Source organism: Chanodichthys erythropterus, chromosome 22 (genome assembly GCF_024489055.1).
Source record: "Chanodichthys erythropterus isolate Z2021 chromosome 22, ASM2448905v1, whole genome shotgun sequence".
Classification (NCBI taxonomy): Eukaryota; Metazoa; Chordata; class Actinopteri; order Cypriniformes; family Xenocyprididae; genus Chanodichthys; species Chanodichthys erythropterus.
This window is the reverse complement of record NC_090242.1, coordinates 2170361-2242449: the sequence shown is the minus strand read 5'-3', so window position 1 is coordinate 2242449 and position 72089 is coordinate 2170361. Positions and strand designations below refer to the sequence as shown.

General features: G+C 39.2%; 1 long non-coding RNA gene across 1 annotated transcript; it reads left to right on the top strand.

The window, feature by feature from the left end:
• Positions 1 to 49670: 49670 nt before the first annotated feature.
• On the top strand, positions 49671 to 54706 carry LOC137013238 (uncharacterized). The gene is made up of 7 exons (XR_010893686.1): positions 49671 to 49735; positions 50038 to 50131; positions 50422 to 50517; positions 50809 to 50904; positions 51199 to 51291; positions 51829 to 51916; positions 54586 to 54706. It is a non-coding gene; the product is annotated as an uncharacterized lncRNA (long non-coding RNA).
• The last annotated feature ends 17383 nt before the right edge of the window (positions 54707 to 72089 follow it).

Here is a 72089-nt window from a genome sequence, read left to right as displayed (position 1 = left end):
GCGGATTTGCAGGGTAGGGAGGAACTCCTGACGCCAGCGACGCCAGAATCTGTCAGCGAAAGCTTGAACTTGTTTCCATTGTCTGCTGAGAAGATCCTTGTCTGTGAAGTCTCCGTGCGGTGGGGCAACCCCAACCTTCTGGGTAAGTATCATTGCAGGAGACAATATGAACGGTGACTCTGGGTCAGTGGAGACTGGAACAAGAGGCCTGCCATTGATTATCGCAGTCACTTCCATCATGAATGTGCACAGGACATCGTGGGTAAGTTGGATGTTCTCTTGAAGCAGGATTGCATCGAGGATCCGTCTTGATAGGCCTATCATACGTTCCCATGATCCGCCCATATGGGACGCATGAGGAGGATTGAACACCCATGAGCACCCTTGTTGACTCAAGAAGTTCTGCACTTTGAAGTCAGGTTGTTGTTGGCTTAATCCCAGTTCCTTTGCAGCGGCCACAAAGTTTGTTCCGCAGTCCGATCTTATCTGCTTTGCAGGTCCTCGTACAGCGAAGAACCGTCTCAATGCATTGATGCAACTTGACGTGTCTAAGGATTCGATGATCTCGATGTGCACGGCTCGGGAGCTCATACAGCAGAAGAGCATCGCCCATCTTTTACTTTGGGCCTGTCCACCTCTTGTACGCCTGGAGACGATCTGCCATGGTCCGAACACATCCACTCCTACATAGGTGAAGGGTGGACATGTGTACAAGCGTTCTGGAGGCAGGTCTGCCATAAGTTGTTCCTCTGTTCTTCGACGTAACTTCCGACACACTACACATTTGTGCAAAACAGAGGCAATAAGTCGTTTTCCACCTACGATCCAGAAGCCCGCTGCTCTCAGGGCCCCTTCTGTGAAGTGGCGGCCTTGATGCTTCACCTCTTCATGATACTGTCGCACCAACAGGAGTGAAAGGTGGCTGGTCTTGGGCAAAATGATGGGGTTTTTTACCTGAGTGCTCAAGTCAGCGTGTTTTAATCTGCCACCAACACGCATCAGATCACCATCAAGAACAGGTCTGAGCTTGTGAAGATAACTGTCCTTGGTTACAGCTTGTCCAAGCTCAAGAACTGCGAGCTCTTTTGCATAAACCTCTTCCTGAGCTGCTCTGATGATGATGTGTCTCGCCTGAGACAACTCACCCACAGTACGTGGAATGTTGCAGTGATGCCACCCTTTACACTCACTGGACTGGTCATGTCTGAAAGTGCTAGCTATGTGGATGAGTAGGACAATAGCCCTGATGAGGGAGCGCATACATGAAAAACGCTGAAACCGCGTGGCAGTAAGGCCTCGGTTTTGAGTCTGAGTAAGAAAACTACTCACTTCAGGTCGTATCTCCATGTCTGTTTCTGGGTTAACAAGTTCAAACGTCCTGCTTGTATCTGTGTCAGATGGATTTGGTTTGTGTAAAAAGGCTGGTCCAGTGAACCACATAGTCTTTGTCAGTTGGGACGCAGGAACTGACCTGGATGCGTGGTCAGCAGGGTTGTCCTCTGTGTTGACATAGAACCATTGGTTAGGTCTTGTTGATTGACAAATTCGTCGGACTCGATTATGAACGTAGACGTAGAAGCGTTTTGTTTGATTGTAAATGTATCCAAGCACGACCTTGCTGTCACAATAGAACTTGATCTCATCAAGTTTCAGGTCCAGTTCATCTTGGATGAGTTCGGCGACTTCCACGGCTAATACTGCGGCACACAATTCCAACCGAGGAATGGTAGGTTCGGACTGTGGTGCCAGCTTAGCCTTCCCTAAAATGAAACCTACTTCGACTTGTCCCTCAGCTTGAATAGTCCTAAGATATGCCACAACTCCAATGGCTTTTGTGGACGCGTCGGAGAACACACATAACTCTGTGTGTACAGCATTGGAAAGGGACGTTGCTGTGTACGAACGTGGGATATGCAGCTTACTTAAGTCATGAAGTGACTCTCGCCATGCCTCCCATTGCTTCAACTTTTGTTCTGGAAGAGGAGCATCCCAGTCACTTGTGTTGACACTGAATTCCCTCAAGAGACTTTTGCCTTCAATAGTCACCGGTGCGACCATGCCTAACGGATCGAAGACACTATTCACAGTTGACAGAACTCCCCTGCGAGTAAAGGGTTTCTTGTCTTTTGAGACTTTGAATGTGAAAGTATCTGTCATTGTCTCCCATAGCAGTCCCAAACTGCGTTGCGCTGGTGTAACTTCACCGCTTAGGTCAAGGTCTTTCAGAACAGCTCTGTCCTCTGGTGCAAAGGCCTGAAGAACAGCTTCACTGTTTGAGGCAAACTTGTGAAGCCTCAGATTCGATTCACTGAGAGAGGTCTGCGTTCTCTGTAGCAGACTGATGGCTTCAGCTTCAGTAGGCACACTGATGAGCCCGTCATCTACATAAAAATGACGTTCAACAAACTGGACCGTGTCTTTTCCATATTTATGTGCACCTTCATGGATGGCTCTCCTTAGTCCGTAGATGGCTACGGATGGTGACGGACTGTTGCCGAAAACATGAACCCTCATCCTGTAGTCGATAATGTCCTTAGACATGTCATTGTCTCTGTACCACAAAAACCTCAGGTAGTCCCTGTGGTCTCTGCGGACAAGAAAACAGTGGAACATCTGCTGTATGTCAGCGATCACTGCTACCTGTTCCTTACGGAAGCGGATCAGCACCCCAATAAGTGAGTTATTGAGGTCTGGGCCTGACAGAAGAACGCCATTTAGAGATGTGCCGAAATACTTTGCGCTGGAGTCAAACACCACGCGGATATTTCCAGGCTTTTGAGGGTGGTAGACTCCGAAAATAGGCAGGTACCAACACTCTTCATTCTCCTCCAGTGGAGGAGCCACTTCTGCATGTCTGTTGTCAATTATTTTCTTCATGAATTCTCGGAACTGGTCTCTCATCTCAGTTTTCCTCCGCAGCGTTTTCTCCAAGGAGGCGAAGCGAGTAAACACCTGTTCACGGTTGTTGGACAAGCGTTGACGGGGAACTCTAAAGGGGAGAGGAGCGACCCAGTTGTTTGACGCATCTCTATACATTTCTTGGTCCATGATTTCCAAAAAGACTGTGTCCTCCATGGACTGGGCGGGTTTGTTGTCGGACTCAGTCTCGCTGAAAACATGTAGTCCAAGGGCTTCCAATGATGCCTTGTGTGGTTTGTTCTTCTGCCTTTTGCCATGGAACACATCTTCAGTCGTCTTCATGAAGCCTTTACATGGTCTGAGAATAGAGGGTCGGCCATTCTCTAGCACACTTGTCTTGAATGCACTCACATCTGGTTTGTGTGCATTTCCTAGGCACACGTCTCCTACCAAGACCCATCCCAAATCCAATCTTTGTGCAAAGGGGGCGTTGTGAGGTCCGCTCACCTGCTGTCGGACTTTATGGACTCTCACAATGTCTCTGCCTAGCAAGAGAAGGATTTCCGCCTTGGGGTCGAGTTCTGGTATGTGTGCCGCTACACCTCGTAGGTGTGGATGATGATGGGCTGCATCAGGCGTCGGTATTTCAGAGCGATCAATGAGAATGTCATTACACTCAATTAGCGGCGGTAGCAATAGACTAGTCTGCCCATCAAGCGATTCTACCTGGAAACCCTCTGCCTTCCTACCGGATGTCTCAACCAATCCGGCACAGGTCTTCAGTGCATAGGGGAATGGTTGGCCCTTGATGTTGAAAAGCTCAAAAAACTCTGAACGCACCAGCGAACGGTTACTTTGATCATCCAAAATAACGTACATGTTGGTTGCCTTTTCACGTTGACCTTGAGGGTATATTCGTACCAGACAGATCTTCGAGCAGGATCTTGCAGTATGACCTTGGCCACATACTTGGGTGCAGTGCGAGGAGATGGCTGTGCTGTCGCTAGCATGTTCCTCTTCCTCCCCGCCATTGTCTGGTGGGGGTGTAGGCCTCCTGTAGACTTGAAGTGATGGACCTGGATGCATAGCAGCATGATGTCGCTCGCTGTTGCATTCCAGACACTTTACTTCTGCTTTACAGTCTCTTGCTAGATGACTAGCTGAAATACAGCACTTAAAACAAATTCCATTCTCCTTCAGAATGCTCTTCCTTTCTTCAAGAGACTTCCCTCTAAATACTCTGCATTTCCTTAGCGAATGTGGTTTGTTGTGAATGGGACAGTTTTTCTCTGGCCCACCGAGCCTTCTCTCAGGTGAGTTCGCAGGTGGGTCTTTACTTGAAGAGATGTTTGTCTTGTGAACGGATATTCTTCCTCTATAATTATTTGAGACTACCCTGTCAGATTTCGGTCCGTTATTGCTGGCATATAAAAGGATGAAACTGGGATCATTCCGCCGCCGTGCTTCGTCGCAGATGAAATTGGCAAAGTAATCGAATGGAGGGAAGTAGCCATTATTGTCTTCCTTAAATTTTGAGCCAACTGAGAGCCATTTCTCCTGTAGCCCATGAGGGAGTTTCTCCACAATGGGCCCAATGCCTCTGGCGGTATCCAAGTAGGCCAATCCTGTGAGGTAACCTTCTTCTCTGGCTCCCTGGATTTCCATAAGAAGATCGCCTAAGTCTCTCAGCTTCCCGTAATCTTTAGCTGATATTCTTGGGAATTCATCCAATCTCTTAAAAAGAGACTTCTCCATTATTTCAGGTGCAGCGTAGCACTCCTGGAGGCGATCCCAGGCCTTTTTAAGTGCTACATCTGGGTTCCCGACATGCACAGAGCGAATCCTTTTGATATGTTTCACAGACTCTGGTCCGAGCCATTTAATCAGCAAATCTAACATTTCAGTGGAGGTGAGTCCTAAGCCTTCAGTAGCATTGCTAAAGGATGACTGCCATGCTAAATAATTTTCAGGTTTATCATCGAATCGGTAGAGACTTGTACTCACTAAATCACGACGAGCCAGGTATCGTGCCAGGTGTTCTGTTTCAGGTATTACACTTGAGATGGGTGCTGCATACACAGGCACGTATGATGATGCTGTTGCTTTAAGTGGTGATTTGTGAGGATGTTGTGGTGTCTTGGGTTTTGCGGGGTGTCCGCTGTCTCTAGCAGGTGTTGTGTGAAGTCCGCCGCCTCTAAAGGGTGATGCATGACATCCATCATATCTTACCAGACCCGCATGACCTCCAATAAGTGGTGTACTGCTTTGGGTTTCATCCTTGAATTTAGCACGGTTGCTGAAAAATGGCTTTGCAGGCGCTGTATTATACGCAGATGGTCTGTTAAGGGTTTCTACCTTTTCTTGCCCATCCACTAACTGCAATTTGCTTTCTACTGGAGGATTCCATGTGACATAGCTCCCTTCTGACAATGTTACCTCAGGTAATGTCGCATGTGCAGATGGTTGAGTTTGTGGTACGTTATGTTCAGCTTGTGCTTCAACATATTCATTAGTGCGCGTTACAATTTCATTTTGTAAATTTGCTTGAGAAGATATATCGGTCTTGCTTGAACCTTCTATATCTAGCTCGACTGCTTCTAATGCTTCAGCTTGGGCAATAGCCGCAGCTGCCTCTCTTTGAAGTTCAAGTGCGCCTAATTCGGCTTCCAGCTTTGCTTTTCCTAATTGTAGCTCTGCTTCCCTCTCTGCCCTTTGTACCTTCAGCTCCGCTTCTTTCTCGGCAAACGCTGCTCGTGCTTTTGCCGCCTCTGCTTTAGCGCGCGCCCTTACTGCCGCGCTCGACGCTGACGAATGAGAGCTCTTTGATCTCCTTGTGCGCGCGGATGCATCGTCATTCCTTTCTGATTCCATTTTAATCTTTCTTGCTTCTCACGATGTTGAAACTTCAGCTGGATTACGCTTTTCTCACTGTACTGTTCTCGCTGAGGTGTAACAACTCCAACTAAACAGTGAGCTAAACTCTCTCTATTCATAAACATGAAGAAATCCTGAATTCTTGTATGCAGATTTATTTTCTTCACATCGTACTGAATCCATACATATGAGATGAATGACCAAACGAGAGAGTGAGAACTAGAAAATAAACAGCAAAATACTGTAATTAGCTAAGCCATTTAGCTTTCATAAACATTACTTTTACAGCACAAAATCAAATGCTTAAAAGTTAACTTAGTCAGAACAAAGATTATATACATACAAGCGATGCTTCTGCTGGGGAATCAACGTGCAGGAAGAATTTTCTCTGAAGAAATGACTGTCTGCCTTTTTCTAGCGCGTTTTTTTTTTTTTTTTCTTTCTTCCGCTATTAGCTCAGTAAACAACCGTCAAAATAAAAGTCTCCATGAAACTGAAAGTATACCAAATTAAAAGCATAAAATTAAACTTAAATGCCTGAAAGGCAGAACAGGGTGGTTAATCGCAATTTCCCTTTTTTTTTTCTTCTTTTTTTTCCCACTTTTTTAATGTTGGTGTGTAATGTTGCTGCTTGTGCATAAACAGTATCTGCGAAGTTACAGCCCTGAAAGTTCAATGCAAACAGAGAAATTGTCTTTTACAGTTATGGCAGTTTAATGCCTATAAAAACGACCAGTTTGGACTACAACGAACTTCTTCCCGGGTTGGTGACATCATAAACCCAGCAAAACACACCCCTGGGAACAGGCAACAAAGTGGGCGAGGCCATGCCGCGCGGCATAATGGAAGCGTAAGAGTTGTGTACACCAGATGCGAGCGATGCGTCAAAAGATAATAGAACCCATTATAATCTGTGATATTTTCTACAGTGGATGCAGCTTGGAAGACAGCTTCCAGAATCTACACAAGTTCAATGCTGGATTTGCACCAAGGCTTTTACTGAAAAATGAAGCAGTTCCCACTTTAAAAGCAGAAACTGTTTATGGGCCCTTAACTGTAAGTACATTTTATTGTTTGTACATGTTTTTTAAATGTATAGTTTTGTTGCAATTTTTTGGTTGCATCAAGGATGTAAACAAAGACCAAACAATTTTTGCTTCGCTAGCCAGTTAGCTGAATTCTATTGCATGCTTCTCCAACACACACCAGCAAACTTCTATGTTCATAGACAAACAGTTGTTCATGCTATAAATTAAACGATACCTTTACAAAAAATGCTACTACTCAGTCATGTATTCAGCTACAGTAATCAGGATAAAACCATATATTGAAAGCTAACAAACAGCAGTGACAGCATATCTAAACACACAGGTTCGACCTCTTCATCTGGGTCTGATTCGGGCTCAATTTGATACAGCAAAATAGCCGCCATTATTTACATGTTCACCGAAGCACATGTAACAACAAAGGGGTGTGGCGTTTCCGGACACTTCAGCGAATCACAATACACTGAGCCAGATCTGAGCACATAGCGTATTCGACGAGCACTATAACAACTTTCAATACACAAAAGTATCTAATATGATAAAACAGCACTTCTTTACCCCACATATGCTTGACCGGAAGAAGTGGTGACTGCGGCATAATAAAAGTTCCACTGCTCTCAAGACGTGTGTCGTGCTCGTCTGTCATTAGCAATTGCTCTAGCGGCCTCATTTCTGCTCGCACAGCACTCGGCCCTGCTCTGCTTCGTACAGTAACATTAATAATCTCATCCATGAACATGATTTTTGCACAAGTCCTGTCCCGATTCTTTTCCACCAGCTGTAGTCATGAAGTATATATATATATATATATATATATATATATATATATATATATGTTTCATTTATTAAAATCTATTATATCCACGCTTGATTGTCTCTGTTGTGTGTGACGCTCATATTTTCCATTGAGACACAAGACACTACCGTTTGGAAAGTAATTCCTGACAATAGAGTGACAGGGTTTAAGCACACACAGAGCGGTCTCTGAAGACAAAACCTGAAAGGCACACCTGTTGCACATCTATTTGTAGCTTCTGATGAGCACACATTCCAATGAAATCTCTGTCAGAGGTTCAAGTTCAAGGCCAATTTGACATCCTTCATAGCTGTCGTGTTAGTGGATTCATCACCGCAGGTAACACATAATCTGCAGTTGTTACTCCTGTCTCCTGACAAAAACATTGCATGCGGTGCCTGTAGAGTGTGGAAAGTTATTGGAACGTGCAGCCGCGCACGTCTCGCTCAAGGAACGTCATGGCAGTGATTGACAAGCCAGAGGGCCAATCATCGCGTAAACGATTGGCTGATGTTTTTAAGGCCCTACCTCGTGCACAGATGATGTATATTAATATTATTCCTTTCAGTGCACCTAATAAATAGTCTTTTATCAGTTAGTAAAGACAGTTTCAAGTAATAATGCAAAAATGTATAAAACAAAACATCCTCTTTAACACCTTTAAGCGGCGCTGTGGAGACCAATCAGTGTATGACATCAAAGTATCATGAGAGCAATTAGAGAGCAGACGTAGGGCTGGGCGATATGGCAATTACATTTTAAAGTATAGTTTATTAACAAAAACAGATTACACATTTGGCCATAAAAAATTAAGACAACTTACAAACTTAGCGTGTGACTTTTAAGTATAAACAAGCCCGAAATACACCGGGAATACACATTTGCAGGCTGATCCTTCAGATTCTTACAACCGTCTAAAACATTTTATATAAAGGCCATAAATTAGACATTGTCATAATTCATCAACTCGAGTTCATTTAAATCTGCGGTTTTCATTAATTGAGAATAACTTTGAAGCAGTCTGAAGCGCTGTTGCGCGAGCATGTGGAAGTGTAGAACGCGCAACAGTGCCGCCTTGTGACATTGCAACATGCACGTGGGAATATCAGCGGGAGTAAACAGTTCTGACACACACAAAACAAGCGGGTATGAAATACATAGTTTGTGAAGAGATTTTCCACTAGTTAATCGTTCGCGGATGGTTTCATTATCTTGGGCGGATACAAAAGTATGAGAGGATAAAAATAATAAAATTATAAACATGTCTCCAAATATACTTGGGCGGCCGCCCAAGTAAAGTCTATGTGTGGGAAGCACTGAATAGGTTGGTTGTGCTGCCAGTCTTGTTTTCACCGTCCGACAACATATTTTACAGAACATTTTAATCTGCGCCTGGTCGCTTTTCAAATAACCAAACCACTTCCATAACTGAATATAATTATATATATATATATATATATATATATATATATATATATATATATATAATAACTGAATTCGTGCTACCTTTTTTGTCGACAATTTCATAATTTTTGGATAACAACTCGAGGTTAGTTTAACTTTCGTCGCTGCTTCCACTCATTTTTGTCGTCCTTGTGTCGAGTTCTTTGCAAAGTGCCGTAGGAAATTGACTTCGTTCTTTGACGTGAATGTTTAAAGCTGCACGCTGATTGGCTGTTGTCGCATATTTATGCTGTATGGTTGGCTCTTAAATGAATCCATATCGAGTAAAAATGCCTAGAGCTTATCATCGTTATCGACAGATATTTTATCGCGATTCGATATGATATCGTTTACCGGCGCAGCCCTAAGCAGACGGCTAAGCTTTCACTGGCTCTGCAAACTTTCATCTGTGCAGCGCTGCTTCAAGTCGAACACACCTATTATTTTGGCAGTTCTGGTGGTGCACAGATTACACACTTCCTTCTTAAAACTGCTTTCAAACTAGACTGATTTCCTAGCATTTTGGGAATCTGTTTAAAGCCAATATCAAGAAAATACACGACCACCTATACATGTAAGATAATAATGAAGAAATATGCATGAAATTTCTCTCTTGAAAGAAGAAGCTGATCATTTATGGTTGGAAATGATCTTGGCGTTATGAACCACTTATATGATCATTAATTATTGTATTACAAGAAGAATGTGAGGTTGAACATACTGTACAATGACAGCTTGATATTCGTAGCACCATCTGTTTAAGACACTGTCGTCAGTGCTAAGGTCTCATTAGCTGAGGAAAGCATTCAGCAGTTTTTATGACATCATTAATAGTGCAGTAAGCACAGAACTCATGATTGGATCTTACATAAACATATCTTACATATCTAGACAGGCGCTGTCAGCCTCATAGACTGATTTAACCAGTAAATGCAGGTCAGCTATCTGAACACTCTGTACATCTCACAATTTGTGTAAAAAGTGTGATAAAACAACACTAAACAGAAGAATTCACTAAATGGTTGCGTCTCTTTAGCATTCTGTTTCACCACAATCTGGGTTTTATTTGCTAGCGATTTAGCCTAACTATTGTGATTTATTTATTGTTGTTGAAATAATACAGTACTGCTCTTTGAATATTTAGACTTCTTATAGATGTGTGTTATTAAAAGACTTTTAGTGCAATGAACATTGTGAAATTACTGACAAGGTGGTAAGTAGAATTCTATGTAAAGAGATGTTTCACATGTTGGTCATAGCAGCAAAAAATGAATTAAATGATGAACAAACAATTGGTATAACAGGACATATACAGGTGCTGGTCATATAATTAGAATATCATCAAAAAGTTGATTTATTTCACTAATTCCATTCAAAAAGCCAAACTTGTATATTATATTCATTCATTACACACAGACTGATATATTTCAAATGCTTTCTTTTAATTTTGATGATTATAACTGACAATTAAGGAAAATCCCAAATTCAGTATCTCAGAAAATTAGAATATTGTGAAAAGGTCCAATATTGAAGACACCTGGTGCCACACTCTAATCAGCTAATTAACTCAAAACACCTGCAAAGGCCTTTAAATGGTCTCTCAGTCTAGTTCTGTAGGCTACACAATCATGGGGAAGACTGCTGACTTGACAGTTGTCCAAAAGACGACCATTGACTCTTTGCACAAGGAGGGCAAGACACAAAAGGTCATTGCAAAAGAGTCTGGCTGTTCACAGAGCTCTGTGTCCAAGCACATTAATAGAGAGCCGAAGGGAAGGAAAAGATGTGTTAGAAGAAAGTGTACAAGCAATACCGCACCCTGGAGAGGATTATGAAAACCCATTCAAAAATGTGGGGGAGATTCACAAAGAGTGGACTGCAGCTAGAGTCAGTGCTTCAAAAACCACTACACACAGACGTATGCAAGACATGAGTTTCAGCTGTCATTCCTCCACTCTTGAACAACAGACAGCGTCAGAAGCGTCTCGCCTGGGCTAAAGACAAAAAGGACTGGACTGCTGCTGAGTGGTCCAAAGTTATGTTTTCTGATGAAAGTAAATTTTGCATTTGCTTTAGAAATCAGGGTCCCAGAGTCTGGAGGAAGAGAGGAGAGGCACACAATTCATGTTGCTTGAGGTCCAGTGTAAAGTTTCCACAGTCAGTGTTGGTTTGGGGTGCCATGTCATCTGTTGGTGTTGGTCCACTGTGTTTTCTGAGGTCCAAGGTCAACGCAGCCATATACCAGGAAGTTTTAGAGCACTTCATGCTTCCTGCTGCTGACCAACTTTATGGAGATGCAGATTTCATTTTCCAACAGGACTTGGCACCTGCACACAGTGCAAAAGCTACCAGTACCTGGTTTAAGGACCATGGTATCCCTGTTCTTAATTGGCCAGCAAACTCGCCTGACCTTAACCCCATAGAAAATCTATGGGGTATTGTGAAGAGGAAGATGCGATATGCCAGACCCAACTGAACTAGACTGAGAGACCATTTAAAGGCCTTTGCAGGTGTTTTGAGTTAATTAGCTGATTAGAGTGTGGCACCAGGTGTCTTCATTATTGAACCTTTTCACAATATTCTAATTTTCTGAGATACCGAATTTGCAATTTTCCTTACTTGTCAGTTATAATCATTAAAATTAAAAGAAATAAACATTTGAAATATATCAGTCTGTGTGTAATGAATGAATATAATATACAAGTTTCACTTTTTGAATGGAATTAGTGAAATAAATCAACTTTTTGATGGTATTCTAATTATATGACCAGCACCTGTACAGACATGAAGAGTAGTCAAGCACACATGAAATCTATAATTAAAATACAGCTGAAAAAAAAAAAAAAAAAAAAAAAAAAAATGAAAACAATAAATATTAGATGGAATAACTTAATCGAAACTAGAAATGGTGCAGTGGCAACTATATTGAATAAGGCTCAAGTTGAAGTATTAAATTTACAAAAACTAAAACTGAAAGAAAAAAATAGAAATATTACAAATAAACACAAACTAATAAAAAATACAAAAATGCATAAAAAAAAAAACAGTAAAACTTTAAAATCAAAATGAAAGCTGGAAATTTACCCTCTGGAGTCTGAGGCTGATTTGGGGCCCTGGAGAAGTTTTGACATGCCCTGACATTTGTGCTTTTTTCAGTTGTTCATAAATATATTAATGGAAAAGGTGTCATTACACTGTATTCAGCATGAACTAGGCTACCATAATATGTGAGGAACATGCATGTACATGTTTGTATTTTTGAAGGAATAAAGTTATGCGTGGTTATTGAAAAAACAAAAACTTAAGTCACTGAAATAAAAAACAAATATTAAATATGTGTTCACAAGACTTCTGGGTATTGGAGGTTGTATACTAGAATTTTTGCTTCAAAATGATGTAAAAAATATCCTGCCTACTCGTTCATATAAAACACTATATTGATTTAAATTTTGTAAGACACTTGTAGACACACAGAATGCATAGAGGTGTGATTCACACCTGAGAAGAAAAAGACCGACATAATGACCTGCATAATGACCCACATACTAGGCCCTTTCAGTCAGGTAGGCTATGTGAAAAAAACCCTCTGTGAGCATGCTGATAACAGGATCATATCAGCTGTATTACCGTTAATATAATGTCCACTCTTGAAAGAAAACATGATTTTTGTGATGTCATGCATACACGTATTATTGCACATCATGTGAAGAAAATTTTGTATAGGCCTATTATAGTTTAAATTACAGTACCTGTCAAAAGATTGGACGCATTACTATTATAATGTTTTTAAAAGAAGTCTCATGCTCATAATGCTGTATATCAAAAAATACAGAAAAAACAGCAATACTGTGAAATATTATTGCAACTTAAAATACTGGTTTTCTATTTTAATATACTTTAAAATATAATGTGTTTCTGTGATGCAAAGCATCTGAACATTAATGTTACCTCTATGGCATTTCATATAGGCTTTTAGCTTAAAGGCATGCACATTTATAGAAATATTGATGGATTCTCATATGTTTGTCAATTTTCTATACAGAGGAGTAATATTTATTCTATATTTATTGTCATCACTATGAGCGCTGGATACTCTGATGTTCTGTTTTTTCAATTCATACTTGCAGCCGGAGGGCGCTCTGTGCACATTTAGTCTACAAATGACTCATGATGAAGAACAGGCATACCATGTGACAATCCAGGAACTAACAGAGGCTTCCAGAGATCGCTATAACCATGGATTTAACATGCAGATAGACACTTTCAAAGATAATAAATGTCACAGATCCCTTGTCTCCCGGACTCCATTTCCCAAGATCCTCCTGTTCTCCACACCTGCACCCACTTCCCTTGTCAGCTCCTCATCATCATGGATCACCTGCACCTGGACTCTATCATCTGCACTCCCTTTATAATGCACTCACTCCCTGCACTACTTGTCCGTTCTCTATTTATGTTACATGTATGTTTGGTGCCTCCTGCCTTGTTTCAGTAAAGAAGTATATGTATTGTGGAAATCCGTATCTGCCTCGTCTCTCTACACCAGCATCCGTAACAGAAGAACGGACCAAAGACGTTGGATTTTCACAAACTGGAATATGGAGACTCCCACCAGCTCCCTGGCTCCTGCTCCTCCAAGGCCTCTCTCCCATCTGGCAACCGGCGAGCGCCTAATCGGGCTCCTGCAGGTCGGTCGTTCGCTGGAGAGGTATGTGGAGGAGTTTGTTGAGCTTGCTTTCTTGTCTGACTGGCCTGAAGCATGTTTAATCTCCCTGTTTCTGGATGGACTGGATGACAACACTATCCGTTTTGATGAACCTGATTATCGTTTCTCCTTAAGTGAAACAATCAATTTTATTTTGTGGTTAAATGGCTCCAAATTCTTCGTGGATGAGGTTCAGGATCAGTGTATGTCTCCAGTCCATCCAGAAATACGGCTGGCCGGGCCAGTCAGTCAACCTCCGGCTTCCTCCGCATACCTTTCCAGCAAACTCCCTGCCTGCCCCATGCTGGACCCACATTCCTCTACTGGGCCCAGAAAACGGAGGAGGAGGAGGAAAGCCGCTCCAGAGTCTCCAGAGCCCGCTCCAGTGTCTCCAGAGCCCGCTCCAGTATCTCCAGAGCCCTCTCCAGAGCCCGCTCCAGTATCTCCAGAGCCCGCTCCAGTATCTCCAGAGCCCGCTCCAGTATCTCCAGAGCCTGCTCCAGTATCTCCAGAGCCCGCTCCAGTCCTCACAGAGCCAGCTCCAGTGCCTGTGAGGATCTTAATTGTATTTGAGGGAATGAACGATCCCTCAGCTCCAGCCGCCGCCGCCGAGCCTGCCGCTCCAGCTGTCTCCGCCGAGCCAAGTTCTCCAGTCTCCGCCGAGCATGTTTCTCCAGTCTCCGCCGAGCAAGGTTCTCCAGTCTCCGCCGAGCAAAGTTCTCCAGTCTCAGCCGCCGAGCAAAGTTCTCCAGTCTCAGCCGCCGAGCAAGCAGCGCCAGTCTCCGCCGCCGAGCAAGCAGCGCCAGTCTCCGCCGCCGAGCAAGCAGCGCCAGTCTCAGCCGCCGAGCCAGTATCCCCAGTCTCAGCCGCCGAGCCAGTATCCCCAGTCTCAGCCGCCGAGCCAGTACCCCCAGTCTCAGCCGCCGAGCCAGTACCCCCAGTCTCAGCCGCCGAGCCCCCCGCTCCGGTCTCCGCCGCCGAGCCCTCCGCTCTAGTCTCAGCCGCCGAGCCCGCCGCTCCAGTATCCACCGCCAAACCAGCTCCATGCTCCTCCACCCACATATTGACTTTATTCCTTGGACTACTCAATATTATCCTGAACCTCTCCAAGTATTTTTTGGGGGGGGGCCAAGTACCCGTGGGCGGGGGACATGTGGGCGCCACACATGTGGGTGGGCCTCTGACATGGCAGCCCTCTGCACCTGACCCGCCGTGGCCCGCCAAGGCTCCAGACCCGCCGTGACCCGCCATGGCTCATGGATCCGCCCCGTCCAGGGCGCCCACCCCCCCTCCCGGTTATTCTATTTACGGCGCGAGGACGCGCCTACCGGGAGGGGGAGGAACTGTCACAGATTCCTTGTCTCCCGGACTCCATTTCCCAAGATCCTCCTGTTCTCCACACCTGCACCCACTTCCCTTGTCAGCTCCTCATCCTCACGGATCACCTGCACCTGGACTCTATCATCTGCACTCCCTTTATAATGCACTCACTCCCTGCACTCCTTGTCCGTTCTCTGTTTATGTTACATGTATGTTTGGTGCCTCCTGCCTTGTTTCAGTAAAGAAGTATATGTATTGTGGAAATCCGTATCTGCCTCGTCTCTCTACACCAGCATCCGTAACAATAAATACACGACTGTGACGATGTATACATGTATTGCCTCAGAATTTGCATCTGAATAGCGCTGGCTCAGTGGGCATGGCCGAATTAGTGGATAATGAGCTGACTCACGGACGTCTGACATGTACAGTACAGTCCAAAAGTTTGGAACCACTAAGATTTTTAATGTTTTTAAAAGAAGTTTCGTCTGCTCACCAAGGCTACATTTATGTAATTAAAAATACAGTAAAAACAGTAATATTGTGAAATATTATTACAATTTAAAATAACTGTTTTCTATTTGAATATATTTCACAAAGTAATTTATTCCTGTGATGGCAAAGCTGCATTTTCAGCATCATTACTCCAGTCTTCAGTGTCACATGATCCTTCAGAAATCAATTCAATTCAATTAAATTTTTCAATTCAATATTTTTTTTACTGAAAATATTTTTTTTTTCAGGATTATTTGATGAATAGAAAGTTCAAAAGAACAGTGTTTATCTGTAATCTAATCTTTTGTAACATTATAAATGTCTTTACTGCCACTTTTGATTGATTTAATGCATCCTTGCTGAATAAAAGTATTAATTTATTTAATTTCTTTTAAAAAAAATAAAAATAAAAATTCTTACTGACCCCAAACTTTTGAACGGTAGTGTATAATGCTACAGAAGCTTTGTATTTCAGATAAATTATGTTCTTTTGAACTTTCTATTCATCAAACTGTTTTCAACATTGAAAATAATCATAAATGTTTATTGAGCAGCAAATCAGTATATTAGAATGATTTCTGAAGGATCATGTGACACTGAAGACTGGAGTAACGATGCTGAAAATTCAGCTTTGCATCACAGGAATAAATTACTTTGTCAAATATATTTGAATAGTACACAGTTATTTTAAATTGTAATAATATTTCACGATATTACTGTTTTTTACTGTATTTTTAATTAAATAAATGTAGCCCTGGTGAGCAGATGAAACTTCTTTTAAAAACATTAAAAATCTTAGTGGTTCCTAACTTTTGGACTGTACTGTATCTCTTTTCATACAGATTACATAGAGAATTTTTTGTTTTCGATTCGACTTACAAGATTTAAAACCTGACATTTCAACGTTTCTTTAGACATATGTCTCATTTTTGTGTGATTAGTATTCACAAAGTTACAGTTCATTTTCTGAGAACTATCAGATTGGACTTCGTTCAGAGGGACTTCGTTTATTTTGTAAAAAGCATACCATTTTGTTTTGTGTACACAAATAAAAGAAGACATTCTATAGTTTCAATTGATATATTACTTCTGTCTCTATGACAAAAAAATGTATATTAAGTCCTGAAAAAAATCCTGCTAAACGCGACGGCACTTTTCCCGACTCTAGAGGGCTAAATCAAAATATAAATAAATACTCTTTTTAAACATTTCTATTGAATTATTTATTTCAGTTCATAATTTGTCGGAGTCAAAAACAGTGTGTTAATACATTCAGGTTAACTGGGATATTAATAAGGATAAGAAGTTTGAGAACCCTTTGAAAATATCTGGTTTTGGGCAAATGTGAGACATGTCTATATATAAATTGTCTTTGGCAGCAGAGGTTTCCTATGTGTTGTCCTTTCATGAATACCATTTTTGTTTAGTGGTTCTCTGGTAGTGAACACATGGACAAAGCTTTTTGGAGGTCTTTTGCTGTTAACTTTGGGTTTTTTCTCTCCTCTTTCAGGATTTCCTGTTGTGTTCTTAGAGTGATATTTGCAGGATGTCCACTCCTGGAGTGAGTAGCAAGAATCTTAGTTTATTGATTAAACACCCAGGTCATTAGCAGTACTTTTGTAGTCTTTTCCAACTTTTCCAAGCTTTTGGGATCCAGTCTTTCTAGAGAAGAACAGATTTGTCAGCTTTGTGTGCCTCTATTTAAAGGGCACAATCTTAAATATAAAGGTTTCAAAAGGCGAGCTTGGGCGGCTCTCAAGGGGGCAATCCTGTGCAAAGTGTGAGCTGCTGCCATTCAAAATGCTCTGCTCCCACCTGGCCCTGTTCTATTAGATGGGCCAGGCTCACGCTCCCCATGGTCCAGGACCCGTGTCCACTGAGCAACGTGGAGTTTATAATCAAGGGGGTCACAAATAGTAGCCCTGGTTGAGAACCTGATGCTGGAACTATCTAGCTCAGAGGAGTTAGAGGTTCCAAGCATCAAGACAGGAGAATTCAGAGTTTCACAACCTCATTCTCCTGCTTTTTGAGGAGCTGCTGGAGGTTGTGACTAGAGCAGTAGCCAAACTGAACATGGAATTTCCATCATAAAAGCAGGAAGCACAGAAGAAAAGCAAACTCGATGAGCGCTTCCTGCAGTCTCGGTCACAGCCTTCGCGTCGGAATCTGAGGTGTGGAGATCATGGAAAAGGCCGTTCTCAACAAGATTATTGAGCTCAACTGTCCATAATTATTCCTCCTTGAAAGAGAATGGCTATGGGGTGATCCTGCAGGTTGAGGAAACATTAGCAGTTTATCTCTCACCCGATGCTGCATCATCCCTCAAGGCGGGTCGGGCTGGTGCATGCCTGCACAGTATGGGCATCATGCATGCATACCAGGCCGACCTTCTAAAAGATCTAGATGACAACCAGGAGGTCTGGCTCAATGATAATAAAGAGCTGAAGACTTGTCTTTCCGGGCCACTAAGAAGATGGTCCGTGCTGCACCATGACAGCATTAGTGGCTACGGAGAGGCGTTTGTGGCTGAACTTTTCGGGCATTGGTGATGCTTCCGCTTTTGCCTTCTGGCCTCTTTGGTGACACTGTAAATACTGACATCAAGAGGTTTCAGGAGATAAAGCAACAGTCGGCATTCAAACAATTCATCCCCCACCATTGTTCTAGATCTTGTAAGGCTGCTGCCAGGGAAAAGCCTGGGGGTCGAAGCAACACTCTCAACTGAACTCTTCTAAGCTGAAGGCAGATCTGAGAACTGTTATTCAGGCAAGGAAGGCTTTGGGAAAGAGGTCCTGACACTATGTGCAGGCCTCTGAGAAGAGCTTGAAGGTCTCCTACTCTCTTCAGGGATGATATGGTGAGAAGGAAGACAGTCTTAAGTGTCAGGAACCGCCATCTCCTCTGACTGTGCCAAAATCAACCAGTCGTCGATATAATTTAGGATGCGTATGCCCTGCAGCTTGAGTGGGGCCAGCGCTGCATCTACGCATTTTGTGAATGTGCGGAGTGAGAGAGCTAGGCCAAACGGAAGTACCTGAAATTGGTACGCTTCGCCCCCAAAAGTAAACCTCAGGAACTTCCTGTGCTGTGGAAGGATGGAGATATGGAAGTATGCGTCCTTGAGATCTATTGTGACAAACTAATCCTCAGATTTGATTTGAGTCACGATTTGACTTAACGTCAGCATCTTGAGCTTTTGTACTGCTCAATTCAGATGACGTAGATCTAAAATAGGGCGCAATCCCCCATCCTTTTTTGGAACCAAGAAATACCGTCTGTAAAACCCTGACTCCCTGTCGGCAACCGGAACCCTCTCTATAGCCTTCTTTGCTAATAAGGTTTTCTAAGGGAACCAGCCTCTCGAGGCTGGCCTCTGGTGTTTTGTTCACAGCACATTTTTGATGTAAATTCATCCTCCTCAGAGGATGTGACGCAGTGTTGTGTTTTTCTGAACACTGTGTCACTAATTCGGTGGGAACCACTGCGGCCGAAGCACCAGAGGTGGCGGGGTTGGCAGAACGGCCCCCTGAGGGCCACGAGGTGGAACGGGCACCGTATACTGAGGTGTGTACCGCACCACCACGTGTGGGGCTGCTCTCAGAAGTCTGACGCCACTGGCGTCAGGACTTCTTCTGCCCAGCCCTCTTCGCCTGAAGCAAAACCCTCAGGTCTGTCTTCGGCTTGGAAGGCTTGGGCTAAGAGTGCCATCCCGGCCCACCGTGTCTTTGGGGTGGAGCACGAGAGGCGACACTCTCTTTCTGCTGCGCTCGGTACGAGGAGCTGTATGGCTGGGGCTGCTCATGCCCAGCAGCCCCAGAAGGTGGATGGCGGCGTGGTAGATACTTTTAAACGCCTACACCTGCTTTTTAGCTTCCTGGAACCTGTCGACGACAGATGTGACTGCGTCGCCGAACAGGCCAGATGGCGCAAGCGGGGCGTCGAGGAGAAAGGCCCTGTCTTTATCCTTTAGTTCAGACAGATTGAGCCTCAGGTGCCTCTCTGTAACCAACAGCTCTGGCGGTCTCCTTGGTGGCTCTTGGAGACAGATCTGTGGCTCGACGCAGTTCTCGAACTGAGTTCTGGTCAATCCCCTCCCCGCCATCCAAATCCTTCAACAGGTTTGCTTGGTACGCTTGCACAACAGCCATAGTATGCAAGCACGCACCAGCCTGACCAGCTGCCGTGTACACTTTTCCCACTAACCCTGATGTAGCTTTTAGTGGTTTTGTGGGAAGCGTGGGGGCCTTCAGGGACGATGCTGAACCCGGGGACAGATAACTCGCAAGCATCTGTTCAACCTGGGGCATTGCCCCATAACCATGCTCTTTCAGCCCTCTTATATTGGAGTAATGTTTCACACGAAGGCTGAAAAGACGTGATGAATATGGCTTTTTCCAAGTTCTAGATATCTCATCATTTAAATCAGGGAAAAAGGGAAGGCCCCGTGGTGGAGGTGCTTTATTTGATGACAGAAAACACTCGTCCAGTTTGCTTTTTGGACGAGCGCCAAGATTCTCGGCTGGCCAATCAATGTTTAATTTAGATACAGCACGAGAAAGCACATCCACCTGCTCCTCGTACTCAAGGGAAAGTGATGGCGAGTCATCTTCCCCCATATCGATGCTCAGCACGTCTAATTCCTCAGAACTAGAGTGCTGATGCGACAAGCCCTCTCCCTGGGCGGAAGAAGCCGCTGGGCGGGCTTCCGACACCAGAGAGGGGGCGTGGGATCTGCCAGGTGAAGGCTGAGAAAAAGCACTCGTGCTCGTCTCAAGCCCCGCTGACAGATCTATCTGCAAGCCCCATGTCATCTTTCTCTGCGCTGCCTCGGCAGCCGTGGGTCCAGAGCCGTGGGGAACGCTTGCCTGTGCACTTTCCTCGAAAAGTGCGAGGCGGGAGCGGAGCGTCCTCAGGGGAAGTTTTTCACAATGCTCACATTCAGCCCCCTCGAAGGCTGAAAGAGCATGCTCCGCTCCCAAACATATAACGCACAAATCGTGTGTATCCCCACCCCTGAGAAAACGAGGGCAGGAAGGAGCACACGGTTTAAATGCTTGTGCGTTCACCATAACTGTGATATTGAGCTGTATGGTAACGTGACCGACAACAATAAATAGACAAAGACAGTTTCACATAGAGCACTTTGCTGAGGCAGAAAAGCTGAAGCCAGTCTCGCCGGATGTGTATTTATCCTTCCCTGGTCGCGACGTCACCCGCCCGTGATGTTCACTCTCGCCATTGGACTAGTTGACAGTTGTGCATCAGATGCTATCATGCTGGGGGGCGTTCGCAAAGCATTCCTATCGGACGCAGCACGAGTTCCCTCAAAAGGGAACCAGGGGCATCTGCCAGGACGGGGTCAGTTTAATCCTAGCCCTGCTTCCCCAAAATCTCAGGTTACAACTGTAATCCTTCTTCCCTGAGAAGGGAATGAGATGCTGCGTCCCTTTGCCAAACCTCCTGAGTGCCTAAGAACAACTTGCTTCGACCTATCAGAAGATACTGTTCTGTGCCGGCTCCCCTTTGTAGATTCTGTGTACGCTGTCACATGTGACATAATGACCAACACGAATCAAGATTGGACTGGTTCCACACATGCTTCATATGCTATCACACTGGAGACGTTCCCCAAAGTGTCGTCTTTTCCCTTCTCAGGGAACATGGGTTACAGTCGTAACCGAGACGTTTTTTTCTCAGTGATGCCATAGAAGAACCATTTTGGATTCCCCAAAAGAACTTTTCAGTAAACAGTTCTTAGTGTGAAGAACATATTTTCAAAGGATTCACAAACTTATACTTGCCACTGTATATTATAATTGTACAAATTAGGGCTGGGCAATATGGCTGAAAACTGTATCATGATATCAGTGTTTCATATCGGTCGATATCGATAATTATTGATATTTTTTTATGACCCATTTAAAATAAGGACCAGGAGAAATATATTTTATTTAAACATTTTTATTTTAAACTTAACCTCTGATCATAATCCCCTCAGTTATTAAGACAGAAATGTCAACAACCATGGAAAACTTAAATAATTAAAGTCTAAAGTAGGGTGACCACCCGTCCCTCATTTTGTGGGACAGTCCCGAAATTAGGAGCTTTGTCCCGCAAGACTTAAGTAGTGTCCCGCATTTCATTTATGTCTGCAATTTTTTTTTCATCCCTGAAATTACAATACCATAGTAAGAAATATAATAAAAACTGTGAGCATTTAAAAATCTATTTGTGCAGCCGTCATATTCTAGCTGTGAAAATAACCAACCAGCGCAATCATAGAGAGAGGTTTTCCTCTGATGACAACTGAGTGGACAGCGCAAAGAGCTGGCCTCATCAAAGTTGGTAAACACAGCTATACCAGCGAGGATTTGATTTTCCATTGTGGATAAGAACCTCAAGAGTTGCTCAAAGCTGCCCAAATCGATGATTTAAAGCATGTAATCATCCATCCTGATGTTAAATATTTCCAACGAACGGCGGTGATCAAGTGCCACACGCGGAAACGGTCGAGCACCTACGGAAAAACAAGATATTCTCCATTTGTTTTCTCCATCACGTCTCCACTTTGTTCTCACGTTAACATTTCATTTAATGCGGGTTCTATGGCGTTATTATATTGAAAAATGTCGAGCGCACATCAAATGCGCGATCAATCTCTCCACTCACAGGTGGATTCCCTTGCACAAAACTGGACGCACACGCGCTCTCGCTCAGATATCACATCTGCGCGTTCAAACTTTTGTCCTCCTGCATGTGCAGCCGTGAATCTAAAATTGTCTTCTCTCCAGGATTTAATGTTGCCATAAGCACAACATTATAGTGTGGGCACCCACCGGCAGAAACATTAATCAGCGCATATGCCAAGTTTGCCAACAAATGTAAATCAATATTTACATAGAGTAATAGTTGTAAATGTATCTGTCTCATGTGTCCTGCATTGTCCCACAAAATCACATCTACTGTCCTGCAACAGATCAATAGTCAGGTGGTCACCCTAGTCTAAATTCATAATGAACACTTTTCCTCTTTTATTTAAAATTTCCTCGCTCGCTGCGGCACTCATTTTCTGCTTATCAGTCACCGGTTACTGAGAGCACGAGACAACAAAATTGATACTGTTACATGACTGGCTGTTAGCGTGTCACTCCCTACGTTGCTAAGTTACCAGAGAGCGTGTGCCTTTGTTAATGCAACCAAACTTGCTTCACAACCGACGAAGAATTAAAAAAACGAACGCTTTATCGAACACATTTTTTAATATCGATCACGTGTCTATCGCAATACATATCATTATCGTTTTATCGCCCAGCCCTAGTACAAATATTTTTATACAAAGTTTTTTTTTGGTTCTCGAATCTGACTGGCTGAAAGGTTTTTTGAGCCATGCAATAATCTACCAGTATCACAGTTTGAATCACTCGACTTTTAGCATTCTCATGGCGGCCAAACAAACCCACCATATTTTTTTTACAGATACTACTATGGTGTCACAGAATGTTGTTTTGTTTTTGTTTTTTTGTTTTTTTCAATTTATGTCAACATAACGCCATTTGAAAATTTGTTTAGACTTTTGGAGCTCCAGGTCATTCAGCGGCCATTCAGCACTCATGTACCCGGCCGAGAACTGCTTCATCTCAACCAGTTCTTTGGGAATTTGCCGCTGGCTCTCATGTAGGTAGTGTTTGAACATGAGGTTTTAGTTTTTGGTATATTCAAATGGGCAATCTTTGGTCTTATTAATCTATTACTTGTTCCAGAGCTAATTGATTTGGCTTAAGGGCTATATTAAGTTTCATAACTTAATATTTACATTGAACTTAAATCCTGTACTAACTAAAGCGCTTCTTTTGTACGGTTGACTGAACTGTTTACATGTGTTTATTTCCTATTGTACAAACTTCTTATACTGTTATGATGGCTATTGTTGTTCATTTAAATATTATTGTTCAATAAATAATATTTTATTCAAATAACATGCTGTATTTGGTATTTACAAAGGGTCCGTTGGTGATTTTGGGTTTGACTTAAGTGAAAGTTACATTAATATGCCATTTAAGATGGCAGTAAAGACTATCTTTATGAGTGAGTCAGTTGCAAAGATTTATATTAAAAGGGACTGAAGGTTGTAAACAAGGACATTATTTTCACTATAAACAACATATTACAAGATGCAACTGACATGCATTGACTAGCGCTGTCATGGGAATTCCCCTTAAATGTTAAAAGGACAAAGATATCGCTTTCCTCAGTGGACATTCAAACTGATTTTGTGATCATGAATATAAGATTGACCTGAAGAATATGAGCTAGGTAATGCACTTGCTTAGTCGATCTCTCTCTCTCTCATAATAATCTACTCTACATGATACAATAAGCTTCAATGAAGTAATGAAGGAATACTGAGTTGCTTCATTGAAGCTTATTGTACTATTGTAGTTCTAAAGTGATGTATTAGAATTAGTAATGGAGGCTTGGTCACAACTGTTAAACTGTCAATTTGAGATTTGAATCTGTGGCGGAAGGAAGTAGTTCCTTACAAAAGAGGGTTTTTTTAAAACAGTCTGTTGTTGCTTCTTATTTATTTACACACTTGTGTCATTGAACTGTTGTATGAATGCAATATCACACTCATAGCCATGTGATATGGCTCTGTATCAGCATGGTTGTGATTACCTACGGCCGAATCACAGCTGTGCTGTTATAGAGCGATATCACACTGCTACTCTGTGATATTGCTTATGTATGTACAATCCATCAATCAGTCAAGTAATTCAGAAAAGCTTGCCTTTATCAAAAGTCTTTGTTTTTATGGATGGTGGACCATGGATAATCCACTAGCGGATCGATTGTATGCAAAAAGTTTAGTGTTTAGCAGTTTTTGGTGGGCATAGTGCCTGCTTTGTGTGATTACTTTAGTGAATCTGGTTTGAAAACAACACAGACAGCATGTGTGCAAATAAACAATGTTATCAGCGCACACAATTCTTCCCACCTCAGGAATCATTTTAATAGTCCAAATGCCCCCCTTTCTCTTTTACACATAAACTCATGCTGGATGAATTAAAACGTTAAGATTTCATAACACTTACTATTACACCAGGATATTAAACTTTGTATTAACGATTGCTAAAGTGACCATTATATAGGCACACTCTTTAAAGTGCTTTAAAGGCTGCAGAATTGAAGTAAGCATTATTCACGTCTCTATAGAAAATCTGCATAGATTATGCACATGCAAGTTTTCTTCTTATATGCATATGGTTTGAACTCAAGAAGCAATTTTCTTGAATGCAAACCATCAAATCATTGTACAAAAGATATGGCAAATTTCCATGAATATATTAATTCACCTTGGCATATGTTGCCCTAGGCTACATTATATAATGTGTCAACACAAGGGCTGATAATGGTTATTACATGAATTAGGATAAACAAACAGCTGAAATTGTCAAAAAAAAAAAAAAAAAAAAAAAAAAAAAGAAAACTAAAAAGTGTTTGCAAAACATTTCTCCCCCAAAGCTCATTTTGCTTCAGTTTCATATGAAACACAAATAATGAGCATGATAATTTAAAATGCTTCTGACTTCACTTAGTGAAGGATGGATAGACTATGCAGAATGCTGCAAAAACAAAGAACAGAAATTTTCAATTAGTCTGTAGTGCTGTGCCTTTGAAAGAATTTGAATGGGATGCAAATGAAAAAAGAAATGCAAACCATATCATGCAAGAAGTAATGAATAATCTATTATTGCTTGTGTTTAAGGTCTGATCTCCAGGTAAGTATTTCAGAAACAAAGAAAACAAATCTAAAAATTCAAAACATGTCAGGTCTATCACAACCTGAAATTTACATAGAGCTTGATTCAAAAGCAGCGTTGAGTGTCAAAGTCACACATTCACAACGTAATTTCCATGTAGTCAAATCCACTTTAATTCTCAGTATAATCCACAAGAGGACCTCAGCCTCAAGTGATCAGATTATGCTGATTATAAATTAGTTGATGCTTTGAATGGGCTTTTTCCGACATTAAAATAATTCCTGTCACAGTTTAAAATGTAGAGACAACTAAAGTAAACCACATGTTGGATTGGATAGGTTGGGTGGAAATGTATATAAGAGATTTTAATAGATTGAGAGAAACAGTTGTTAGTACATAGCAGATCCAAACACATTTCAAATATATCGGTAACACTTTAGAATAACTCACGCTATGAAGCATTAGTTAAGCATTAGTTAAGCATTAGTAAATAGTTAATTCATCATTTATAAAACATTAATAGACATTAGTAAGCCATTTATGAATACAGCTATAAATGCTTTGTTCTTGATTTATAAGCATATCTATAATGAGTTTAATAATTGTATTTTCATAATTTGTTAATGATCAATTTATCATTTTTAAATTATGTATTACATTATTCACAAACCAGTAATTTAGGAGTTGTCAGTGGTTCATAAGATCATTTAGGAAGTGTAAGTAAATGATTAATAACATTTAAATGTACATTTATACATCTTATTATTTAGACATATAGTATTAGTTACTCAGTGTGTTAATAAATGCTTTATTAACATATTCCTAGTGTCAAAACTACCTCAGTACTAACTTTAAAAATTAGAGAACAGCAGTGCAGAAGATCACTGAACCTTTAAATCTCATTTATAAAAGCTTTACAGAGCATAAATAGTCCTCACTTTAGATGAGCTCACAAAAATAGTTAACTGACTACTTCTAAATGTTTTATAATTACCTGAATTAATCATGAATTGCAGTAGGAATATGTGTTAATAAAACATTTACTAACACACTAAGTAACTATTACTATGTGTCTAAATAATAAGATGTATAAATGAATGTTTAAATAGTTTATTAATCATTTACTTACACTTACTAAATGAACTACTGACAACTCCTAAATAACTGGTTTGTAAATAATGTAATACTTAATTTAGAAATAATAAATTGATTATTAGTAAAGTATGAAAATACAATTATTAAACACATTATAGATATGCTTATAAATCAAGAATAAAGCAATTATAGCTGTATTTATAAACTACTTACTAATGTATATTAATGCTTTATAAGTGATTAATTAACTATTAACTAATGCTTAATTAATGCTTCATAGTGTGCAGTTATTATAAAGTGTTACCAATATATCTAAAACCTTTCATAAAGCATGATTTCAATCTTGTATGAAATTGAAGGTTCAATACAGAGTGATTTTCCCAAGCAAATTACTGTTATTTGTGATATTTCCATTTCACCTATGACAAATAAAAAAAAATATCCAAAGTGAAAGTTTATGATTTTTATGCCTTAGGTCAAATATCTGCATTACTCCCAATAAGCATTGACCTCATAGCTTTACTTTTGATAGTAATGCCTAGTACATCAGCGAAATGATGGATGTACCATTCACTCAGAATAGACTCTCATCTGAAGGGACCCTCAGTAATGGCCAAGGACCAGGAAACTAACATAGGGACCTCTGAGTGGAACCATAATTTAGCATGAAAGCAAGTTTCATTTAGCACTGTTGCACATAACATCTAAATAAAGAATATGGTGGGCAACAGTGACGTGACATATTTGTTTACTGTTTGAGCAGCTGGTTATAAGAGAATTTAAAATGGAACTCCTGAAAGGCATGATGGGTGAGTGCTGTTTGAATTCATTTCAAGGAAACGAGGCTTAAATAACCACTGTCCAACCTAAATATGTTAACCCTATGGGGCTGGAGTATACTTATTCCTAATACAACTCTGTAGAACCTAATGAAACTTTGTTCGGTGTTGTAATCAGCAAGAAAAATATAGTTAAAGGTTTTTACATATATATATATATATATATATATATATATATATATATATATATATATATATATATATATATATATATATATATATATATATATATATATATATATATATATATACACATAAAGGTTTTAACATATAAATATGTTTCAGAACTCACTGGGGTTTTGCTCTCTGAGTACCCCTGAAATATTGCTGATTAATATGCTTCTTCAAATGAGCATATATTAATATTGTATTTCAAAAAAGTATCATTCTCTCTCTCAAGATTCTCTCTCATTTTCAATACTGTGCCCTAAGAAAAAAAAATCTATCTTCAGAAGAGTCAACCATCACCATCTCACAAAGGCGCCCAACTTAAATATGCCAATAAAGAGAATTTTTTCCCCATTAATTTATATAATTTAAATTTCAGATGGTTCAAGGACTATCAAGTCAACTGTGTCATTTAATTATGGCCATTTGAAATGAGTTTCCTCTTTTCTTTAAAGTTTTTGAGCTGTGATAAGAGCTAGCTCATCACATTACATTCTGCTGTTGCGATACCCATTTCAGCAGCTCACTCAGTCTAATTGTTCAGATGATATTTCAGCCTGACATCCCAGGCCGTACAGAGCAAAGAGCAGTGGAGGAAGACCAGGCGCATTTTTGACAGTTTATTCCTTTAAACTTGCTTGTGTGCATCAGTGGTGCACACAGACAATATTGGACAAATATTGGACTTGTTTTGGGGGCTGTATTGTCCCATTGTTTTCATATTGTCTCTGTGTGAGGATTATCTGTGTATATTAATGCAGCAGCATGTTTTGCGTACTCTCAACACCAGGCATGTGTGTGGGCTTGTATTGTCATTTTTCTTATTCCTGCTTTGTTGGGGGATTTATGTATGTCTATTTATGCGGCATCAGTATATCTTGCCTGCTCACAGCAGCGTGTCTGTGTATCTAAAGTCCCTTTTTCAGGATACTGTATTTTAAAGATATTTTTTTTAAATCCAAATAATCTTTACAGATCTTTATTGGAAAGGGTTTTAACAATATTTTTCATGTTATAGTCCATGTTATAGAGGACTGCAGATGTGGCCAGAGCAATAAACGGCAATGTCCGTAATGTAAGACAGTGCTAAGGACAGCTGATTATCCTTGCAGTGCCAAACCACGTGTAAACACATGTCCCCCCAGATATGTTTGAGAACTTGCAAGTGCTTGGTGGAAGAGTCGAGCAACATCTCACAGCAAGAACTATCAAATCTGCTCAGTTGTTAACTTAAAGGTGCTGTAAACTTAAAGGTGCTTAAAGGACTGTACTAAAGCATAAAAATACCATCATATGTTTGCAGATATTTATTAAACATGCTGAGTTCACATATTCGTTTCTCTGAAAACAATTGCTACAGCCACTTATTTTACTTTGAAATTTGTGTTCCGTGTCGGAATTTCTGTTTTTGTTTTGGTCTGTGGAAGAACTGGGTCAAAGATCGCAAATTCTACTCTAAACTAAAAAGCCTCAGCATCTACCAAATAATCTCTATGAAAGGGAGCATATTAAAAAGCGATATCAACTCATCATAAATCAATAAATCAACTAATTATCTTACAGTGTGTAAGTCTCCTCACTCCGGTTGTGTGTCATCAAACTGGCAACCCGCGAGAGCGTCAAGTCTGAGGAGGGGGCGGAGCAAACAATATTTTGAATTTGGATTGCAGTACCCATTTCAACCACTAGCTGTCATTCTTAAATAGAGCACCCTTTAAGTTTCTGTTTTCAATAACATACTAAAACTATTCCTAGAGTTTTCATGATTGAAATATCTAGTTCGGTCATGAAACACTAGAGAGTGCAGGCTGATAGGTCCTAACATGCATTCTGCAAGCAGTCACGTCATTACTGCATGGCACAAGCTGATTGGCCTCTGCTGATCCTGCAGCCAATGAGATTACCTGCTTAACCTTTAAACAGCCTAGATCATTAGGCTTGTTCGACTTCATGGCGTCGCAAAGATAGGCTGATCGCTTATTCAAAACAAAGTCTTAACTTGATGACTCCGTGAATGAGTATGGATTGATGGGAGTTGTCGTTTTCACCTCCACAGCTGATGGAAAGGAATCCGATGGACTTGGGCACAAATCGTTCATGGATGATGTATTAAAGTTTTATTAACATTACTGTGGTATGAAGTAGGGCAGGTGCCAAGAGCAGTGCGAGCGGAACGAGGCCGCTGGAGTGAATGCTAATGAAAGACACCATCGCGAACCGTAGCTGGCCTCAAGTCCACCTGAGCTTTTATTATGCTTATGCTGCAGTCAGCCGTTTCCGCTCTTTTCATTGCGTACAGTATGTGGGGTTACACAGCACTGTTTTACATGGTTAAAACAGTTATAAACTAAATAAATTTGAGTGTTTTGAAAGTTATGTTAACGTTACTGGCTGGTAGCACTTTGTAGTAATCTAGGTCCATATTAGAATATATTAATAAAAGCTGGATTACTTGTGTTGCTAAATGACAAGCAATTAATTTAAATATATATTGTATGATGGAGAAATCTCTCTCTGATTATGCTATGTTAGCCACTTCACAAAATAGTTTTGTCTCTAAGACATGGTAAAAATATGGTACTCGTGGTAAACCAAGAAAACCAGCGATTCAAACAATAAGACTAACCTTGTTGAGCTATATAACAGTGATTCGTTTTCTGTTGATAAAAAGTATCCAAACAGTTGCTCACCTGTCTAATAAAACTATTAAGGCATCTTTGGTGTTTCCAAGTTTCTAAGAAAGTAAAACTGGAAATCGAGGTTATGACATCATTGAAAGGTGCAGGCGATGAAATGACTGTGTCCTGGTTAAAATGGCTGATTTCTCTGGATTTAAACATTGTTGCAAATGTTTTTGATAATGTAAGTACACAAGTCAACAAAATATATAGCATTGTTCTAATGGTTTTTGAATATTTTATTCTAAAAATCTTACTATATTGTGCCTTTAAAGCATGAATTTGATGTAAACAGTTGATCTACATAATATTCACATATACAGTTCATAAGGAGCATAATGTATTAGCCCTAAACTTACAGCATGAAATAATATTCACATAGTTAACATTTAAACCTATAATATTTTCATTTGTGATTCTGATTCAGCTGACTGTTTGGAGAATGTTTAATGAATCTCATTAAAAGAATTGGTTCATAACAGTCATTTGTTCATGAATCATATAACAGCACGCACTGTGTTTGCTGTAGCATGGAAGAAATATGCTTTGTAAAGATATAATTAACTAATGTGGCATTGGTTAGTTAGTTAAAGGTGCAATATGTAAGAATTTTGCTGTAAAATATCCAAAAACCACAAAGCCAGTGTTATATATTTTGTACACTTGAGTACTTACAACATCCCAAATGTTTGCAACTATTTGTAAATCGTGAGAAAATTGCAATTTTAACCAAGGCTCCGGGACGTGTGAGTAGTCACCTGTCAATGGCGTCATACCTGCGTTACCCTCGGTTTCCGATTTTATTTTGTAGAAACCATGGAAACACCAAAGACGCTTTAATATTTACGTTTTAATAGGCAAGGGAACAATTGTTTTGATATATTTATAAACAGAAAACTAAATATTGTTATACAACTCAACACGTTTTTTTGTGAGTACCATGTCAAGCAGCTAACATAGCATAATCAGATGCAGCTTTATTTTTAGTAACAGTAATACAGCATTTTCTCCATCATACAATACATTATTTTGTCGCATTTGTGACCATTGTAGTCAAAGTCTAAAGCCATAATGTTTAAATGACAAGGAGGTGAGTTTATAATATAATCTTTGGTTTTGGATGAACTATAGGCTACTTTCAATAAAATTCAGATTTTTAAATAAAATTCAAATTTTTATGCATATTTTCCCACTCTCTTTGCATGCTGTAAAACAATTTTGTGAACAAAGATTTAATTGTGTTTGGAAGCATTTGGTGGTTATAAATTGCAATACATTGTGCATCTAGAATGCTTATGGTAATCCTTATTTCCTTGTGGCTGATTTTTTTTTTTTTTTTTTTTTTTTTCCCACAGGCTATATTCAGCCTAAACAATTAAACTCTCAGAACTGTACATTGTCTACCATAACTGTACTTTTGTACACATCTAAAATTGTACATCTGTAAAATACATCATAAACTGTAGGCCTACACTTGTAATTAACATCTGTACATTCATTAAAAAAAATGTCTAAATATTTTATCTATATTTCTACTACTGTATTATATTGCATTATTTAAATGTTTGTGTTTCATGTTATTGTTATATTTCATTTCTACTGTGTAATTCATACGTATGTCTGCACTATGTCTGTGCCTTCTTCTGCACTGGAAGCTCCTGTCACCAAGACAAATTCGTTGTTTTTGTAAACATACTTGATAATAAACCGCATTCTGATTCTGATTCTGTTAAATGTTATGATGGTAGAAGACAAGTAGGTGATATTGCTGTTAAATATTTGCTGGTAAAAATTGGGGTATATTATTAAAATACTACTAGAAGAAAACCAGCATTATTGTACACTTTAAAGCCCAAAGTATACTTCACTTATTAAGCATGAATTTCACCAGTAGAAGAGTATGCATGTACTGTACACTCACCGCCAGATTTTTGTAACCACACATACTTTGTACGCACATGTTGCGCTTTTAATCTTTTCTTTTTTTTTTTTAATCCACGAGGTGACAACTGTGCCCTTGGGCCGTCGATTCAGAGGGTAATCAATGAAAACCTGCATAAACAGAACAGACCGGAACGCATGCAAGCTACAGTGACGATGGAGGCCTATATATATGACAGATCATGCGAAGAGGTAAGAAAGTCCCCTTATTTGTACAACTTTGTACACGTTAGTATTTTCACCCCAAAGAATAGGTTTAAGCCAGTTATTTATATCTCTTGCTGTAGATTGTCAGTAGGAAATATCAGTTTACATTTTCCAAACATTCATTTTGCCATTAATTGTAATAATCCAGTGATATTTTTGTATGCACAAGCAGTCTGACAACAGCAGGTGCTCCACACACATAGATCTGATCTCACCATCATCAAATCTGTCTGATTAAATGAAGAAACAGATGAAACTGATACAAAAACTAAATCCAGAACTGTCCAAGATGCTTGAAGAATCCGACCTGCAAAGCTACAGTACTGTGAGAAGTTTTAGGCACTTGTGTAAAAACGCTGTAAAGAGAGGATGCTTTCTGAAATAATGTCATAAATGGATTTTATTTAGCAATGAACTTCTAATAACTAAATTAAATCAATATTTGGTATGATCACACTTTGCGTTTAAAACAGCTTTTGTCCAGGTACAATTGCACATAATTTTTAAGGTAGCTTTGGAGGCAGGTTTCTTAAAATGTCTTGGAGACACGGCCACAGTTCTTCTGGATTTAGTCTGTCTTCGTTTTTTCTGTTGCTTCATGTAATCCCAGACAGAGATGGTGAGATCAAACCTCTGTGGAGCACCAGCTGTTGTCAGACTGCTTGTGTATACAAAAATATCACTGGATTGTTACAATTAATAGAACATTTCAATACAATTTTTGAAATGTAAACTGATGTTTCCTACTGACACACTACAGCAAAACATAAATAACTGGCTTAACACCCTTTTTTGGGGTGAAAATACTAACATGCCTAAGACTTTTGCACAGTACTGTATATTTACACGGTTGTAACTCATGGTGAGAGATTGCTCAAAATGGCACATGCGTCGAACGCCTGTGTATGCACGAGTCAAGTGAAGTATACATTGTAAGGCTGTGCATTCCACTGTGCGTACAAGTAAAAAAAAAAACAAAAAAAAAAAAACAACTACAACTACAACAAACTGCTCAACTACAACAATGCTGGAAAATCACACACAGCCAAAATGACGATTGTCAGTAATGGTGTTCAGCCTTGTATTGTTCAAACCGGAGTCAGACACTGATGGAGAGACTCAGGAAGTAGTTTTAGAATGCAATTGGACATTTCTGAATGGTTAGTGGACACATTTATATAGTTGCTGTGGAGTTGATTTAACTCATCGACTAGCATGTGCTTTCATGTTAATATTTTGTTCAAAACCCGAATGGATGCCTACTATACATAGCTTACCTGTTTGCCAAACAGAGCCATACACACCCAGCTAGTGTTTATGATTGCTCTCAAATGCTGTGAATGGTCTAATATTTTTTTCCAAAATTTTGCTCGGACAGAAACGCTCCTTTTTTTAGCAATCAAGCTTGCCAGGGTCAACTTGCAGGCTATCCAAGCTAACGAGACTCTAAATAGTATGCTGTGCTCATTTGTGCAGCCAATGACAGAACAGCATGATTTGCTCAAACTTTTGACATGGCGTTAGAACTGGTACACCATTTTCACTTGCGAAAACAAAATGATGACTAGAAATAAAATATAAAGATAAATATATCTGTGGACCAACTATCACACCACGGTCTGTCCAGCAGAGGGAAACAGAGAGCACAAAATCTTCCACAACTTCCTCCTGATTTCCTGTTCATTATTAGCTCAATGATATCACCTGTGCCTGGCTTGTTAGTGTGTGTGGGGGGGCATATATAAGACCTGCATTTATTTGTATCTTTGCTCAGTCTTGAAGTTCTTTTTTTCAGACAGATCTTTTGGCCTATGTTTGGATTACTTTGAGAGACTTTTTACTCAGAACTTTGACCTGCTTATTTGGAATCTTTATTTTATGTTTTTGGACCTTTTTGCCTTGTGGATCTGTACTTTCTTCAGCCCTGCTTCTGATGTTTAATTTTTATGTTTATTCAAGAAGGACACCAAGTAAAGACTGTTTGTTTTTCTCCAATCCTGCCTTGTGTAGTTCTCTGCAATTTGGGTCTACACTTCTCTGTCGTGTAGTGGCTAGAGCATTAGGCTACCAGTAACACATTCTGGGTTCTAGCCCTGGTCATGACAGCAAGACTGAGCCAACAATATGATGGACCCAGCAGAAGCTGAACAGATTCATGGAGCCCTTAGCAAACAGGGAGTATTGATTGGAACACATGAGTCACAACTACAGAGGCTGACCGATGCTGTGAATCAGATTGGGGAATCTCTGCAACAACTACAAGCCCACTTGCCTCGAGAACCTGTGGCAGCACCGGCCCCAGATCATCCACCAATGTCCCAGGAACCCAAGATCCCAGCTCCTCAACACTGCGACGGGAAGCCCGGTACCTGTAAGGGTTTCCTGACTCTCTCTGAGTCTCTCTGATTTTTGAACTTCAACCCTCTTCCTTTGCTTCTGAGAACTAGCAAAGAAGATGTGTATCCCCTATGAGACTTGTCCTGCATCCTGGAAAGTCGAAGCCCTGGATGGCAGACCTATTGGGTCTGGAATGATCAGATTTAGGACAGTTCCTTTGTGTTTAACCATTGAAGCTAACCATCATGAAGCAATCTTCTTTTATCTTATTGAATCTTCCAGAGAACCCTTATCCTCGGTTACCCCTGGTTGTGGCTTCAGAACCCTCAATTTTCCTGGACCTCGGGAACTCTTCTTGACTGGGGTTCGACATGTAAGGACTCCAGCACCTCTCCTGCTTCCTTTGTGGCTGGGAATAAAGAAATCCTGGCAGCTATTGAAGAAGTGAGTGTTCATTCATTGAATAATCTACCAGATCTGACACTTATGCCCCTTGAATACTATGATTTGAAAGAAGTGTTTAGGAAACAATGCGCTACCAAACTACCACCTCACAGACCATATGATTGTGCTATTGACCTCCTTCCTGGCACACTCCCTCCTAGAGGTCATCTATATTCCCTCTCTGCCCCAGAAACTAAGGCCATGAATGAAAACTTTTTAGCCCTGACAAAGGCCTGTGTGCCGAAACGCGTTGGCAAAATAAAGTTGATACTTAGCTCCAGCTTCATAGTTTTGTTTATATTTTTGACCTCTCTGTGCCACAAGTGCTGCTGGTTTTCTTTCCTATACTACATGAATGAATATATTCAGGATGCTTTAAGGACTGGCTTCATTTGCCCATCAACAACACCAGCTAGTGCTGGTTTCTTTTTTGTCCCTAAAGATGGTAGCCTTAGGCCTTGCATAGACTATTGTGGGCTCAATAAAATAACTAATAAGAATTGTTACTCTCTCCCACTCATTTCATTCGCTTTTGAACTGCTTCAGAAAGCTACAATTTTTTTTCAAAATTAGATCTGCGGAGTGCATACAACTTGGGACATATTAGAAAGGGTGATGAATGGAAAACAGCCTTCGGGACCCCAACTGGCCACTGGGAATACCAAGTCATGCCCTTTGGATTAGCTAATGCCACAGCTGTGTTTCAAGCCTTCATTACTGATGTCTTGAGGGAGATGTTGAATCGTTTTGTGTTTGTATAACTAGATGACATATTAATCTTCTCAAACTCTCTACAGGAACATATTCACCATGTCCAGCAGGTTCTGAAGAAGCTACTTGAGAATCATCTTTTTGTAAAGCTTGAAAAGTGTGAGTTTCATGTGTCTCAAGTCTCATTCCTAGGCTATGTTGTCTCTCAAGAAGGCATCCAGATGTAACTAAAGAAGGTATCTGCCATCACAAACTGGCCCCAGCTCAAAACTCTGAAGAAGGTACAGGGATTTCTTGGCTTTGCCAATTTCTACAGTAAGTTTATTTCTTAACTTCAGCACTATTGCAGCACCCATTTCCACTCTCACAAAAGGTTCACCCACTCATATTCACTGGACTGCTGAAGCTCAAGTCTTTTGACAGGTTAAAGAAACTGTTCCCTTCTGCCCCAATCTTGGTACACCCAGACCCTGAATTACCTTTTATTGTTGAAGTGGATTTGAAGTGGGAGTAGGAGCAGTGCTCTCTCAGAGATCCATTACAGATAACAAAGTTCATCCATGTTCCTTCTTTTCCAAAAGCCTATCTTCAGCAGAAAGAAATTACGATGTGGGTAACCGAGAACTCCTAGCTGTGAAACTTGCACTAGAAGAGTGGCGCCACTGGCTGGAGGGGTCCAAGCATCCTTTCATTGTGTGGACAGTTCACAAGAACCTGTCCTATCTGCAGCAGGCAAAGCACCTTAACCCTCGTCATGCTCTTTTTTTTTTTTTACTGTTTCAATTTTGTGATCGCTTACAGACCTGGATCAAAGAATGTAAAGGCTTACGCATTATCACAGCAGTATGATTCAAAGACGGTTTTGGTGGCCAGTGTTGTCAAGAGAGGTCCAATCTTTTGTACAAGCCTTCCCAGTCTGTGCTCAACAGAAGTCTTCTAATCAGCGCCCTGCCGGTCTTCTACACCCATTGTCCCTCAACGTCCCTGGTCTCATATATCCATGGATTTTATCACTGGTTTGCCAGTATCTGAAGGTAACACTGTTGTACTGATGGTGGTGGACTGCTTCTCTAAAGCTGCACATTTTATTCCGTTACCTAAACTTCCTTCTGCTAAAGAAACTGCTGACATTGTTCTTCAAAATGTAAGGATCCGTGGAATTCCTGTGGACATTGTTACTGATCGGGGTCCCCAGTTCATGTCTCGTTATTGGAAAGCATTCTGGTCTCTATTTGGCTTTTCTGTTAGTCTCTCTTCAGGTTTCCACCCTCAGTCAAATGGCCAAACAGAACGAGTAAAACAGGAATTGGAGAAATACCTTCACTGCTTCTTGGAGTCGATTCCTGGTATAGGCAGAGCTGGCACACAACACCTTGCACAGCTGTATTATCCCCATTCAAGTGTCAATTTGGATTTGAGCCACCATTGTTCTTCAGTCAAGAAATAGAGGTTGGAGTCCCTAATGCTAAAAAGTTTGTTGAATGGTACAGAAAGACATGGAAAAAGGCTCACTTGGCCTTGAAAAGTGCTTCAACTCGCTACAGAAAGCATGCTGACAGGATAAGAAGGGTGACCTCATACTTCAGAATAGGACAAAGGGTCTGGCTCTCAGCTAAGGATTTGCCTTTAACTCCCTGAGGTCTGAAAACGCGTCGGCTCGTTTTGCAGGGGGGTTTTTTTCACATTGCAGCAAAACAGACTTAAAATACTCCTTCATTTTTTGTCATAGAGACATAAGTAATATATCAATTGAAACTATAGAATATCTTCTTTTATTTGTATACACTCAGAGTAAAAACACAATGTTGTGCTTTTTGCAAAATAAAGAAAACTAAAATGAAGCATGATCTCTCGTCTCCCTCTGAACAAAGTCCAATCTGATAGTTCTTAGAAAATGAAGTGTAACTTAGTGAATACTAATGACAAAAAAATTAGACTTATGTCAAAAGAAACATTGAAATGTCAGGTTTTAAATCGTGCAAGTCAAATCGAAAACAAAAATTATGTGTTTATGTAATCTGTATGAAAAGAGACACACGTCAGAAGTCCGTGATTCAGCTCATAATCCGCTAATGCGGCCACGCCCACAGAGCCAGCGCTATTCAGAGGCAATACAGGCATACATCATCTCAATCATGCATTTATTGTCTTGAAAAGTGTTTATCTGTATGTAAAAGCCATGGTTAACGACCTCTGGAAGACATGTCATTATTTCCTGATATGTCCTCTTCTTCTTTAGAATAATTTGTGGACTAAACCTGCACAGAGAGCGCTCTCTGGCTGCAAGTATGAATTGAAAACACCATTCCTGAAATGTCCTCTTCTTCTTTAAAATAATTTTATGGACTAAAGGTGTACAGAGCGCCCTCCGGCTGCAAGTATGAATTGAAAACACCATCGCTCATAGTGATAACAATGAATATAGAATAAACTCTGTATAGAATAAAATCTGTATAGAAAATTGACATAAACATATGAGAATCCATCAATATTTCTCCAAATGTGCATGCTTTTAAACTAAAAACCTATAGTCAGACTCTTTGCATCACAGAAATACATTATATTTTAAAGAATATAATAGAATACCATTATTTTAAATTGAGCTGAGACATGATTACAGAGGTTGTTTTCACAGCCTACCTGACTGAAAGGCCTCATTATTATGCAGCACCATTAGAGGTTCTTTATGCGATTCTTTTGTCTTCTCAGGTGTAAATGATCCATTGTTCAAGATGATTCACGCCTCCATGCATACTGTGTTTCTTGACAAAAAGTGTCTTACAAAAACTAAATCAATATATTGCGTTATATGAACAAGTAGGCATTATAATTTTTACATAATTTTGAAGCAAAAACTCTAGCCTAAAACCTCCAATACCCAGAAGTCTTGTAAACACAGATTTAATATATATTTTTGGCCTTATTTCAGTGGCTTAATTTATTTTTTTTTTCAATAACCATGCATAAACGTTATTCCTTAAAAAATACAAACATGTACATATATGTTCCTCACATATTATGGTAGCGTAGTTTGTTCTGAATACAGTGTAATGACACTTTTGTCATTTATATGTTTATGAACAACTGAAAAAAGCACAAATGTCAGGGCATGTCAACTTCTTTCAGCCCCAAATCAGTCTCAGACTCCAGAGGGTTAAGAGTTGAATCCAAAAAACTTGCCCCAATATTTGTTGGCCCATTCAAAATCACCAGACGGGTCAATCCTGTTACATACTAGCTTGCTCTACCAAGATCAATGAGAGTAAGACCTACTTTTCATGTTTCTCAACTGAAACCTGTAGTAACCTCTCCTTTGTCTCCCCCAGGTCCTGACTGAAGTGAATGAACACACACATGGTTTAAATAAGCAAGCATAAACGAGATAAGGACAAACAGGTGGCAGTAATCAGAAAATGGTGAGCCCAGGCAATGGGTTATGGGAAATGTAGTTCATGAAGTGGTAAAGGAGACAGGAGGAGTGCCCTCTGTTGGCTATAATAGGCACTCCGACTGGCAGGCTTGACATAAAAGTTTATAACCATGACAGTAGTCCCCCCTCCCAGAAGATGCATCCTTGTGCATTAACTTATTATCCAGCTGTGGAGGGATGGGGCTTTGGAGGTGGGTGTGGACCTGGTGGAGGACAGAAACCAGGTGGAGCCGGTAAAGGGAGATACCATGGCAGAGTTGAAGAGCCAGGGTGGAGCTTTGGCTGAAGGTCTGGGCGAAACCTGGGGACTGACTGACAGAGGCGGAGACAGAATGTATGTAGATCAAGATGTAGCAAAGAGGAGACATTAGGCTGGTTCATGCAGCGCTGCACAGACCGAATCGGTGGCTGACTTGAAGCAGTGCATGCCGATTAGAAATTTTGTCCGACTTGAGACAGTGCTGATGCCATGTGACAGTAACATATTTCATCAAAGTACCGTGAGAGCAATTCGAGAGCAGTTGGCTGAGTCCACCAGTGCAGCTTCTCAAGTGCAGTGCAGCTGTTTTTCACTATTGGCAGAATTCCCCAAATGACAACGATTATGTGTGTTTCATGTTTATTCTCACACCTTCAGTTCCACTAATGCTCACAAATCTGTATTTTTATAACAGTTAAAGCTCTTTTCATGTAGTCACGATGTTATATTGTGTCATGTATATCAAAATAAAACAATAAAAAAAAAAATGTAGACCCCACTTCATTGATATTTAAATAGTATAGGCTTATGTTGAAATTTATTTTGGACAAATAGAGGCTATTAAGCAGTACATAAAGTATTGAATTAAAATGTCTCCGAAACATCTGTGTATTTGTCAGATATTGCATTTATTTAATTTCAGCTCTGACAAAGTATGCAACCACGCGTGAGTATCACTACGGGAAGCAAAAAGTGCCTGACTTCATGTCTCCGTCTCCGTTTTCAGTTCCAACAAGCGGCAACTCTTGCCGATCCAGCTGCAGCCGATGTCGAACACACCTGTTGTCGCAGTTCTGGATTTAGTCTGTCATAGTTTTTTCTATTTCTTCATGTAATCCTACATGGACTTGATGATGGTGAGATCAGATCTCTGTGTGGAGCATACCGGCTGCTGTCAGACTCCTTCTGCATGCAAAAATCTCACTGGATTATTACAATTAATGGAAAAAGGAATGTTTTGAAATGTAAACTGACACACTACAGCAAAAGATGTACATAACTGGCTTAAAACCATTTTTGTTTTGTAGTTTTTAGTTTTTGGTGTGTGTGTGTGTGTGTGTGTGTGTGTGTGTGTGTGTGTGTGTGTGTGTGTGTGTGTGTGTGTGTGTGTGTGTGTGCTTTTGTTTATATTACATTGTGGGGACCAAATGTCCCCATGATGTAATATAAACCTGAGTTCACCTACATCGTGGGGACCAGCCAGCGGTCCCCACAATGTAAATGGGTTTATAAATCATATAGAATGAGTTTTTGTGAAAAAGTAAAAGTTTGCACAGTTTCCTGTGAGGGTTAGGTTTAGGGGTAGGGGCAGGGTAGGGGGATAGAATGTACAGTTTGTTCAGTGTAAAATGCATTGAAGTCTATGGAAAGTCCCCACAATTCACAAAAACAAACATGTGTGTGTGTGTGTGTGTGTGTGTGTGTGTGTGTGTGAGTGAGTGAGAGAGAGAGAGAGAGAGAGTGAGCGTGTTTTTGTGACATATCAGGACACAAATTTGTATAATAACATGGGTATGACATAGGTATGACATAGGTATTACAAGGAGAGGGTGACTTATGAGGATGTTACCCCATGTCCCCATTTTTCAAAAGGCTTATAAATCATCCACTTTTTCATGAGAAATGCTGTCCAGATGTCCTGTTTGTCATGATGACGTCTAAAGTCCCTGCCAAAGGAAGTAGTCCCTTTTAGCAACTTGTTAGCAACCGCCTTTTTTAAGACACAATAAAGGTTTAAAAAATCACAAGTGGGATATAACTGGTGTGTTTTATGTCATAGATCAAAACGTGAAAATATTTAGAGGCTTTGTTAACCACAGACCTTATTTCAGGCGATTTAGCAAAAACCCATTCAAAAAATCCATTAGGGCGATGGAACCGGAAGTCCTAAAATGCTAAAATGCATAGTTTTGCCAGCAAAAACACGTCATTCCTGAGGTACTCTATAGACATGTACATTTGGCACGAGTGCTCTGTAAAAGAATGCATATCTTTACGACATTAATAACTACTGGCCTGGCATACATAATCAATAGTCATTTTGTCTGATCAGTGTGAACGGGGATCTTTTTGATAACATTGTCATCTGTAAAAAGAATTTAAAAAAAAAAAAAAAACGTTTCAGTTTTAGTACATCGTTGTCATGTAAACATACCATGAAAAATTAAATACCAACAGAATGTGACAATATACCGGCTTAATATTTTGACAGATACTGTACACTATAAAAAATTAGTGTAATTTTAACTGTAAACCATGATGATGTTACCATGATGGTGTTTTGTGTTTGCATGAATGACTGTGCACCATCTGTATACTAGTATATATTTCAGCTTGTGGAAAAGCTACTTAGGATGAACTTCATCATGATTTTTCATCTGGCTTCCTCTTTTACCACCTGTATTATTATGGTGGTTGCCAGTATATGTTGAATTTAGTGGTTTAATATGAATTTTTTTGTTTTATAAATTACAGCATTATACTGTAAATTTTACAGGTTCTGTAAATATGTTTACATTTTTTACTGTATTTTTTACACAATTCTGGCAACGACAGCTTCCAATTTTTTTGTAAAAAATTAGCATACAATAACTCACTGATGCCTCAAAAAAGGAATGCAAACTTGGAATAGCTTTCCTGTCCATGCAATATGATTTATAATGCTAGGCCAAAGCAAGGTGATCAAAGGTAGACTGATCTACAGAAGACTCATTGTCAGTCATCCAGGCATTGTGACCCACCCTAGCCCTGCCAAGAAGTCTGTAGTGGGTATTAAAGGTATCACTCTCAGGAACACTTTATCTTCCCCTTTGAGTTCACTTCATGTTCTGATTCACAGTGCCCTGTTGTTGCACTGCATGACACATCGCTTTGTCAAACCTGCTCTGGTACCAGACACATCGAATAGAAATGAATGGTTCACAATGGGTATTCTGGAGGCAGGGAAGTTAAAAACCAGCTTTGTCATTCGAAAAGAAAAAGAAAAGTATTTAAAAATTATAAAAAGGCAAAAAAAGCTAATGTTTTAATTTTCAGACCTATATTGTTTGCTTTGTTTTTTGAAACACAGACTTAAATTGTTTAAATGGTGCAGTTTCTTCTCAGTTCGCTTTCACAAGGCAACATTTCAAAGCATTTCCCATTAGTTTGTTGGCCCATTTCATCGGATTGCAACCAAACCACTCCAGAGTTTTTCAATTGGACCAAGGCCACTTCTTTCCGTCGATCTCAGACCAATTGTTTTATCCCTAAATGAACCGAACTAAGGAAGAAAACGTACCAGGTTTTGAAACAAACGCTCCAAATGAGCCATGTGAAAACTCTTTTAAAAATCATTTAAATTTGTTAGACATCTTTCTGGAACATTTTATCCTGATTTGTCAATCACGGCATTTGGTGATTAGCTATATTCATTGTCGTCCATGGCAATGCTGTATCATTAAAAGTTCCATCACATTAGTGTGAAAATTTCACAAGCAAAAAAACACCCATTGTCCATTTCCTATTCATACTGCCATTATCTTGCATCTCAGTTACCGATTGCAGAGAAAATTATTTCAGAGGCCTTCAGAATAATATTACCGTAATACTATTGTATCTTGTTGTTAGGCCGATTGTTCTGAACATTGCAATGGACTATTTCTTCTAATAGCAGTATATTTAAAGGTGCCCTAGATTCAAAATTGAATTTACCTCGGCATAGTTAAATAACAAGAGTTCAGTACATGGAAAAGACATACAGTGAGTCTCAAACTCCATTGTTCCCTCCTTCTTATATAAATCTCATTTGTTTAAAAGACCTCAGAAGAACAGGCGAATCTCAACATAACACCGACTGTTACGTAACAGTTGGGATCATTAATATGTACGCCCCCAATATTTGCATATGCCAGCCCATGATTGAGGCATTACACAAGGGCAGCCAGTGTTAACGTCTGGATGAAAGGCATTAGACAAGGGCAGAACGTCTGGATGTGCAAAGCTGAATCAACAGACTAGGTAAGCAAGCAAGGACAATAGCAAAAAATGGAAGATGGAGCAATAATAACTGACATGATTCATGATAACATGATATTTTTAGTGATATTTGTAAATTGTCTTTCTAAATGTTTCGTTAGCATGTTGCTAATGTACTGTTAAATGTGGTTAAAGTTACCATCGTTTACTGTATTCATGGAAACAAGAGCCGTCGCTATTTTAATTTTTAAACACTTGCAGTCTGTATAATGCATAAACACAACTTCATTCTTTATAAATATCTCCAACAGTGTAGCATTAGCCGTTAGCCGCGGAGCATAGCCTCAAACTCATTCAGAATCAATGTAATCATCAAAATAAACACTGTACTTACGCGATTAGACATGCTGCATGACGAACACTTTGTAAAGATCCATTTTGAGGGTTATATTAGCTGTTTGAACTTTTTTTTATGTTGTTTAAGGCAAGCGCGAGCTCTTGGGGAGTGGAGCACGGGATTTAAAGGGCCACACACCCTGAATCGGCTCATTTCTAATTATGCCCCAAAATAGGCAGTTAGAAAAATGAATTAAAAAAAAAATCTATGGGGTATTTTGAGCTGAAACTTCACAGACACATTCAGGGGACACCTTAGACTTATATTACATTTTTTTTTTTTTTTTTTAAGTTCTAGGGCACGTTTAACATAATATATTACAGGTAAGATTCTAAAATAATTTAATCAATATTTCATTTTCTTTGAGGTTTGTTCATCTGTATAATAGTCACATATGAATTTACGTAACACCAACGGTGGTGCCGCCATTGACATTTAGGGTATTTAAAAAGAATGTGTCAACCACCAATACTTACTGAATGACATGAAAGTCAGATAAGGACATATTCCATCATCCTAAAATCCCGTTTAAGACTTAAAGCGGCTCTTTACATTTAAAACTAGTGAGATTGCACTGCATACCTATTTTATATTCCAAGATATTCCAAGAAGGAATATGCAAGACCTCCATGCAAATTAGGGTAGTTCTATTCAAAGGAGTTAAAGATAAAGTATTAACAAGGGATGTGGCAAAATATGTGTTTTCATAAGAGATAAGCACACATAAGCCATAAGCAGTTCACTGCAATCAAGAGCTCTTCATCTCAAGGTTCTCTGTTTTTATAAATGAGATTTAAGGATTTAAATAACGATTCATTACAGAAAAATAACACAAGGCTGCAGCAAACATCTCTACTAATGAAGGAGCTTTTTAAAACAGGTAAGTAAAACTGATTTTGCAAATGCTTTTCAAAAACCAGACATTTACTGCTTTATATCATTTTGATGTGCTTGGATGTTTTGGTACTATATTTGCTCATTTATTCAAAAGATATTTATCCTAAATCACTGACATTTTTCCTGTTTGACATTTTATCAGTCATTACTCATATCACTTAGTATTCATCAATTATGTATAACTTAATTGAGTTGGATACAGAATCGATACTAAAATGGGTCATTTCATGGAATTTGCATTAATAATTTTCAACTGATTATAAATTCAATGGGCTATGAAAAGACTTACCTATTTTTAAATCACTTTGATTAACTGGACTATGATCATTTTCCTATGTCCCCAAAGTGCCCCACATTAAGCAACCTTAAAAGTTCAACTTTCTTCCATAAAATAAATGTCTAGAATTACTTGAGTTACTGTCCACCATTATGTCATGTTACATTGACCAATGAAAATATGTTCCATAATGACATCAAAACATAACATGCCCACCCCATTATGCACTGCGGTATCAGCAATTTGGCAAAATAAGTGTAGACTGTAAGGCCCGCCCAATCGGCCCAACAGCGGTTTCCCACAGGACGGGGAAGGCTTCTTGCGTGTTCGGTCTTTTCAGCATGGCAAAGTCATTTAATTCCAAATAATCTTTTATCTGTAAGGCTCACCCTATTTAGGTTGGTCGATCAACATTTTGTTGTCCTAAACGGAAATTCCCTTTTTAGCCTTTACAGTCTAAGTACACTTGAACTAATGCCAAGCATTAGTCGGAGCTGTAAAATCACAGTTGGTGTGCCCTATGCTCCACTCAAAACTGGACTTTAGTCCAAACCTGACGCAGATTTGCTGTAACAATGGGTACATTGTAATCTACTAAAGTCAATAATTTCAGAGTAAGTCAGAATAAAATCAAATGTGATAATTTATTAGTCAGGTAGATGTATCATGCCAATTACATAATCAATTCAAAGATGCAAAACATCAATACAAAACATCAAATGCTCAGAAATAGAGTAAGATGCATACCTGACATTATAAAAATACACATTGTTGAGTGTCCTAGACACTCAGCAATATGGGATTCATCTGAATACAGAACTGCCCGAGCCTTTTGCAATTTCTTTAAATACTCAGACCAAGAAAAAACCCTCCAATGTGGGGCATGAACTTACAATCAGAATTTGCATTGACTAGGGTCACAGACCTAGGGGGTTCGCACCTTGCTGTGGAACAGGATGTAATTTGGAAGAAAGACCCTGGGAAAGGGGCACACCCATGGTTGCAACAAAAGTATCTCTAAACTCTTAAAACCTTTAATACCTTTGGTTTACTTCCATGTAGACGAGACCATTGTACCAGTTGCACTGAGACATTTCAAACGATGCCAAACATGTATAGCATTCTTTGATGATTGTTCACATTAAACCATATAGATTTTGGGTCAATTTCAGGTCATCTCTGCATGTAGAGAGAAGAGATGGGGGAAGAGGGGGTGAAGGAAGGGAAATATAGATTAAGGCAATTCTGAGGTGTGATTGCATCTCGGGTGGGGATGCTAATTTTCCAAGAGAGAGTTCAAATGTTAATTTCCTTTGTTTTCTCCACCTTCTCAAAGTGGTCCAGGCACTCCGGCATCAGTCTTACAAGACTTATCAGAGTTGCTTAACTTGTGTTATGTTAGTCATCTGTGGTCAAGCATAACATGCCCACCCATTTATGGGAAAATTACATTTTATGTTATCATTTAAAATTATTTATTGTAAATTATGGCTGTTTGGAATTTTGAATGGTTAATTAAAGCATTTAGTGGTCAAATATTTATGAATAATGGCTTTGTCCATACTGTATAATGACCGGTTGACTGCATATTACCCATATCTATAAATGCAAATTTTAATATCCATGGTGGACATCTGGACAAAATAGAAAATCTGACCCTGAAAGCAGAAATAATGCCAGTCTATTTAGCACAAAATACCCAACAGATCATTTATTATACCATGCCCAAAATGCTCCTTTTTGAGTAGAAGCAAAAACACACTTGTAGTAAGGTATGTTGTTATGGGAAGGAGGAGGCGGGAACCAGTGAATGTTTAACATAACTTTAATAACATCCAAAATAAACAAACAACAAAACAAACGTTAAATGCAAACACAAACCATAAAATAAGTCCAGGCCTGGTCCTCTCTCGTCCTTCACTGTCACGCAGCTGAAGCTCTGTATCACTAGCGTATCACCGGCCTTGCGCTGTTCCCTCAGGGCTCTTGCCCTGTCCTGCTTGTCACATACCCCCATCACCCCTCACAGGCCAGGGGGTACCACGAGACTGCGCTCTACTCCCCCCGGTGGCCAGTCTCGGCGGCCGCAGCACCTGGGGGTAAGGACAGACGAGATGAGAGAAAAGGAGACGGAGGTACAGTGAGCAACAGACGAGAGAGGGAAAAAAAAATTTTGGTCCGGTTCCCGGACACACTGCCGCTCGGTCCTCAGACAGCCGAGAGGCTCTTCCTCACGGTGCCATGCGATGGTACTGGATGCTCAGTGGACGGCTCGATCCTCCTCCGCCCCCTGGCGGCCAGCAATGGCTTCTCCGGCTGAGGGCAGCCCGCAGCTCCTCCCCCGTTCCCTGCTCCTCCCCTTCATGGCAGACAGCAGCAGGCTTCGGCACACAGTGAACGGCGGTGACTCCTCCGCTCCCTCTCGGATGGCAGCCACCCCACCTCGACCCAGGAGCATGGCTGCAAGTTCTCTGTCCCACCAGTTGATCAATCACTCCAGCGCCACCGCCTCAGGCAGCCACTCACAGTATTCACACTCACCTTCACTTCACATTCATTGACCTCTTCAGCACCGCGATCCCCCTCAGCAGCGAGGGCTCTCCGACAGCATGTCCCTCCTTCCTCCCAGACTTCGGCACTAATGTAGTAAGGTATGTTGTTATGGGAAGGAGGAAGCAGGAACCAGCGAACGTTAAACATAACTTTAATGATATTCAAAATAAACTCACAACAAAATGAAAGTAAAATGCCGGCAGATGTCTTTGATAAAACCATAAAATAAGTCCAGGCCTGGTCCTCTTTCATCCTTCACTGTCGTCACTCCTCCTTTTATGCTTCCAGAGATCCTCCATGAGAGATACGAGACCGGTGCAATGCGCCGTTCCCTCACGGCTCTCACCCTGTCCTGCTCGTCACAACACTGTTGTCGTGTGTGTCTTTAAATGCAAATGAACTGCTGCTCCCCAGCCCCTTTCCAGAAGAGGGCTGTGCCTTTACAGCTGATACTCCAGACAGAACAAAACAGGAGAAACGGTATGGGGTTGTTTCCACAGAACACATTTTTGCAATCCACTGTGCTGCTTTTCCATTATTTTCTATGTAAACATGCTAGACAGACCCTGCATTTGTTCTACGAGTCGATACCATTCACACACAATGCGTCTTTGCATTTTTTTTTTCTGCATCTTTTAACCTGAGCACTCCATTTTTAGAAAGCCATTTGTGAAATGCTGTAAAAGATGGTCAAAGATGTCAAACATATTTACATAGAAAAGCATTGGGGGTGAAAAGTGCAGTGAAATAAAAAAAAATAAATAAATGTTCTGTGTTCATTGATACAGCCAACAACAGAACATTTAGATCACATAGCTGAGACATTTTTGTGTTTCCACTAGCTGCTTTAGTGAGGAGATAAACTGTGTATAGGGGGATGATCTAAGTCCGTCACCAGTCATGGGCAGGTCATGTTATTGTGATGTCATAATGTATAGAAAATACAAATGACTAATTTTGAGACACTGTTGTATGATTTATGGGGAATATAAAAAGTAAAAGAGTCTTTTTTTACCATTATAGGGTGGTTGGGTACACACACTGCCGTCAAACATTTATGTTCAATCATCATGAAAAAGTGCATTTTGCATAATGGATCCCCTTTAAGTGATACAAGTATCCCTTATTAATTTTGTTGGTATAGTGCAAAAATGACAAGCTGTAATCAGTGTCAGTTTACTTGGTTCATATAGAAACAGTATCATAATGGAATGGTACAACATGGTTTTAGTGGCAAAAAAAGATTTCAGAATAGTCATAATGTTTTGAGAATTTTTTTTTTTTTGTGAGCATAAAGTCACATTTCTTCAAGAATAAATAAGTAACATTACAATTGTAACTAACAGTTTGAAAATAACATCAAAATTACAAGTTGCAGCCAGTGAACCATTCATTAACCATGATTATTATTGAGTTTAATTATTCCATGGGTTGCAGTACACTGTAAAAAATATTTCCACAATTTAGTTATTTCAACTTGTTTTTTTGTGTAGAGATAACTAGATTGTCCAGACAACAAGAAATTTTAAGTTTTCTTGTCCTCAACTAGACTGAAAGTTGAATGAACAAGTAAAATGGTTATTTTAACTCAAAAATGTATGTTTAAACAACTGCAATAGACTTTCTGTTGAATTAACAAGTATAATTGTTATTTTAATTTATAAATGTAAGTTGAAACAACTGCACAACATTTTCTGCAGGTTTTACTTCAATTATAATGCTTTCATAGCAGTAAACTAAACAATTTACTGTGTAAACTAAACTTAATTTATCTATCTATCTCGCTGTCTTGTAGATTGCATTGTCTTAAACCCTGAACTTCAAGCTTTTAAAACCACTGTAAACATACATCTTCAAACTTAACAACATTAAATATATTTCAAACTTTCTGCTCAGGTTTTCTCAAGCCAGTGTCAATGGTTGTCTTTTAGTTATCACTACTGTGGTATATATAAATTAATTACAGTGTATTTTATTTTAGTGTGTACATTAAAAATAGTTGTTTACAATTATGAGCACAGATTAATTAAATTACACCAAAAATTTGTCAAGCTGCTTCAGTTTTTATTCATGGTCAGATTCCAATTCATCATGGGCGGAATTGAGCGATTCATGAAAATGAACCTCTCAAGATGATTCGGTGAATAATTTTTTTTCTCTGAGAATTTTCGAGAGAAGCCCGCGGAAACCGGATGATTTTCCATGTTGGACAACACGTGTCTTCAGAAGAAACTGAGTGATACAGAGTAAGTGTGACATTTTATATTGTTAACGTGGATTGCTGCAAGTTTTTATTTCGTAATAAGCGTTTTATAGTATTGTGTTATCGAATAATATAGGATTTGTAAAGCAATTAAATGTTTGTTATAGTCGCAGTGTAAATATTGTCCACAAATCCGTCATTTCTGAAATCATACATTAAATTCATAAGTGCAAATGACCATTATTAAAAGCAGATTTTCAGAATTATATTATCCATTTCGAGTCAGAGTGTTTTGCAAATAGAAGATTCGCTCATTGTAACGTACTTCTTCGTGTTGACTCACAGGTTCAAAAGTTGATTAAATGCTGCTCGTTCTCCAACTGGACCAAACCGGATTTTTACCTCAGTCACTTCATCAGATGCAGAGCGCCAGATATAGGTAAGTTTTCATCACAGTCTTTGAATTAAAAAAGTAACTCTCAGATTGAATCGATATGGGTGATAGAAATAATTAATATGTCTGTGGTTTGAAATGTCACGGTTTTTCATTATTAACGTTACTATTCAGTGTTTGGATTTTGCGCGGCCTTGAGCCATTTCGTCGCGCTTTCGCTCTTGTTTTAAGAAATCTAAATAATAGGGAGAATTACACACAATGTTGTCAAGAATGTAAGATTATATATGTGTATAGAAGATTCGCTCATTGTACTTCTTCGTGTTGACTCACAGGTAAAGTCAAGTTGATTAAAAGCTGCTCGTTCACCAACTGGACCAAACCGGATTTTTACCTCAGTCACTTCATCAGATGCAGAGCGCCAGATATAGGTAAGTTTTCACCACAATCTTTAAGTGACTGTCAAATTGAATCGATATGGGCGATATAAATAACAATTAATATGTTTGTGGTTTGAAATGTCACGGTTTTCATTATTACTACTCGGAGTTTGGATTCTGCGCGGCCTTGAGCCATTTCGTCGCGCTTTTGTTCTTGTTTTAAGAACTCTGAATAAAATAGGGAATATCACACAATGTTGTCACGAATGTACGATTATTGAGTGTATTTCTGCAAATAGAAGATTCGCTCATTGTAATGTACTTCTTCGTGTTGACTCACAGGTTCAGTCAAGTTGATTAAAAGCTGCTCGTTCACTAACTGGACCAAACCGAATTTTTACCTCAGTCACTTCATCAGATGCAGAGCGCCAGATATAGGTACGTTTTCATCACAGTCTTTGAATTAAAAAAGTAACTGTCAAATTGAATCGATGGGTGATAGAAATGACAATTAATATGTCAGTGGTTTGAAATGTTACGTTTTTTCATTATTACTATTCAGAGTTTGGATTCTGTGCGGCCTTGGGCCATTTCGTCGCGCTTTTGTTCTTGTTTTAAGAAATCTTAATAATAGGGAGAATTACACGCGATGTTGTCACGAATGTACGATTATTGAGTGTATTTCTGCACATAGAAGATGAGCTCATTGTACTTTCTCATGTTGACTCACAGGTTCTGTCAAGTTGACTAAAAGCTTGTTCGCCAACCAAATTTTTTTTACCTCAGTCACTTCACTTCATCTCAGTTGCAGAGCACCAGATACAGGTCAGTTTTCACAGCAATCTTTGGAAATTCTTTAAATTAACTATCAATTTGTGATGCGGGTAACTTAAAGGGATGGTTTGGACTAAATTCAACCTAGGGTCATTTCCACCATGACCTCCAGCCAAACACCTTTGGCTCTTTTTAACCTTTTATTCATCAAATATATTAGACAGCAGAACTGTTTCCAACACTCATAATAAATCAGAATATTAGAATGATTTCTAAATGATCATGTGATAGACTGGATGTTACATGTGACACTGAAGACTGGAATAATGATGCCGAAAATTCAGCTTTGCATCACAGGAATAAATTATTTTTTAAAAGTATATTCAAATAGAAAACTTATTTTAAGTTGTAATAATATTTCACAATATTACTGTTTTTTTCTGTATTTTTGATCAAATAAATGCAGGCTTGATGAGCAGAAGAGACTTCTTTCAAAAACATTAAAAATAGTAATGTTTCCAAACTTTTGACCTGTACTGTACATACAAACAAAACACGTCCGTCAAGTGAACAAATTTTTTTTGGCAGAGTTGTAACCAGAAGAAGAGGGGAGCAGTTATTTTGGGCCTTCCATACTACATGAGGGAGAAACCAGAAAACATCTTCAAAGTTTGAGGTAAACATTTTAGTACTTTTTTTCCATTAACACTGGAATAAGGATGCACCAATATCACTTTAGTATGATAGTGATGCTTTTATTTGGTACTTTTTATATTTTGGTGATACCGATTATAGATACCTGTATTTTCATTGAAACCATAAGAATATGAATCATTATTTGGCTTTCCTTCAGTTATGTTATGCTTAATTATGCCTTTTAAAATGTATTGTATTGCTATATCATATTTTATCTTTCAAGTAGAGGTGGTCGCGTGATATAGCAAAAATATCACAGCACGATTATTTTCAGGAATATCACGATTATTTTTCATGTTGGTTTTACTATTTTTCATGTGACTGATCAGTACATCCAAACTCATTTCACAATATTAAAAACGCAAAATGCAGAATCGAATCATTAATTGTGAATCATCAGTTTTATTTGTGTATTGTGTTGAATTTTTCTGAATTTGCAAAAATTACTATTGAATCAAATCATTTCGCTGTAAATGAAGATAAAATAGTACCAAGCAAACTGGGTCTCATTCAACAAGTATGTGTACAAATGAATTTGCATATGAAATCTGCATGCTAACATTTTCACAAACAAATAATCCTTTATCAATAACTTCTATTCTAAAACTTAGGGGCTGTTTACACGAAAACTGAAGTGAGCACTGAACACGAAGTTTCAAAGCACAAGGTTTCGAAAATGATACCGTTACCTTCTTCATGTAAACAACAAAAACATGAATCTGAAAACGGTAACATAATGCGCGTATGTGTAGGTGTTTTTTGATGAAGTGACATCGCCAACTACTGACGTTTTCGCAGATCCGTGTGAACAAGGATCATTTTGACAATAGCCGCTTTTCCACTGTCGGGCCAGTGCGAGCCAGGGCTTAAAATGGGGGGGGGCGGGGCTAATAGCCTCGGGCCTGTAGCACGAGGCCAGAATAGTGCAGCGTTTCCAGTCAGGCCTGAAGCTCCGCTGCTCGTCACTAAAACCCGCCCTTTACACGCCTCTCAGGAACAACGTCATGCAACCCCATCGTTTCACCAACAAAGAGAAGTTATTACAAAACTAAGAAATAAGTCACTGGAACTAGTGCGCTCACAAAACGAACACGATAACAGCGGCCTTATGTGTGCATGCTTTGTTACATATTCAAATTCAAAAGCATCAATGTTTTACTATAGAATAAATGATACATTGATCATAATGAATCAATTTATCAGGACTCAAAATTAATCACACAGAAATAAATGTATTTCTATTTTATTTATTTTAAACACTTATGAAAATAGCCTGCTTATTCAGTCGAGACTGTTACTGTTTATTTGTAGCCACAGTAGCCTATATACGTCACATTTAGAATGAAGGATAACTATTTTTATAAAAGCTCCCGAACAAAAAACATACGTGGAGCTAAACTCTCGAGACGAGACTTATGACAGATAATATAAGTAAAGAAATACACAATTGTGATGCGAATAAGAAGCTGATGTCTGATTTCTTCAAGTGGTTGCATTTACCATGTTTACTATGGTAATGTTAATGTCTAGCGTGCACAGTCTTTCGCATCGCTTATAAATATTTCTGCCTTGTTTAGTGATTATAATTCACATCGGATCAAATTATTTCAAACACATGCTTCTGACTGAAAGTGAGTTGAGTTCAACTTATTAAAAAAAGTTTTTAATGCTGGTGTTATAGCTGTTAGCTTTCTGAAATGATCCACAGTGCAGACGCTATCTATTTTTATAAAAGCTCCCGAACAAAAATCATTATTATATTTTGATGACATGCTACGCGGAGCTAAACTCTCGAGATAAAATATGTTACTAAATAAATACACAATTGTGAAAGAGAATAAGAAGCTGATGTCTGATTTCTTCAAATGGTCACATTTACCATGTTTATTATGGTAACGTTAATGTTTAGCGTGCATATCTTTTACATTGCTTATAAATATTTCTGCCTTTTATGGTGATTATAATCCACATCGGATCGCGTTATTTCAAACACTCGCTGCTGACTGAAAGTGAGTTTTGAGCTCAGCTTATTTTTAAAAGTTTTTAATGTTGATGTACACAACGTTATAGCTGTTATCTTTCTGAAATGAACGGGCGCTGACGCTCTGCAGACGCGGAGAAACTCAGCCTTTGATCATAACCACTCCTCTAGCCCCAGCTGGCCCGCTTTTCGTCGGGCCAAAAAACCCTGGCCGTTGGCCCCGAGAAAGCCCCGGCGAGGCATGATCAAGCCCCAGAAGTGACAGTGGAAATGCGACTGGCCCTGGCATGCACTAGCACGCCCGCTTTAAGCCCGACAGTGGAAACGCGGCTAATGTTGTTGTCTGTTTTTAGTACATCATTGTCATGTAAACGTACCCTTATTCTGAATTTTAAAACACAGCTGATTGTGCATAGTGCACACCTCCTTTTGACATTTTTCTGTGATTTTTATTTGATAAAAAGTAGAAGAATATTCATCAGATTACTTGAATAGCTCTATTTGGAAAATCATTCTAGAAAAATTTGATTTGCATAGACAAACATTTTATTGGCATAGACAGTAAAAAAAATACACGATCAAAATGTAAACTGGCGTAAAATGTATGTTTAATGTGGTAATGAAAGTTCTAGTCTACTGCTAAATCTTTAATCTCTCTCTTTTTTCAGCCAACTGACAATGAGGTCGATGTTGTTCAGAGTGTTAAGGTGGGCATCTTGTCAGTGAGCGAGGACACCAGACAAGATTGTGCCTTCCCAGGTAACGTCGTGAATATGGCTGTGATACTGGAGGGGAGATTGTCATTGTGGATCTCAAGACATTCCAAATGCCTTTGTCACATTGTTTGGACTGCTTTACGCTTTAAACATTAGCTATCCCAAAGAGCTGCGATACACCTTTGAGGTGATCCAGCGGATCTTCATGAACATTGATGGGGAAAGCTGCTCCGCTCAAGTTCATGGACTGAAAAACAAACTAATGCGGTGAAGTGCCTGCAACCATTGCTATTACCTTTTTTTTTTTTTAAGAGTAATGTTCAATTTAATTGATGAATTTGTTAAAGCATCAGCTTAGTTGAGATTAAGGTGGTATGAAACCAATTCGTACGTCTTTTAATGTGTTAATGCTTTTCAGAGTTTCTTTTTGAAAGGAATGTTGTGAACAGGATGTTTCTATATTGTATGAGTTAATTGCAATAAACTTTGTACTGAAAATTGTATTAGTGATCGTTAATTTGCCATACATTTTTGTTTAAATCAAATGTAGCTTACAAATTAATGTTCAAGTAGTAATTCATTATTTGGTTCTGCTGCAGGTTTTAAAGTTTCAAAACACCACTTTAGTTGGCTGAACTTATTGGATGTAGTTTAGATAACTTAACTTTACTTGGCTGAACTTATTGGATGTAGTTTAGATAACTTAACTTTACTTGGCTGAACTTATTGGATGTAGTTTAGATAACTTTAACTTTAGTTGGCTGAACTTAAGTTTGAAGTTTAATTAACTAAATTAAATCAGTTCATTGTACTTTATAACTTGTCAGGTAAACCTTTCCAAATTTGTCAGGTACACTTTTCCAAATAAGTTAGTTTAACTCAAAAAAACCCATGCAAAAAGATAACAAAAAATAATGAGTTAAGTCAACAAAATTTTTTTTACAGTGTACTTCAACCACAGAAGAAAAAAGTTCAACTGCTCGGAAAGCTAGAAAAAAAAGCTCATTTCAGTTTCTGTTGCAGTCATCCCTCTTTCAGACTTCCTCATTTCCTCTTTCCCCACAAAACCGCTCACACTGCACGATCCACTGCACACAGTATAAAGAGCCCTGGATCCCCACAGCACATCTGATATGAAGAAAAAGGCAAAAGCAAAAACCTATAACATTCATCCTTCCATATTAATACAGGACAAAAAGGATGAAAGCTTTGATCTGAACAGGAAGGTTGAGCTGCTCAGCTTTTTAAAAAGTGATGCAGGTTGATGGAGCCCGTTCTGATCACCCGAGGGAATCTGCCGGCCGCATTACAAGAGCTCTTGAATCTCCTGCATGTTCTCTGTGGCTACCAGCAGAAAGGCTTTCAGTTTTTACAGTTTAAATACATACTTTTGAAGTTTTTTTTTTCTTGTCTTTTGTGAAGCCGTTGAAGTTTTAGTGAGTCACCATGAAGCTTATGTGCTTTGAAATGTTCCCACACCATCATTTCATTATATATTCCATTTTGGACTGACACAAATTAATGTGGCTGTCTTTCCTTTATACAGTAGGCATAGATGACATTCAAAGTCAAAGTACGCCACTCGCAACGGGAAGGTCATAGGTTTGATTCACAGGAGACAAAATATAAACCTAAGTAAACAAAAATGTAAACCTTGAATAAATTGTATTATCTTGAATAAATATTATCATTAATGCAATTAACATTTCAAGTAATCACTGACAAAATCCAAGCATTAACAAGTAACTAGTCTAATTTGGCCAAGAACCACCTGCTTAAGAGGCCATTAACATGAACTGTATCATTGATTCAGTAAATTGAACTCGAGAACTGAATTAGTTTGATTCATGAATGAATCATTCTTTTGAATAGGTTTTTGAGCCACAATAAATAAAGGGAAAATCTTAAAATAGCTTAAAACACGTGCCTTAGAAATTCACATTTTAATGGTAAAAATAATGGACTTAAAAATGTCATGTGATGTAACAAGTATAATAACATATTTTCCTTACATCTAAAATATATGCGGGCATACTCATTATCTTCAAAAAAATATTCACAGTGTCGTTTTTGGGGACACACACCACAAATAATTTTGCCTTGTCATGAGTCAAATTATCTTTTAAGAGGCTTACTGACCTGGAGGTAAAATATTAATAAACAGTTTTGTTCAAGTAAACTGTCTGTGTCTATGTTTTTTTTTGTTTTTTGATTTTTTCTCTCTGAAGAGCATTTCTGGATTAAAGATACTACTGTAAACATCTGCTTAGGGGTTGTTGGTTTTCAACAACATCACTGTCAGTGGCATTGCAATTTGCTGTTCACAGTTTAAAGGGGAGGAGACCCTTCTCACGTGCCCTTGGGGTTGTGCGCGCTAAACATTTTCATGTACTGCTACATTGATTTTGCATCATAGTCTACAGTGCAGTACAACAGTTTACTGGTCACTGCAAATATCAAGCAATCACTGCTTCAAAGGTCAGGATTTTATGGAATGTTTAACATGTCAAAGATGGCATTTACGCAGCTGTCGGGTGAATCTTCTTAACACGTGACCCACACATTTTTATTCACAGCAATAGATAATTCAGCACAAGAATACTATTCCAGAAATGCAACTTTAAAAAGGACACTGTATCCAAATGGGGCTTTTCATGTCTTTCCCCATAGATGCTATTTCTTAAGTTTTTCCACATTCCTTCTGGATCAACATAAAGATAAATGCCTACCTGTAGCTCAGGAGTTCAATGGTGGTAGATCACATTTTGTAGGTTCAAAACTCAGATTTCTCCTGGGACCTGTGTTTTGTGTGACAGCATTGGCATGGATTATAGAAAGTCCTTCACATCTGCATTGTACCACAATATTTAGTTGTTCTTGAAGTTCAGTTAGAGTATGGCTCTAGCAACACCAACGTCATGGGTTCAATTCCCAGGATACAAACTGACAAAAATGTAAACCTTGAAAAAATATCATTGCTAATGCAATTAACATTTCAAATTAGTACAAACAAAATCCAGAGCACTAATGTGTTCTAGCAATGCTAAAATAAAATAAAATTTCTCTTTTGCTTATACACCATCCATATTCAAACAAGCAACCAAACTTCACTTACAGAAACTGAAAATTAATGTTGCATTACACTTATTCAGAAACTAGTTTTCTCTTAAAAATTCTATATATTAAAATGTATTTTAAATATATTTAATAATAAACTTAATAATTCTATTATTTATTTCTGAATACTGATAATAAATTTAAAGACATTGTTAACCCAAAAATATAAAATCTATCATCATCATTCATTATGATGAAACTGTAACTCTATGTTAAAGAGAGTTTTTGATGATGAAATTAATGAATTAATGAGTGTTTTTGGCTGATATTTTAATGTATATGAATACATTGGTATGGTGTTACAAGAAGGTCCTAGGTATATTTGGAAGTTAAAATCATAAAATGATTGGCAAACATGGTGCTCCAGATTTTATGATCTGCATATCAAAAAGCCCAGGCTCCTAACAAAAGTTTGGAGCAAGGAAGAGTGATTCATCACTTTTGAGAGACATTGAGTGAATTAAATTGCCATACACAGCCTTCAAACTCGCACTTCGCTGCTTTTGAAATTCATTTCCTTGGATTGCCCTCATTAAAACCAGCGTCGAGAGTTCAGCGCTGTAGTGGAGGCGACTGCTCGGCTAACATTACGGTTGGAATAAACGAGACCTTTTTAGCATGAGGCTGAATGTACTCACCCTTCCCTCCTACTCTCACACTTCAGCTAACTCACTCAGTGGTTTCTACATGAATAATTGGCTATGGGTGAAGAAAACGATCAAACACCTGAGCAGAATCAAAATGGCCACAATTCTTAAAAAAACATGTTTATGCAAGCTAGAGTTGATAATGAGACAGTCCTGTGGAAGATAATTAGAGTTCAGTAAAGTGCATGCCCTTATTTAGTCAAAACCAGTTTATCTGTCAGGAGTGTGAAGTTATTGAGTTTTTAGTCAAGGAGTCTGGCTTTATCTCTTAAAGGCTTATTTGTTTGGGTGTTAAAATTTGTAATTTAATATGTACAATATGCTGTGCATTCACAAAAATATACTGCCTAGTACTTTTGTTTTTATTAAATAGGCAAAAGTACACAAGAATGATTCACGAATAAATATTTCTAACAAAGTAGTGAGCTACCTATTGTCACATGCATATTTAATTCAGCAAGTGAAATCAAGTTACCAGCTCACAAATAAATGCAATTATTTAATGCAAGTTTGTATAAAAGAGTCTCATTTCCTAGTAGTTCAATCAAAAGAGTAAAAAAAAAGATAAGCAGGATATCCAATACTTGGATAACACTGCATCTGCTATGCAACCAAGATGGTGGCCTATGCTTGGTGGCAACCAGGGCTTGACATTAACACCCGCCAACCCGCCAAATGCGGGTAGATTTCAGCTGTGGCGGGTAAGACAGCCACTCCCACTAGCCACTTTGGCGGGTTGAATATAATTTCAGCCTACAGCCAAATGAAAAATAGCCAAGCTCATCGTATCACAAAATTACAATTCAGTCACAATTCTTTATCGATTAACTTGCAGTTAGTGAAGGCGGGATAGGCGGAATCGCGCTGAATGACACAACAGAAGCGCTCGCGTGCGCTCTCTCTCTGTCGCGCGCGATCAGTTCTCCTCGCGCCTGAATACACGCACACACAGATGTCAAAATGCATCTTGTGGAGTATCATGCGTGAATACAGTCGGCTATGGCTTACAGCTAAGTGGGTAAAAAATGGATGTGTCAGTATATGACGTCCATGCATTCAGCAGCCCCCAAATAAATACCTGTCTGTCATTAATGTTAATCAAACATCAAAAAATGTTAAATAAATGTATACATGTATGCTAAATAAACATATGTATCTGAAATATATATATATATATATATATATATATATATATATATATATATATATATATATATATATATAATTTTTTTTTTTTTTTAATTACTATTTGAAAATTCTTTGTTCTTTTTATATAGCCTAACAAAAATAACTATACATACCTGATATATGCAATGTATAGTCTTGATTTGGGTGGTCAATCTGCATTTGTAAGTTTGAAAGGGTTTTAAATCTTGTAAATCAAGTAAAATGACTCAAAATCAAGTAATTTAAGCATGCCAGAGTCAACTTTAATCATATAAAATGTAATTTCCCCACAGCAAAATTGTGGCCAGTGAAAATGCTGAGTGGCTAGTAACTTTGGAAAACCACTAGCCACATTGGCTGGTGAGCAAAAAAGTTAATGTCAAGCCCTGGTGGCAACACTAAAGCAAACATTCATGCATAGTTCTTATGGATTTATGGACTGACATATACATTTAAGTCAACGAATAAAACAGATCCTCAGAGGGACCACAAAATATTTATCTTACTATTTAAAAATAATGAAAATAAATTAATAAAAAAAAAAAAAAAATCCAATGCACATTGTCTATTAAACACATCAACAGATCCCAAATGATTCTACAATCTTCATTTTGTTTTTCGTTGGATTGTAAATAGGTGTACCCGTGTGTGATATAAATAAATATTGATCACAAATATTGTTCTCATTTGAAACAAGTAGAGACTTGGACCTAGAAATAGTATTCCTTATGTCACGATTTAACAAGCTGATATTCCTAATTAAAGTGGAGAGGCAAGTCATAGTATCCGTGCATGTGCTAAGAGAAATAAACCAAAAATATTGTGCATTTGTTAAAAAAAGTACATTTGTTAATATATATATACATATATTATAATTTCCCTAAACTCGTCTGGGGAAATAAAATAGTTCCGTCCCAATAGGGCAGTGCAATAGATCAAAATATTCTCAATGTTTTAGCTTGGTATGTAGGAGTTGGTTCATCATTTTTACAAGTTCTTGATATCTTGAAGTTGTGTGTCAGGATCCTGTCACCTTGATTTGTTTTGTTCTTGGTTTGGTGACAGGATCCTGACACTCATGTGTTTGTCTTTTGTTTGTGAGCATATGGCTTTGGAGTTGTTCTCTGGGCAGTGCGCTCATGTTGGTGTCTTGAGTGTTCGGGGCATGGTGTCTGGATTCTGACACTGGATTCTGGTCTAGTCTTGGTTCATTTTCGGTGTCACATCCATGCTCTGTCATCCATGCTCATCCTTTGTCTGCCATGTGCTTTTCTGCCCGGTGTTTGTTGGTGTGAATACATGGCTTCTGTCATTTTTGTTTTGCCATGTGTATTTTGCATAGGCTATGGCTTTTTGTTGGTCTCTGTGGCTGCGTCCCAATTCAGGGGCTGCGCACTTCAGAGTGCATGAAAGGGGTGGGGCTTTGGAGTGGAGGGTTGCCAGGTCTGCGCAACAAAACTATCAACTATCAAAACAAAAGTAACATAACCACAGCAAAAGTGTAAAAGTATCCCAATCCCAGATGTGGCAACAATGAGCCGAGCGTCATTACATGGCTAGCGGCTGTGTGATAGACAGTTGACAGTTGACGTTTGTTTGTGCATTTTAAAGTTTTATGACTTTCTATTGGGTTTTGACATGTTTCACTGCCGGCGACAACGGGACACTGGGCCAAAATATGTATGGTTAAACTATGTAATGTTAGTTTTATATCGTTAGCAACTATTAGTTAACCTTGTTTGTTTTTTATGTTAAATGAAATGTTAACTGTGAAAATATACACATTCATATTTATACATTTACTCTGTATTTAAGCTGTATTTAAGTCTAAATTTAAAGTACAGTACTTTAGGATTTTATTTAACTGAAGTCCATCTCAGAGACAAATATTGAATTTATGAAAAACTGATGTTTTGGACATCATGGATTTTACAGTTTGATTTAGATGTTACATATTGGTGAAACCGGGGCATTATTTACATTTATGTGAATTCACAAAAAACTCCTTTCGTCACCGGCGTGCAATGAATTGTGGGATAGGGTAGACAGCAAAGTGTCTTGAGATGGATGCTTCATTCCACCCAAAGAATATACACTAACAAGAAGAGACACTTAATAGAACGTTCCATTGAAACACTGGCGCCCAGCAGCAACCCTGCGTTTCCGCCATTTTGGGGTGAAAGCGAGTCAGCAGTCCACTAGTTTCTATGGCAATATCAGCTGCTTTGTTAAAAAAAAAATTTACTTTAAAGCTGAAATCCAACCTGCATGATGACACCACAGAATAAAATACTATCACTAGTGATCATCAAATCCTTTTTACAGTTTATTTTACAGACTTTGTATTTAAGTCTTCCCCTTTTTTCACAGAACCTTTGCTCTCTAGAAACCCAGTCAGTTTGGGTTAAAATTCTTTAAAAGGCTTATAAACACTGAATTAACGATAACGGACACAGCATGGATCATGTATCATAATATCGTTTGTAGCGCGATCCATTAAAACGTACAATATAGCCTATTTCAGTTCAGACCTAGATATTGTTACTATTACTCCACTTGGTCTAAAATATATTGATTGATGCAAACATGATGATCTTAAATGTATTAATTATTAATTTACTATTAATAAATGTGTAAAGTTGCATAAAATGGAAATGCTCAATAAAGTAGGCTAACTACGTTACGTCAGATGGTTGAATGGTTGGATTCCACAACTAGTAAAATAAAACAACACAACTAGTAAAATAAAACAGACAATACAACATTTACTGTAGGAGCCATACAATTTACTGGTGACTTAATTTAAAAAACTGTTCTATTGCGCTTTTGATTTGGCAGTGAAATTCGCCGATTTAGGGTGCGTAAGATTTGAAGGATTCTATGGTCCAGTTAGTATTTTCAGCCCATAATGCCATCTAGTGGCTGTTTCCCAAAAAGTATCAAAGCGTCGCCTCTTGGGTTCTAAGCTCTTTGTTCCACCAGTCTAAGGCTGAGTCCGAAAACCTAGGTAGCTGTCTTGCTGCCTCGCTGTCTTATAAGAGAATGACTTGTACGGCAGCGTTTGTGCATGAAGGCACCTCACCAAATGGATTTCAGACAGACTTCTGAGGCAGCATAACAGTTTAATGATCTACAGCAATATACCGTGAGCTTTGGTGAGAACTAATAAAATATTGAATTACTACAGTAGTAATTTCTCGATAGAAATTACATCAAAATTGAAATATGTTGGTCAAAATCGTACATTTATACACAAGCTGAGCAGCAAACGCAACTTTCGGGAGCCATCTTTATTTTTCTAGCTCAACTGTCACAGAATGGAAGCACAGGATTGTGGGATATCAAAGGCAGCGAAGGATACATCTATGCTTCCTTCAAAAATCGATCAGATGAAGGTATCGCATGAGACAGGAAGTGAAGCTAACATTGGATTCGGACATGCCTTGATGCCTTCCTACCTTGAAATGTGTCCTCAGAAGGCAGCATTTTCCAGTTTTCGGATGCAGCCAGAGTCACCATTAAATTGTATGGCTGCATTCCGACGTTCTCATCAGCGTCAAAATAAAAGTCCACCACGCCTTTAAGTCCCGCACAACAACCAGAGCGGCAGGAAGTAAGTGACAGCTTACGTCACTTCATAGTTCCTACTGGCAGTGCGAATGCAGCCAGGAACATGGCACACAATTATTCTTTATATATTAGAGTTTAAATATTCTTGAAATATTTTTCCTCCAACAAGACCCCTCACCCAACAGCAAATACCCCATCTCTCTCTCCATTAATTTACAACAAACCTTTCTATGATTTAACATGCATTTCCCCAGGACATTGTGTGTATATATATATTGTCTTTTGTATTGTATACTGTTTTATGCATTCTTCATGCTTCAGATACTGGCTCACGCAGAGCATTCCCATAGCATCAACTGATGATACAGTGTAGAAGTTTCACTTCAGAAGGGAAATTTAGCAGCAGACCGCCCTGGTGGCTAGTTCCTATAACTGAGTTTCTATAACTACCTTGTGCGAAAGCCTCTAATGTATATTTTGATGGAATCTCAGTGCTTTTTATCAGACATTAGGATGCCCTCCATGCCATAGATCTACTCCTCCTCCTATTAGTTAAAATATTTAGATTGTGAGTTCCAATTAAGCTTTATTTTATTAAAAAGGTCCATATTCTAAAATCATGAAGTTCATAAAGATCATGTTTCTTTTCACACACACAGCACTGGAAACACTGGCCAATACGTGGTGTACAGTAATGAATAAGTTAAGTAGAAGGGCTGGCTCTGTCTCAGCCACAGATGGTGACCTCCTTCCCAGCCAAAAAAAGGGAAAGACTAATGGTTGAACATATTATCCATTAATAAGAGTCCTCGAAGACGTACAAGCCTCCCGCCTCCATTGTGGGTTTGAAACACTTGTCTCTCTTTCAGATTGGCAGCCATTTTGCTGGGCTGTTTATAATTCCAAATGATGAAGGAATGCAAATGAACAATGCCATTTTTTTCCATTATTGGTTTTATATTATATTTTGGTATGACAGTATGTAAAACCAAAATAAATAAATAATCAAAAAAGACTGTGGCAAAGCAGTGAGGCAGGTAATTGCTGCAAAACTAATTAGCTAACTACTCAAGGACAGCTTGGGATGGGAAAACAAGGAGGAGGTGCTGTGTCACCAAAAGTAATTGGATGGAAAATACTCGAGAAAGTGTTGTGTAAACAACTGAAGTGGAGAAGTTCAGAGAAGGACCTGGCAAGGTTGAAGATTAAACGAATTAATGAGTGTGATGGGGCGCCATCAACAATCTCAGTGCTGTTCTCTCTTACATGAGAATCAACTGAGGCAAGCCCCAATTACCGCCCCTCTCAAAAAGCTCATGGGGCCCTCGGTTTCATAGATGAGTAAGAATCTGTGTCAACTGAACAGAATGAAGAACAAAGATATGTTGTATGTCAGAAGAAGCCATTTGAAAATGCTCAATTTTTTCCATGCACTGTCTCTGCAGGCAAATTATTCAGACCTTAGGTTTGAGTTTGGTTAAAACTTTTTAAAACAAACATTACATAATAGAAAAAAATAAAGCTGCTTTACTGGCATATATGGTTCCCTGAAGAACCTTTAAAGTGCCCCTATTATGCTTTTTTTCGTATACCTTTCATGCAGTGTGTAAAGTAGCTGTCTATGAATATAAATGGTCTGCAAAGTTGTAAAGTCATAAGTGCATGATTAATAAAGTTTTTGTCTCCCAAAAGAAAGAATCAACTCTCAACCACCTAAACAGGTCGTCAGGAGTTCCAGTCTCACTTCCATGGCCTGCATACGTAAAGTGGTAACACACCTGCATAATGCTATAAAACAACATCTACTTTGACCCATCCTCAAATGCTGTAGCTGGTTTGTGTTGTGTATACATGTCAAGAAGACGATGTTATCTGCTATGCAAAAGAAAATTCTCTTTGTAAACACTGAAGAGTCAGTGGTTAAAATTACCACAGCGATACAACTGCAGTATAACGTTTTGATGATTGCTTCTTAAATCTCCATAAGTTCTAAATGGGATTTACAAAACGCTTGTTCCTCAGAATCACATCCTGTAAGTATGATTAATTATTGATGTGTATATTTTCTATCGGGTGTTCAAAATACATAGTTATTGTGTAGGTCTCCGGTTAACTGGCTAACTCACTAATGATAAAGGATGGCGCAAGAGTTGTTTTACAAACTTTGTTACATCATTCATTCACGTTAGTGCTCGATACAGTATTGATACAGTTCAATGATGCAGTTCGCACATGTGCATCGCAATGAATTAGACATATACACATAAGTTTGTTGATGGACATACACTTGGTAATGCTGATGGTGAGGAATTACAGTTGCAACATCTCATATTGTGCATCAAACTGAGTGGCGTATCACTGAGAAATGCCCTGCTTAAGTCGTCCTTGCGATGGAGGCTCAGTTTGAAAAACTTGTTCTCCAAGTCATTGGACTCGCGCTTGGATTAATATGGTAAAATTGACACCATCATTACTGTCCTTACAGTGTGTACAATCACTGAGCTTTAGGAAGCTTCCAGAGCTGAAGTACAGCTATGGTAATGGCCGTTTCGTTTCCAACAGGTGCTGTAAGCGATAGACCAATCACAACAGACTGGGCCATCTGGCCAATCAGAGCAGAGTAGGCTCACAGAAAAGGGGGGATTTTAAGAGACTGAATCATCGGACGACTAGTTTGAGAGTGTATAATGAACTTTGCTCATTTAAAATTGTTCCTGGCTCTAAAAATCAGAATAAAATGAGTTCATACGACTCAAACACTATATTCCGGGTCTTCTGAAGTCATAGGGAGCCAATAAAGTATTGACAGAACCGGACAAATATGGTCATACTTCTTAGTTCTAGCAAGAACTCAAGCTGCAGCATTTTGGACCACCTGGAGTTTGTTTATTAAGTGTGCAGGGCAACCACCCAGTTAAGCATTACAGTTAATTCATGCATTTATGAGCTCAAGGTTAAATTATAGACACTATATCCAGCTTCAACTCTCCCCACCAAATGCTGGCATAGTGTATCCCAATCTCAAATAGAAGGAACTGGATAAAATATTCTGAATGATATCAATCCACATTATGACTTGTGATGCAGGCTGAAATTAAACCACACCATTTTCTTTCATCCGGCCAGAGAAGAACTGGCCATTTTGTCACAGACTGCGTTTGAGTACCTTGGCACTGTCGCCTTTTGGCTTGCTTAGCTGGGTACACTTAATATTCAGCAATATTATTGACTTGTCTGCACTGACACTATTGGCTGAGAACTGAACTGAGCTGGAGGATGACATCACTGTTTTCTGCAGAGCTGCTTTATAGATAAATGGAACTTATTCAATAATTTATGAACTTTACACAGTTATTGAACCAAAATGAATCAACACTGAACTGATGTCACCTGAATAATAATTGTTTACTATTGTCTTTTTAGAGCTGCTTTACAGCATAATTGAACTAATTGAATCATTATTTTCCTATTTATCACTGTAAAGCTGCTTTGAAACCATCTGTATTGTATAAAGCACTATATAAATAATGGTGACTTGGCAACTTGATTTGTGACCGAATTGTTTTGAGGCTAATCTTTTTTAATGAATGAGTTGGCCAGGTTCACGAAACTGGACTGAATGATTTGTATTTGAGTCAGTTCTTGAGTTCAACCGAATCAATCCAATTGCAGCAGTTAGCAGTTAACACTTAGATTTTGATCTTTGCATCACAAAGTTTAGAAGACCTGGAATGTAACACAAAAAAATCATATGGATTGTTTTGATGATACTTACATTTTTGTCCTTTTTGAAAATTTGGTTACTGGAGAACTATGCATTTTTGCATCGAAAAGAGCGACCACTATATTATTCAAAAATTCTTCTTTTGTATTCAGCAGAAAAAGGAAAGTCTTATGGGTTTGGAATGACATGAGGGTGAGTACATGATGACAGAATTTTCATCTTTGGGTGAACTAATCCTTTAAAAATGAAAGACTTTGATGGTTTTGAGAAAAGCCTCAGGGTTTTCTCAGAACACCCAGTTAAGCAACCAACATGAAGGCTAAGAAAGTTTTTCTTTTAATTTTATTTTAACCCCTATAATTTATGTATTTCATTGTGTTCCCACCTGAAAAAAAGCTTGTTGACAGGGACAAAATCCCAGTCGCCTCTCTCTCCAGTTCACTGTTTTGACAGTTTTTTCTATTGTCTCTGAGAAACCTTATTGTATGGCCATGTCACATTTAGTTTAGCTGATCCGAAGGGGCTGCTCTCTCATATACCCCTTTCATCTTGCTTTCCAGACCCTGACACGTTTATGTCAACATCCATTTCATAGCACCTTATCCATAACATTGAATAAGGCTTTAACACTGGCAGTCTTCACACTCAAACCACGATCATGGTCAAAACCTAGAGGAAGCAGTGCAAACAAGTACTTCAGTCTTGGATATAGATGAGCAATCAATCAATTTATATATATATATATATATATATATATATATATATATATATATATATATATATATATATATATATATATATATATTACACGTAACATTTTACAATGCAGTCTATAAAAATACATATTTTGTACAAATACACTATTGTATGTACTGCTATATGCACACTATCCTTTCTATGTAGTATTATGGATTAGGAAGGACAGCAATACTGTAATATGAATAAATATGCATGCCTCTACAACTATTAAATACAAAATATTTTATAAATACTTTTCAGGACTGAATTAATTTATAATTGCACGTAATAAATAATATAATTATTTCAACCTGTTAAACCATGGAAGGAACTAATGTAACCAATCCTTTGTTTATATTAGTTCAAAGTTACTGACTATACAAACTATACATCAGTAAAAAGGTCTAAAACTCAAGCTTCGATTTTTGACCTTTGTTTTACTCAAAAATCTTATGGTGACATTTTTAATTTGTGTCAGGAGTTAAGAAAAAGAAAAGCAGAAGTTGATACCTTTTATATGAACTATGAGCCTCAATGGATCAGCCTCATCCACTAAGAAAAAAAAAAAAATCTCTCGTAAAGTCGTCATTAAAGCGCTTGCCTAAAAAACGTCCCTCAGGGCTTTTAGTTCAAAAGCTTTCACATTTGGAGAAATATTGATGGATTCTCATATGTTTATGAACTTAAAAGTACTTTGGCATCTTTTTTTGCTTGTAGAAACATGCACATAGAGTGCTGCAGTGATGATGTTTTTTTTGTAGGCCAACTAATAAATTAGCATCTTTAGCAAAGAACAAAACCATTCATCTTAACACCATTATTAACTCTTAAAGGACACTAAAATGTGATGACTACTGTGTGTGTGATACGGTGTCTGAAATTAGATGTCAGTTTTGATCACTAAACTGAACTCACATATACTAGATTGACAGCGTCTTCAAATCATTTAATCTTTTCCATTCTGTTTACTTATTTTTATCAATATCTTGTCAGGTTTAATCATGATTATCTTTGAACAATGTTCAGGCTATGGGTCTAGACTTCTTTTCCTACACTTGTTTTCTTCCTCTGAAACCCTCAACCTCCACCAGCTCCCCCCGCCTAGATCTGCTATGGGATTTATGTATGTCTATTCATGCAGCAGCAGCATGTCTGTGTATCTAATGGCAGTAGTAAGCCCATACTTTCTCTGCAGCAGTTTAGCAGACCTAGTCCACCATGACCAAATACATTAACATTGCATTATTCATTAACATGCCGACATTTCTACAAGAGTTGTCATGACTGAAATATAAATGTCTATATTTCAGATTATTACATATTTCAAACTTTTCTAAATGTGGTGTACAGCTATTTTAAATTGTTAACTTTATTAATTAAATTCATTATACAGCTTTAACCAGCATTGTTATCCTCCTTATTTTTAATGTAAAACCAGACTTGGCCATTTGTAACTTTAATGTGCAAGGCTTCCAGTGTCATCTGCTTTCAGTTATTTTTAACTGTACAAAACGTTTCTTCTTCTTACTGTCACTTCGAGAACTACTCCCAAAACACTTTTTTTTTCAACCCATGTCTGTCAAGGAATACAAAATTTTCGGCCTGAATTTGCTCTGGACCAGCGAATCAAACCACAACTCAATGGATCATAATTCGATAATCCCAGCCCAGCATCGTACTCCCAAAAGGAATCTCCTTTTCATTTTCTCTTCCTTACCATCACATCAATAACTACTCTCGTTTTCTACCTGAAAGCCAAATCATGATTTTTCAACACACATCTGTCAAAGAATACAACATTTTGGTCTGAATGTGCTTCGAACCAGCAAATCAAACCATAACTGTATCGCTCACAATTTGGTAATCCTGGTCCAGCACTGTACTCCCAAAAAGGGAGTTTACTAACTCTTGATTAGCTACCCATACACTAACATCAATGGCTTGTTAATGCATGATAGCATGAATCTAGTTTCGGTTTTGTTTCATGTCTTATTTTGCAGTTTCATGTCATAGCCATTATTTCCTGGTTTACCATGTGCTCATGTCATGTGCTTCCCTAGCCTCATGTGTTGTGTTGTCAATGGTTTGATTTGATTGTGCATGGATGTTCCTTGTTTGTCATTAGTGAATTTAATCCCTCATGTTTGCCATGCGTCTTGGTCAAGTATTATCTGTGTACCACTGTTGCCAAATCTTTATTTTGTTCATGGTTTGTGTCAATCAGCTGGAGTCTGGGGGAATACATCGATCATCCCCTGCTTTTGAGCGGCTCACCTTTTACCGTAGGAATTGCTGATGAGGGGTTCCACAATCCTACAGTACCCACCACATCAGAGAATCTCCATGGCACCAACTGTCATGTCTGGAGTTATTCACGCCAAACCAGAGCCTGTTCACATCATGCCTGCCCAGCCAGAGACTGTTCACATCATACCTGCCAAGCCAGAGCCTGTTCAGGTCATGCCTGCTAAGACAGAGCCTGTTCACATCATGCCTGCCAAGCCAGAGGCTGTTCACTTCACACCTGCTAAGCCAGAGGCTAGAGTTATTCACGCCAAACCAGAGACTTTTCACATAATGCCTGCCAAGCCAGAGCCTGTTCACATCATGCCTGCCAAGCCAGAGACTGTTCACATCATGCATGCCAAGCCTGAGTCTCTTCACGTCAGGCCTGCCAAGCCTGGGTCTCTTCACGTCATGCCTGCCAACCCCATGACAGCTCAATGTTCCAGGCCCGCCATTACTATGCCATGTTCCAGGTCCTGTCCCTCCCCCAAGACCTCGTCCACTCCAACACCCTCCTGGATTATGTATAGGTTTGGGTTTATGTTGGGCACTGGGAGTTTGTTCATGGTTTGGAGTAAATAAACTGCACTTGGTTCTTCAACCTTGCCTCCAGTGGACTAAGTTAGACATGTCTATGTCATGTGAGTTTGAAGGGAAAGAGAACAACACAAAACAGATAAAGGCCTTTTAAGATCAGTTATTGGTGTATTTAGTATTTCTGATAAGGAGGTGTATTAGTACATGATTATTCATGTACCCTTATTGTAAAGTATTACCAAAATAAAAAATCCTTATAGCGTATATTATCACTCCAGATAAAACACAGTACAAGAAATGCGCATTAAAGTCTTTTGTCTACTCTCCCTTGCATTATCATTACACAAAAACACTCGTAACAACAGTAAACAAATATATATACAGACCTACCTTATGCTTTTTCGGGGGTGCTTAATAAACTGGTAAACTTTATATCCGTAAAACAGCTCCGATGGACTGTAATAAAGTGTGCACGCTTTCTTTTTGCCGTGACCAGTATCACTCCGGGGAGGATCACGAACAGTTACTTATCCATCCTTGAGTAATAACTTCAACCACGGTGTCCTCAATGACTCAGATGGTGGGAGTCTATGGAGCCTCGTATGTTCTTTGGTACACCCAACAACAGAACATTTGTAATGTTTTTTGGCACAGACATTGTATATATCTCTAGCTGAGTAAACAGAAGTGGCGGACTTTGTGTTTCTCACTCAGGGGTGTGTCTATGCTAACATGACAGATCGTCACCAGTCATGGGTGGTGTGTGACGAGCTGGGCGGGCGAGAGCCGTGAGGGAACGGCGCGAGGCCGGTGATGCGAGTGATAATGAGCGTCACCTGCGAGGCGTGCCGGCCTTGAGTCTCTCACGGAGGAGCTACTGGAGCATAAACGGAGGAGCGACTACATTGAAGGAAGAGAGACAACAAGAGGACAAACTTTAATGTAAAATAAACAAAGAACAAAACGAAAGTAATGCCGGCAGACCCTCGCGGACGTCTGCCAGCATTACTTTCATTTTGTTCTTTGTTTATTTTACATTAAAGTTTGTTTGAATGTTCGCCGGTTCCCGCCTCCTTCTTCTCATATTTACGAACTTCGTTACATTGGTGCCGAAACCCGGGAGGAAGGAGGGACATGCTGTCGAAGAGCCCTCGCTGCTGAGGGGGATTGCGGTGCTGCGGAGTTCGGGCAGCGCGGGAGTGTGTGTAGACCGCGAGAGGCTGCACGAGGCGGTGGTGCTGGAGCCTTGTGAAAGGTGGGACGGAGACCAAGATGCCATGAAGGGGAGGAGCAGGGGACGGGGGACTCGCTGCCGGCTGCCCTCAGTTGGAGGAGCCATCGCCGCCCGCCAGGAGGCGGTCGAGGATCGGGCCGTCCACCGAACGTCCAGTGCCACCGCATGGCACCGCGAAGAAGAGCCTCTTGGCAGGCTGAGGACCGAGCGGCAGTGTGTCAGGTAACCGGACCAAGAATTTTTTTTTTCTCTCTCTTTCTTTTTCCTCTCTCCCCTCTCTCATCCTGTCGCTCCCCTTGCTTCCGTCTCCTTTCTCTCGTCTCGTCTGTCCTTACCCCCAGGTGCTGCGGCCGCCGAGACAGGCCCCGGGGGGGGAGTAAGCGCAGTCGCGGGAGTACCACCCGGCCTGCGAGGGGCGTTGGGGGTATGTGACGAG